Source organism: Rhipicephalus sanguineus, chromosome 9 (assembly GCF_013339695.2).
Source record: "Rhipicephalus sanguineus isolate Rsan-2018 chromosome 9, BIME_Rsan_1.4, whole genome shotgun sequence".
Taxonomy (NCBI): domain Eukaryota; kingdom Metazoa; phylum Arthropoda; class Arachnida; order Ixodida; family Ixodidae; genus Rhipicephalus; species Rhipicephalus sanguineus.
The window spans coordinates 64,894,889-64,955,836 of record NC_051184.2 but is presented as its reverse complement, the minus strand read 5'-3'; the positions used below and the strand labels follow the sequence as shown (position 1 = coordinate 64,955,836).

The 60,948-nt window shown below is 48.6% G+C and overlaps 2 protein-coding genes across 2 annotated transcripts; both read left to right on the top strand.

The window, feature by feature from the left end:
- The first annotated feature begins 353 nt into the window (after positions 1-353).
- LOC119405261 (uncharacterized) lies at positions 354-35,737 on the top strand. Its single transcript, XM_037672075.2, has 27 exons — positions 354-511; positions 2,650-2,685; positions 3,632-3,795; positions 5,452-5,592; positions 6,210-6,377; positions 7,300-7,563; positions 9,241-9,380; positions 10,623-11,009; positions 12,118-12,286; positions 13,259-13,546; positions 14,478-14,714; positions 15,497-15,714; positions 16,983-17,074; positions 19,657-19,781; positions 20,564-20,734; positions 21,399-21,519; positions 22,414-22,651; positions 23,238-23,736; positions 24,488-24,931; positions 25,800-25,946; positions 26,689-26,742; positions 28,168-28,464; positions 29,631-29,931; positions 30,645-30,802; positions 31,577-31,837; positions 32,883-33,180; positions 35,358-35,737. Exons 1-27 carry the CDS (start codon positions 469-471, stop codon positions 35,651-35,653), a joined length of 5,757 nt encoding a protein of 1,918 aa, XP_037528003.1. The 5' UTR covers positions 354-468; the 3' UTR covers positions 35,654-35,737.
- Positions 35,738-37,983: 2,246 nt separating this feature from the next.
- Positions 37,984-46,353, top strand: LOC119405260 (uncharacterized). The gene is made up of 5 exons (XM_037672074.2): positions 37,984-38,269; positions 40,238-40,440; positions 42,684-42,983; positions 44,465-44,700; positions 45,795-46,353. The coding sequence occupies exons 1-5, from the start codon at positions 37,984-37,986 to the stop codon at positions 46,174-46,176; spliced, it is 1,407 nt and encodes a 468-aa protein (XP_037528002.2). The 3' UTR covers positions 46,177-46,353.
- Positions 46,354-60,948: the final 14,595 nt, after the last annotated feature.

The following is a 60,948-nucleotide window of genomic DNA, read 5'->3' as shown; positions in this document are numbered from 1 at the left end:
GGGTGCTTGTTTTCGGGCAGCCCGACCGAGCTTCGCCCCGCAACTGAAACCACAGTGCACGGCCGGCGCTGCCAGCAGTCTTGCTTATCGTTCAGGTCCGCAGCGGTAAGGCAACTTCTCGAGCGGTCGCTCGCGTTGGCGATGATTATCCTCTGACCAAGACTGCTGGCCTCTGCTGCTCCCTCGAGCATCGCTCTCTCTTTTTTTCGCGACCTGCCCCTAGGTCGGTGCGATGTTTTTCTTCTCACCAAGCCATCCCTCCCCTCCATCTCTCACCTACACCCAGCGTTTTCTGCAAGGACCAGCGACGCACGATGCTTACCCAGCGCTAGCTGGGCACTCCAGGGGCGCACCCAATATAAGAGGACCAGGAACGGCTGCCAGGACAGGCCAGTCGGACTCCAGTCTTCGGCAGGTCCACGCACGCACCAACCACAGGGGAGTTTGTGCGCCGACGGACTCACCGCCATGAGGGTACTCGCTGCCCTCGGTCTGCTCGTCGCAGCTGTCGGTGAGTGCTGGCTGGGGATCAGGACTCCGAGAGCCGCGGCACAGGAGATATTCCAGGACCTACACACGGAACCGCGGGATTGCGTTTGCTCCCCCAGTCGAGTGCGGACAGAAGGATAGCGGTTGGGCCGATGCTTCAAACTATCGGAATGGGATTAAACCAGCTCTACTCACTTTGTGCGAGTGCTGGAGGGAAGCGGATACACCAAAAGCTAAAGTAGAAGGATTTAGCAGAGATAGTAACGTGAGGTAGGCGCATCGAGGGATCAGTTTTTCTTAAGTGAAGGGAATGATTTCGAGGGCAGGAGGAGTCGTCCAGTTAAGGTGCACAGTTGAAAAGATCCGGTTCCGTAATTTGTAATTTATATACGCACATGATAACTCCTAAACATTTCGGGAATTCGATCCAGTGCTGAGGACAGAGGATGTTTATTGAAGCCCGCGACGTTCAGTAACGTCATCAAAGAGCCACTCCCTAAGCAGTTTTAAGAAGTTTTCTAAGAATACAACGAAAGCGGGTTGAGAAATTGGAGCGACAACACAAGGTTGCCTTGAATGGAACATGACTTCCGAATCACCGTCAACGCCAATCTCGAAGTTACTGACGGAAAAGTTTGCTTGTTTTCGTCATAGCTGCTGCTTTTTTCTCAGGTGGTGCTCGTAAGCGAACATACGTATTTACCACGTCCATTACTATCGCATTCAGGGCTTCCTACTGAGTTTCCGATGCTTGAAAGCAGTTTCTCGATCAACACGTCGTCATTATGCTACGTTGCTGACGGATTGCTCCTAGCCATTACTGTTTCTACAGGCCAAGTTAAAGCGTTCGTGAGAAGAGAAGCACTCCAGCGCCTCAGCAAGAAACTTGAAGACGCTAAATCAGCGGGGATAGGCGTCCACGGAGACGAGATAAAGATTAGAGAAAGTCAGCAACTCCCAGTTCGTGCGCAAACTTGACCACGTGGATAACGTTTCATATTGCGTTAGCAAAAATACGAAGTAAAAAGTATTTCGCACATTTCTTTCATTTATCTCAGATGGGGAAGAAACAGTCTAGCACATTGAACCCGCACGTTATTCAGTTCATTGATCAAGAAACGGAACAAAGCACTATAGAACGAATGTCACCATAGGTTCCCAATAACATACGGCTGTCAGGACTCATAATGACCGAAACGCATTCATGCAATACGCATACCTTAACCACCGTTTTATTTGACTGTCCTATGGAAAGGGGATTGTGATGTAACACTTCATAGATAAAGAAATATGTTATCGAAACGGCTGCAAGCGCGGTGTGCCTGATCTAATTGACAGACATACTTGGAAATATGCTTTAATGTGCAAAAAATACATCAAGCAGCCTCATAAATTAAAGAAATGAGGGCTGAAAGAACAAAGAAATCCAGTTATGGGCGACAGACGATTAGGCAAAACGAAAAGATTACGAGATTTATATCTAAGAATTCTACCGACCAGAAACCAGGGTGACCAGAGAATACTGAAAGTTGAGTCCCTTCGTCCCTGGAAACTAAAGCTCATGATGATGGCAACGAAAAGATGGGGCCAGTTAATCGGCTGCCGTCCCGGGAAGTAATATGGTTCAATCTCCCTTTAGTTACACGACGTCGCGATATGCAGCGCTAACTCTGAATGTGGAGTACGCGCTAGAAAAATCAACTCCCCAAAAGCACATCGTGCGAAATTATTGGCTCGCGGGGCATGAAATGTCAGAGTTCTGACAATAAAGCACGTCACTGGTTACGTAGGGATGAGCAAAAATGTGGGGTGGATGAAGAACAAAGAGATGTGTAATTTCGAAACAGCAATATTACTATAGTCGGATACCACTTGAGTCCACAGCATTTCCTCCTCAAAGGCGGATGCATACAAGCCTGCACCAATGGGCGCGCACTCCGGACTGACGTCATGAGCCGGACGGCCGGTGGCTCCGCCTTCGGAGAACATCGGCGCGTGCATGAGCGGGACTATTTCTTTACTCGTGGAGGCGATCGGCTGCCGCGCTTCGGTCGTCTGGGCGGGGCCTCTCCGGACTTTTTAAGTTGTTTCCGACTATATGTACAGAATTTCTCAATGGAGCTAATGTTGTACTTTCCGTTTCTTTTCTTTTTCTTGCAGCTGCTTTGGAGGTCCCCTACTCCGTGCCCAAGCTCGGTAAGTATCCGTTACTCTTCAAGATCACAATCGATAACACAATCGCAAAATCGCAATCGATTTAATTGGAGCGAGTTATTTACATGACGTACGGAAGGTGTCCTCAGCAATCAGTTACGCATGCAGATTGAACTGACACGTCCAAGACGCTTGTATAAAGCAGCAGGGCAGGTAGGCGGGCTAGGAGGCATAGATTCATTGTAAATGCGCTTGTTGGTGTCCCGCTCTACTCTGTCTTGTTTGATTGCGCTTCCAAGCAGCTACAACAAAGCTTGGATGAGCTCGCGACAAGCAAGGCGAGTTCGATATGGACACTGAGCGACGCTCACGGTTGATAAGATAGCAACTGAGATAGAGACCGCCCGAAGAAACGAGTGGCGTCAAATAACGCATGGCAAGGGTCGTGTCGTTTAGTTGCACGAGACTCGGTCAACTACGAACTGCTTGATGCGTGGTACGAGTATAAATGTCACTATTTGCGAGACTTCGTGTTAATCAGTGTCCCTGATACGCATGCTGGCCGAATAATTACCCGGCACATGCGCAGTAAGGTCCGCTGCTGAAGGAAACACCTTAAAAGGCATAAATGCCCGTCTCAAACACCTTGCAATGAAGACAACTTCGTCTTCGTTGGAAATAAATGGTTGATATATCAACGGGGTTGTCGCATATATACAAAACAAACCTCAGGGCCCTTGTGGTTCATATGATCAATAATCTGGCAAAAATACTGACTGCCGCTTCTTTAGGGAAGGAAACCCTGCTCTACAATAACAGGGGTATCAAAGTCAGTACACGGTTCCTCGTACCGCGCCGAGAAATTGAGCTAATTTATTATTTTAAGCGAATTTATATCAAAAACATGCAAACCAACAATACAAGTATGATTACATGTGCTTGAATAAGAGAAGGGATTGCTTAGGAGTACGCGAATATCTCTCCGCAGTGTTCGAGCCCAGGCAGGAGTACCTGTACAAGTACCGCACGACCGTCGCCCTGAGCGTCCCGCAAAAGGCGTCGCACGCTACTGGCGAGGAAGTCTATGGATACCTGAAGGTCGTTGTCACCGCTGCTGACCCTGTCGCCAAGACGGCCAGGCTGTTCGTGCAGGTGAGGACACGTGCCTGGGCAATCACATCCTCGAAAGAAACAACGAAGAGAAAGTCTATTTCTATCGAACCAGTAAATTACCCTTCTGCGACATCAAAAACGTCACCACTGCCGCCAGACTGTGACTCGGTAAACCGGTTAACGCGCTGGCAACCACGATACGACCCGGTGCCACGCCGCAGTGGGATACTCCGGGATAATTTTGACCACCTGGGTTTCACTAACGTGCGCCATGTCTCCGAACACGGGTGTTTGTCTTTCGCTCCATAAAAATGCGACTCGTGTGCTCAGGAATCGAACCCGCATCCTCGGGTCTTAGCAGCGCAACACCTTTGGCCAAGAAGCTGCCACGACGGTGGGGTGACATGCAAGGGTATCGAGCCTACGGTTTACCGTAGGCTCGAGCACCCACCCCCTGTTTACGGATTTTTTAACGCGATAGCGTTAAAGAGCTCGTATCGCAGAAATTGCGCCGTCGGCGTCGGGGCCGTTGGTTGTGAGCGAAAAATCATCATCATGTCCGTGACCGAAAAATCGAAAAAGCTGCAAATAAAATAAATAATAAAAATGTTCGGTCCGAGTGAGAATCGAACCCACGCCGCCTGCGTGGCAAGCAGGTGTTCTACCACACAGCCACGCCTCCGCTTGGAGCTGCACTGAAAGTAACTTTCATGCTTCCCAAAAATACGCGTCCTGTATACAGGTGTCACAGTACGAGATGTAATATCGCAGTAATATTGCGTGGTACAAGTGTACATTGCCATAGGGCGTCACACCATGCCAATATCATAACGACTTCGTGGTTTAAAGACAGCCACCCATTACAAAAGGCACACACATTACTGCGCGTATTCCCTTAAGACCACGTAGTGGGTGCATCGCAACTTCGAAGAAGTTTCTCGCGCATAATTGCTCCTGGTTTAAAGCATGCTACCTATTACATAAGGCACACGCCTTAATGGGCGCATTCTGTTAAACCCTCGTAGTGTTCGAACTGCGCACTAGGAACAGAATATCGCTATCGCGTTCAGCTCTTAAAGGCGAAGCTTAAGCGTCCCCAATTTTTTCATGCAAGGGTACAAGTAACATGAAGACTAGGAAAAAGTACAGTGAAAACTCAAGAAGGTAAAATTAGTATTACGGAACACGTTTTCTAAAAAGAAACACGCCGTGCTATTGCGGAACTGAAAGGAAGAGGTGACGTCTAAGCCGCGAAATGAGTCTCTAAGAAACGTGCTGATGCTTCAAAAAAAGTTGCACAATACCGGTAATCCGACAGATGCGGACCATCTACAACGAAACCCAAACTTTAATTATGCGTCAGTCAAGCATATATTTGTTTCACGTAATATACGGCAAACAGGAGGCTAAGACAGGAAAGGTCCGGTGCCGTTGCATCGGCATTTAGTGAGGCCATATTTGAGTAACGCGCCGGACATTTGAATTGTTCCGAGTTGTGAACAACTGAAGACTCGCTAAAATCGGAACATTGAACTGTTCGGTACGAACAACGCTTAACTGTTTGCAGTTTCAACGCACTTTAAAAGCGACGCCGCGAAAGCTGCGAATACGCGAGAGGGCACAACGTTGCCGCGTATTCGAATCGTGCTCTGGCCTACACTACCCTTCTGACTGCCCCGTTTTGCTCGATTGCAGCTCCTGAACGTCACCTCCTCGGTGTTCGACAAGGAAGTGCACGACCACCTTGCTCCAGTGCCGGGCCTGTACCACACTCCCCTGGAGCAGTTCCTGCACCACTTCGAGAAGCATGTCGTCTTCACGGTGGAGCAGCTCAAGGCAAGCCGAAGAGTTGCACTTTTTCTTTGCCAATCAGGCAAACGGTAACGGCCTAGGAATGGCTGTAATTAATGAATAGTGTGATGTTCGATAGATCTCAGATGAGATGACCGTAGTAAATAGTAGATTACAGGAGAATCTCTGCTTACAGAAGGATTATACCAACAATGTTTGTTTAAAATCTGTTCAGTTACTGTGCCTACGAGCAAACGAATTTCGCTGCTGCAAACTCACCAATAACCTTCGACAATGTGGCTTTTACTAGAGAAAACGGCTTCCGGGTGATCTGATAGTGAAATTGACACAACTACAATGGACTTTCATATCAGTCTATATCAACTATGCCAGTACATTCTAGATATTAGAGCTGAAGCACCATTGCTATCCTACGTATGTAGGTCTTGATGTAATAATTGTTGGGATTTAACTTCCCGAAACCACCATATGATTAACATATATAGGACTTTAGGTGTGCATCTGCTGTGGCCTGTACTGCTTGACGTCACATTAACAAAATAAGATTCAAGGAGGTATTACTAAGTTTCACTCTGATAATAGTACGGATTCGACGAAATGAAGGCAGGTATTGGAAGTAACATTACGAAATGCGCCTGCAGGTTGTCACTATTGAGGCTCCTGAGGACCTGCCCGAGCCCGTGGTGAACCTGTACCGTGGTCTGGCGTCCGTGCTGACCTTCAGCGAGCCGCTCACCCACGCTGTTCCCTTCAGCAAGGTGACGCCCGTCAGCCCTGACGACGAGGTCGTTGTGTACAAGGTGTTCGAGGTAAGTCACATGGGCCCCTTCACCTGCGAAACTTTGTCGGATAGCACAGACGGTGCGTTTACGTGAAGAAAGTTGGTCCCAACGTTAACAAATATTAATTTTACGGCATCTGATGTTGCATTTCCTCCAACATTAGGCGAGCCAATAGAATAACTGCTGAGGTTTTACGCGCCAATACCGAGAATGATTGTGAAGCAGGCCATAATGAGGGACTCCGGGTTAATTTCGACCACCGCGGTTCTTTAATGCGCATTTGAGTCTAAATACACGGGCGCTCTTGCATTTCGTACCGATCGAAATGCGGCCACCGTGGTTGGGACTCGAACCCGCGTCCTCGAGCTTAGCTGCGCGACAACGAAATTACTAGGGTACCACGGTGGCGTCAAGGCTAAGGTCAGAATTTGGTGAGGAAAACGTTACTTCATTTAGGTAATGAATTGTTCAAGCAAGTACCGAGCTGCGCCATAAAATGAGCAACCTAAATCACGAAAGCTGCACTCGTTACTAAGGTGCATTGATTGGTTTTTATCACGACTAGCTTTTCATAAACGACCACGAAAAAAAATCTATTTACTTGAACGACAGCCATCAATTACGTACCAGTTTGCCGAAGCGTTTATACTAATGGCTGCTTATGCTAATTTCTAAGAATTATATGACTCCAATTTTAATTTATCACATACCTTAATGCCCACTCTATCACATACAGTACTTAGCTTAGCCCATTCCATCACTTTTATATACGTTTTTATTTTTATCATGGTTTTCCGACAACAAGCACCAGCGCTTGACAGGGTAGTCTGGTCGACGACAAAGAGTCTGTTACTCGGTACTCGTGTTACTTACAAAACGTGACTCCAGAAAATGAAGCAGTGTACCGTTAGAATGCCGCCTGAGTGTGCCCCACCCTCTCCGTCCGCAGCAAGACCTCGTGGGCAACTGCGAGACGACCTACCACGTGCTCTCTGACGTGCACGACCTGACCGTGCTGAACCTGACCAAGACCAAGAACTACCACAAGTGCCTTGGCCACACGTCCGTGTTCCACTACTCCGACTACGAGTACCAGGGATGCCCGCAGACGTGCCAGGTGCACAAGCCTGTCACCGTGTTCGAGGGTCTCGAGCCCGAGTTCACCAAGTACAACGACTTCTACGGAGCCGGATGCGTCAAGGAGTACTCCCACGTGAGTTTCACTGCAGACGTGGGGAGTGATCGCGATAGATTGCGATGCTAAGGGAAGCCTGGTGAAGTAGTGTCTGAATTAACTACTCGGCTGCTGTCTAGGCTGGTTCCTATAGTTTCGAAGTCACTCTAGAGTCTAGGTGTGTTCTAAAAATATTCGCATTCGTTAAAGCCTTATCTTATCCCTGTGGAGGAGGTTCTTCTATCTCGAACATGTTTTCCTTCTTTAATTCGGTGGTACTGGAGCTTTCGGGTCCTAAATGGCATCCAATGACATCAAATCAACGTGACACAGCGTTCCTACATAATATAATAATTGTTAGGGTTTTACGTCATAAAACCAAGATGTCATTATGAGATACGCCGTAGTCTCCAGAGGGCTCCGGAAGTTTCGACCACCTGGGGTTCTTTAACGTGCTCCCAAATCTAAGCACTCGGGCCTCTGGCATTTCGCCTCCATCGAAATGCAGCCACCACAGCCGGGATAGATTATATAACGAGTATAAACGTAAAGTACAGATTGTACAAAGAGTGTGAATTAAAATTACAGTTTTGAAGAGAAATACCGAAACAAGAATGCATCTTTTACAGTGCTACTCGAGACCACAATTTCCGTGCTTGTAATCGCATTCGATGTAGCCAGTCAGCCGTTACTCCTTATTACTTCATGCATATCCGCAGTCTAATCAAGATACAAGTTCAGGGGAAGATGAATGCTTGAAACAATGAGGAAACGTTGAACGAGGAACGTCGCTGAAGCGAATGCTTCGAATGCCCGGATGAAGACAAGTCCTGTTGTTGAAACATTGGCTCCAGCGTCATCCCTTGTTCAGGGATTTCTCATCCAACCCTTCACGTCGTTTCTGTGCACGCCAAGTCACTTTAAATCGACCCAGGGGTCATTTGTTTTCCTATTGCTAATGACGCTCCAGATCCAAGATTTCGGACAGATGTTAGCGGCCCTTTTGAACTGCATTATCGCTAAATTTGTTGCTTTCATGTCCAGTGCTCAGGAAATGGCGCAGATGTCGGTTGTATCTTCTATTGAGCCTCATTTGCGCACTACGACCGCAATTCAAGTACAACTCTGCAGAATCACCCGATTTGACATTTCATGCACATTAAACATCGAGTGCCATTGTTCCGTGAAAGATTTAAACGTTCCGTGTTTAGGCGAAGCGATTGGTGCAACAACGTGCGCAGAATTCACACTTAGCCTAATCGAAGCAGTATCTTTGTATTAATTCTTTCTTCGCAGTAAAACGATAAACGAATACGATACAGCGCAGATGAGAGTGTTCGGGGAAAATTTGGCTAAGTAATCAGCACATGAACTACTTCAACAGGGCTCCTGCGAGCGAAAGTCGAACAACAATCGCACAAGAAAAACTTTGTTTGTTATATCAAAGCTGCTCATAGTTTTCATTACACAGTACAGGAGTTACAACAGACAGCAGACGCTTCGCCTAAGAGATCAACAATTCATCTTAAGGCGTGAAGCAGCGCACGGAGATGAGAAACTGCTTCGGTGGTCCTGTCGAATCTTTTCTTCCGTTTGTGCCTTGTCTCCGCGCGCTGCTTCACGCGTTAGGTTAACTGTCACTTATATGACCAACTTTCAACTTCACTGAGATGAACAATTACGAGTGACACGTTCTCTGACTCTTGTGTCCTGCAGAAGAACGACGTTGGCGACAGCTTCCTGACCGTCAGGTACAACGTCAGCGTTCAGGGAGAGTACGGCCTGCTGGAGACCGTGAAGGCCGTCGACAAGAAGGTTCTCGTCAGCGGAAAGCAGCAGCTTGTTGCTACCTCCGTGTAAGTGCAGTCGAAATAGTCATGATCACATCATTCTGTGTATAATTCACGTGCGCAAGTGGATTCCCGCTTCAGCGAGAGACATTGCTTAACCTTACATTTCCACACGGTACACTTGCCTGTAGTCTCAGAAAAGCGCCCGGCGTTGCAAAGTGTCTGCCCGAGTAAAGATAATTCACACTAGAATAATATAGCCTCACACTAAAAAAATATTGCTGAAATCAATGATTGGGCCAAACTGAAGCGAGAATACAGACGGGGTCTTTAGGTTCCATAAATGTTCCTTCGTTGTCTTGTGCAATAGATTTAGCGTGTTAGACCAACGAGCCCCCTGCAGAATTTTCCTTGATATAAAGACACTGAGACAACCTCGAAGTGGAACCATATCAACTAGGAAAAAGACAACAACATTGGGATAGAAAAAAGCCAATGGAGGAAATACTGAGCGCGCGAGAACACTGCAGACGAAAAATAAACATCTCAACGCATTACATTCCACTTACAAGGACTTAGGTCCCTGTATGACAGATAGCCGACTATGCTGATAAGTAGTCAGCTCAACGTTGTCCAAGCACGAATACATTGACATAGGCTGGAGGCAATAGCAACCTTTAGACACCAAACGGTCACAAAATGAGGTATATGTTTACCGGACTGAAGCTTTAGGTGCTTCGTACTCATAGTAACACTTTTAGCTGCAAAAAAGAACACAAGAAAGGGTTGGTTGAATGAGTGGCTCTTTTCATCGGTATGCCGTGATGGTTATTTGGCACATGCTCCTGATGTCAGCGCATGGTCCTCAAGTCAGCACTTGTACCTCTAGGCTCATAGGCGTGCGCAGGGTTCCCCATTAGGGGGGGGCAAAGGTTCGTCGCAGCGCCCCCCCCCCCACCCTACTAAGTCAATGTATGGGGCAGATCTTGCGCCCCCCTCCCTCTTAGGTGACCAGCAGGGTCAATGTACGGGGCAGATTTTGCGCCCCCCTCTTAGGGGATTAGGGGGGCGGCCGCCTCGCCCCCCCCCTTTGCGCACGCCTATGTCTAGGCTGCTTTGTTACAAGGAGATGTGTGACGTAATGATGATGTCATGCTAACGCTATGTCAATATCCCTTTTCCTGAGCTTCACTTTTGCGCTAAAATGGTTAGTGCGAGTGTTCGCCAAAGTTATCGCTTTGACTTTCAATTACTCCTGCGGAAACACGCTTAATGTTTCTTCCCTCCGTTCCTTTCGCACGCAAACAGCCTGGCCCTCGAGCTGCTGTACAAGGAGTCGGCCCTCAGAGTCGACGTCCAGAGCGCCATGCCCGTCAAGAGCTACAGCAACCTGACCTACGCCTACCCCGACAAAGAGTACGTGGTCCACGGACCCGCTCTGGAACTCGAGCACCTCAGCCTGTGGGGTCCGATCGACCGCAAGGAGGCGATGGTGGCCGCCCGCGCCCTGGTCTCCAGGCTGGCCGAGCTCGTCGCTCTCGACGACCTCGAAGTTAAGGACGACTACGCCGACCTGATCGTGCAGCTGCTCACCGTGGTCAACGCCCTGCCCCAGGAAGACCTCGAGCTCCTTCTGAGCACCGTGACGCCCCTCGAGAAGGTCCACGTTGTCAGCGAGAAGGCTTACGTCGAGAGGTGAGTCGGTGCGCTGTTGTTACTAGGGGCGCAGCGTGTACCCGCGTAAGATGGGAATCCCCGAAGGCGCAGGCGCGATACCCACGAGGAAAACGAGCATTGATTCTCCAATAGTAAACGTACTAAGAGATGGAAAATTCTTGAACACGGGGAGTCGCTGGAGACAACGTCCTGTCTTCTTCAAGCAGCGAGGGAACAGTGCGCAGAAGACAACACCGCTTGTCAAAACGTCAGCTCCAGCGACATCCCATTTTCAAAAACTTTTTTATCTCTTCGAGCTTCCATCTTCCTCTGAGCTTCAAACTTAACTAAGAGTGATTCGTATTGAAGGTTATCCCACATTATATTCCTCTCCTGAAGCGACAAAGTGCCGTCCATCGAGTTTAAATGACTACGCCATTTAGTCTAATCCGCTTTAGCGAAAGTAGAATACTACGTTATGAGCGGCAGTATTACTGCGCCTCGGGATACAGAGAAGAGTGGTTCTACATCGGATAAATATTTGTCAGCACAACACTTTGGAAAGTCCTGATGTGTAAATAGGCTAATAATTGAGTTGTCGAGTTGTCCTGTAAGTTTCAGACCTTGGTGAAAATAGCAAATCGCGGGAATGCTCTTCGAAAAAACAAAAACAAACGTAGCACAGCACAACTGATGACAGGAGCACAGATAAACAGGACGGGCGGAACTGCCGTACTCATCCTGTCGTTTCTGCTATGCGCCACCTGTTATTGTGACCAACTAACGCATAACAAGGTTATGCTAAGTCTTTCATTATTGTCCACGGAAACATATAATTAACTACGCGTGTAGTAAATCTGAACTTGAGATGATTCGTGCTTTGTCAGGGACCTTGTTATTTTCGTTCAATTCTGCGCTTCAAGACAATCAGTATATCTGACGCCTGCAAGATCTCAAGCAAGTAGCCCTTGCTTGCTGGCCCAACGGCTAGTTTTGCGCAGTCTTCGGTATGGACGGTTAATACATGAAAATGAACAGGCAAATAGACGACGTCCGCGTATCTCCATAGTTTATAACAGCTAGCTTTGATCACCGATAACGGGCTAGTAGAAACAATCTTCCTTTTAACTCGTTCTTCTGCTTACAGGAAGCTCCTCCTCGACGCCCTGAGCCTTGGCGGCACCGACGCCACTGCCAAGACCGTCCTCAAGCTGGTCAAGGAGGAGAAGCTGACCCTCGTGGAAGCCGTGCACGTTCTCAGCGCCCTCCAGACCTCCCTGGTCAAGCCTTCCACCGAAGTCCTGGACGAGCTTCTGGTGAGTACGCTTTGCTTATGTCAGCTTGCGTTGGAGCGTTTCTGAGTTTGAAGAAAGTATACAGAATCGCTTTCAAAACACTAGATGTAGATTAAATTCGTGAAGCCTTAAATTATTCTACCAGTGGATTCTTGCTCGTCGATGCGTGAAAGTGGGACCTTCTAATAGACGACTGGCATTTAATACCCACCGTTAATTGAAAAGAGTCGTATTCATACCTCGGTCATTAGTGACAAATGTTGTAAAAAAACTCGTCATGGGTTTCATGGTAGCATTGTACGTTGGCCATAGTACGCGCTAGTTAGCTTGCAACTTTTACGCAAGTGTGCTTGTTAGGACAACGAAAGAAAAAGGACAAAGCATAGAATAATTGCGATAATTTTTACGCGAGCTAAACTGCACACCGCAAAAATAAAAAAAATGCCTCATGTGCCATAAAAAATATTGCTGCAATTTGAGAAACCGTTACATGGCACTTCAGTTATTAGTCGATAGCGGGATATCACGGGCCGTGGACTGGAGCTGCCATAAATGTTAGGACAACTTGTTGCCTACATTTACGTTAAGAGAAAATATTAGGTAAACGGATGCGGATCCGTACAGCGAGTCATATCTGTGCATCTGGTCTCGATTTTTGCATAAATGAGCACATCAAAAATTAGTTGAAGGGTAACGTAAGAGCTCCACTTTCCCCATTCCTTTTCGATGTGGAAAGCAAACATAGAGAAATCGTGGGGCACTTTATAGACTCTATCATCCTTAATCACTTCGGTGCTTTCAAAATTACAATAGTCGCTTTTTTGCAACACACACAAAAAAAAGAAAAACATGGAACCCGCCATATGCTAGAAGACACAGGACCATATTGTGAACGCGAAGTACGAGAAGAATGCTGCACTGTTGCGTCCTGATTGCGTCTGGCGTTCTCTCAAAACTCGTGCGGGCACCTTCGTGTTTTTTTTTTCTTTGCAGGACCTCTGTGTTGGCGGCAAGTTGGTTGAGAAGCGCCTGCTCTTCTCGACCTCCTGCCTGGCTCTCGCGAAGGCCGTCAGGAAGCACTGCACCCACCACGACCTCTCGCTGCCGACCACCGTCCAGCTCAGCAAGAAGGCCATGATGAGGAACGTCATGAAGATCCGCTCCAAGCAACACTACTCCGCCGAGGAGGTCGACGATGACGTCACCAGCGAGCCCAAGGAGCTGCCCCAGTACGAGACCACCGTGTCCTGCTCCCTGCAAGACTACGAGAAGTACGTCAAGGTAAGGATGTCGCCTCGTCATGGCGTTAAGTTTGATATTGGGTACGGAATTTCGAAAGTGGACTGTGAATTTCAGTACGCTTTGATGCACTATACCTCGAGACCCAAGTGGAGCGGAACCAATTGTGACCGCCGCCTCCGACCATTACCCAGTCAGCGCACGCTGAAATGAACAGCTATTTCACTCGACTCTTATTAAACACCCCATCAGGTCAGCGTGACATGATCCGCAATGCACTGAATGATCAACCGCTTCGTTTTTGGAGAATACAAGGATCAGGCGAGCACCTGTGTGTAAACATAGTTGGCGAACGCCTCGGGCCTGCCGCGTTGCGTTTACGGAGGGACAGCTTTTTAAGGTGGTAGTTTGGTTTATCCTGCTAAGAAAACTTAAGTAAACCCGTCATTGCTTCCGCCATGGACCAAAAAGGTCTGAACTGCTTTAAAACTATCAACGCCTATTAACCCAAACGCTGTGGTGCTACCGTAAGACTCGTTTCTTTTTTTCAACTCCCCTCCCTGCTACTATTATTATTGGTTGGGGTTTTGCGTCTCAAAACCACGATATGATCAGGAGGGACGCCGTAGGGGAGGGGTCCGGAAATTTAGACCATCTGGGGTTTTAACATGCACCTAAGTCTAAGTACACGGTCCTCTAGCATGTCGCCTCCATAGAACGGGTGCCGCCACGGCCGGTATTCGATCCCGCGACCTTCGGGTCAGCAGTCGAGTACCGTAACCACGAGGCTACCACGGCGGGTCCCCCTCAGTCTTAATCTCTGAAGAAAGAACAACCAATAATGAGTTCTTTGTGTACAACGCGGGTGCTACTCGCCATCGAGATGTTACCAGTATCGTCAACACAATTTTGTATCGCTGCTCTTGCGCTCGCGAGCACCGTTTCACACGTCTACGTTTTGCGATTTCCGCAGGCCGTCGCCGACAAGGTCGAGCAGGCCAAGGAGTTCCACGAGGTGACCGTCCTACTGCACACCCTGGGAAAGCTGGAGCACCCGCTCGCCCTCAAGACTCTCGTTCCCTTCGTGCTCGGCAAGCACCCGCTCTGCAAGGTGACCCTTGGCTCCGAGGACGAGTCCGAGGCCTGCCAGTACCTGCGTCTCGTCACCCTCCACTCCCTGAAGCACAGCGCCGTCGCCCAGGCCGCCCTTGTAAGTCCCTCCACGGCCACTTGATCCAATCGTGTGCACTTCGCGAAGGAAGAGACGTGAGGACAAAATCCTCCCAGCCAGTCTCCCTGATCTTAAATGTTCTTCGTCACATCTTTTTGCAACGTCAGCAAGGATACGTTGTTTAACAAACTAAACTACCTTTGTTGTTGTCAAGAGCTGACCCTTACGTTCAGGTAAAATGTGACAAGTTCTTTTGATCATGATAATCATCATCCTGACTACCCCCCCCCCCCCCCCCCCCCCCCATCGTGCAGGACTGAGGCCTTTCAAATATTTTTCCAATTAAGCCGAAATGTGCATGCTAAGGCCATGTTATTCCCACACACTTCTTAGTCTCATCTGTATATTATAACTTTTTGCGTCCCCCTGGCGTGCTTTCCTTGTCTTGGAATCCGTTATCTTAACCTAGTTATCTTGGCTTCGCGCTACATGCCCTTCCCACGCCCATTTCTTCTTGATTTCGACTGAGACATCATCAACACGTTTTTAATCCCTGACTTATGCTGTTGTCTTGTTGTCCCTTAACGTTACACCTATCGCTTTCCTTTCCATGACTCGTGGCGTCGTTCTCCATTTGAGTTCAAGTTCAGCAGTAGAAATTCTCGATACAGAATTTGTACTTCAGTTTATAAGGTCACCGGAACACCCTTACTTATACGGTGCGTGCAAAAGTTTCGGGGTCACTGGTAGCGGGCAAACGTTCCCGGCGGTTCCAGGACGTGTCGTAACCGCAGGCGGACCCGGCCACTCTTTCTCCACAGGTGCAGCCCGTGCTTCAGGCCGTGTACTTCGACAAGGACGAGGACTACGAGCTCCGTGCCGTTGCGCTGTCGCTGCTGCTGCTGACTCAGCCCACCGAGCCCGTGCTGGCCCGCGTCGTGCTCGAACTGCCCCGCGAGAAGAGCCTCCACGTCGCCTCCTACACCTACCACACCCTGCTGGCCTTCTCCAACCACACGCTGCCGTGCTACAAGGCCACGTGAGTGCAGCCGTACAAAACTAAGCGACCAATAGCTTTTTTTTTTACTTGCGACATAGACTTGCCCTTAAGGCATAATATTTGTCGTGTATATTTGTATTAAATGTGTGCCGTTAGGCCGGTGTTGTGTATGAAGTGAAGAAGTGTCTTGTGGAATGTGTTGTCATGTATCCATTGCTCATAACACAAACAGTTATGACCAATAGTTGAACTTGCCGAGTACGAGAGCATAGGTGTTTATTACTGAGGAAGGGAAGACCGAATAAGGGAGTTCCAGGCAGGTTAACAAGATTTCAGTATATTGACTAGAGGTAGGCCGGCGACTATAGTGACCAGCCTCTTGCGCGAGGGCAACAAAGTTAATCGGTGTGCGCGCGCTCTCGTGTGTCAACCATTGGTCTATGCTAAATCTGGGATTCACTAAAAATACCTCTTCATTCTAACTGATACTGTAACCTGTATTAGCACTTTAAAAAATTTCAGACTATATGGTCCGCTAGTCTATTGACCGATCCCCCTTAGTGGGTAGGTGCCAATCATCCCAGGAGTATCATCGTCGTCATCTTACAGAGTAGACGCCCCTGTATTGTATCTTCGCTCCTTTATCTTCTAACCTGTTAGCCTGGTGACAATACGTGGTTTGCAACCCTGCTCTGGGGAAGTGGAGAATGATAATCACTGCGGTTTTACGCGCCAAAACCACGATTTCATTATGAGACACGCCACAGTGGCGGACTTCTTTGACGTGCACCTAAATCTAAGCACACGGGTGTTCTTTGCATTTCGTTCCCACCGAAATACGGTCGCCGTGGACGGGGATCGAAACCGCGCCCTCGAGCTTAGTAGTGTGACACCTCGGGAATGGGAGAATAAAGAATAAAAGATAAAAGAAATGAAGAAGAGTGTCAAAGGACTTTTACGGGTTTACCCATTTTGTGCTTGCATTGCGGGCTTCTGATAGAAAATAATTATCCCGTATGCCCCATGCGTCTTCTGTCATAGAATCTATTACGATCATATGAATTGCCGCATGAAAACTAAAATATGAAATTACGCCACACGGCATATGGGTCCACTTAACGAAAGCGGAAGCAACCGATGGCATGTATAAGGAAGTGCATCGGACAGGACTAACACACTTGCTTTGTTTTGTGATGTATGGCGCCATATGGCGTCCTGAGGCACAACGGCAGTCGTCGTACTGCCGTACAACGTAAATTTTCTTTCATGCGTTTCTTCCATCAGACACTGTGTTACTTTAACTGCAGCGCTTACCGCCTCAAGAAGCTGCTTCCCGCCCTCACCCATCACAAGTATGGCTTCCAGTACTCTTCCTTCCACTACGTCACCGACTACAGTGGTAAGTTTTTTTCCTTGAAGTATTATAACTTGGGCTCCGTGTTTTCGGAGAAAGTAAAAAAGTCACAGTTTCGCCGCAAGGGCGAAGCAATGAATGCGATAGCAAGGAACTAATGCTATACGAAGTGAGGCTCGCCAATGGATACTCTCAGTTTGAACAGCGCTTCTGTTGCAAAGGCGGCCGAAGCAGCGAAGGAAACTAGCGCGCTTCAAGTGTCGAGCTGTGACACTTGATAGTTTCGCGCTCATCTTCTGTTTGTTCGTTTAGCGGCGTCCCTGAGCTCGAGTGACATTCGTACGCGCCGTAACATGAGCGCGGACATCACGGTGAAAGCGTGAAACATTCCTCTACCCCGCGCCACGAGAAAACCGCGCGAGCAGACAGCGGAAGGGCAAGGTTCTCCCATGCGCAAATATAAGAAGAAGCGAGCGAGCTCGCCGAAGACTTTTAAGTGCGCCCGTCGGGGGGCTCCTAGCGCCACCTCGCTGGTAATGAAGAAACGCTTATTATCGCCTTCTGTCTCTGAGTCCGTCCAGCGCTAAATGGTGTGTATATAACGCTCGCCGTTAGCTATGTGGAGGATCTGCGTTTCGTGGCGTAGTGGATAGCGCCACTCGCTGCGGAGCAAGAAGTCCCTGGTTCGATTCCGCGCTTCGGAAGCATTTTTCTGAGTTATTTTTCTTTGGGGCCTTTATATATATATACATACTTATACATATACGGTGCATGACGGCGGCGACGGCGACGGCGACGGCAAAATCCAGCCGAGACTGTCCATATAATTGCTATCGCAATAAAAAAGTCTGATAAACCCTCGCCGGTAAAATTTTTTGGCAATTCGGATTTTCCCCATAGACTCCGATTATGAAAGGGCATTTTCAACGTTAAAAGGGCATCTTCAAAGTTTAGAATCATGACTCGGAAGGAGCGCGCTTTCATAAGCGACAGCAGCCTCGTAAAATATGCTGGCGTTTATTACAACAAGATTTAATGTTGTAATACGAACAAACGTAGGTGTTTTGTATTCAAGTGTCTGTGTATGGGTGTATATGTGTTTGTGCGTTCAAACCTTCCAGACATCTAAAATACCCTTAGTGTGTTCTGATGTTTTCGTGTTCAGATATCATTTCATATAAGGTTTCGGGGTATTGAGAATATTCCAAACTTAAACACCGATTTTCGGAAAATTGGGGATTTACGAGAAATGAACTCCGATAAACGCCAAATTTACCGCAAGAAAATAAACTCCGAAAAACACGCACCGAATTTCAAGAAAAATAAACTCCGAAAACACGGAGCGCTAGTTATAACCAACTTAACAGATAATAACGAGCGCGTAGTGCTTGTCAGTGGATTCTGAACCTGACCCAGCCTGCAAACGACAGAACGGGTCTTTATTTCTGCGCTTACAACGTAGTGGTATAGTTTCGAAGCGTTACATTTCGATACGGCACCGGTTGTCGGTTTGAACTTAGTGATATTCAGAACAAGAGTGCGTTAACACGCCTGTATGCCACTCGGCTTTCTTGCTGTTTACACTAGTCTGTTAGGCTTGTAGTCGTGCCTCAGATATTTAGCTCAAAATTGCATACAGGGAGATGGCTATGACATATGATGAACAATCACGTAAGAGGAGTGTCTTTCGACAGATAACCGCGCCGTAAAATTGTCCCTAATGCGCTTCCTAGTCCTCCTACATCAATCATCTATTTTGGGAATAGTAATTCTTTTTCCTCTTGGTTCGAGTCACCTACACTTAAAGTATGTGCTCAATTTATTCATTTATTTTTATTTCGAATGATGGCAACGTCCCTGGACTACAATAAAAATACAGTATGAACTGGAGGCATCGGGAAACAAGAACGCACTAAAGACACGTGTCCCAAATTGCGACTGCCGATTAGCGCTCAATTCTTTGTCAAAAGAAAAGATGGTTGCCGAAACCTACGTGTTTCACCTGCGTAGAAGTTACGCGACTTTCTGTACATTCCCCTTGCCTCTTTGATGTTTCCTCCACGCCGACTGTTTATATAAGTTGACCAGCGGGCACCGTGTGAAAGTAAGGACGGAAAGACTCATCATTGACATGCACTTTAAGAAAAAATATTTTTGACTCTTTTTTGATAGTCCTGGCTTGCCATATATATGAGTTTGTTAAAAGATAAACGGGAGCTTTTTTCGGGAGACCATTATACTCTCTTCGGGGAGAGTCGTGAGACTCAAAAGAGAGTAAACGCGTCTCTTTAAAGAGAGTCATGTACGTGGCAAGTCAGAACTCACCGAGAGGGGTCACACATACTCTTTCTCTTACAGTGTGGACTTGATGGATAGCGAATAGTAGCATGGTTATCGATCCTAGCTTGTGGAATCCAGGCTCGTGGCCAGGGGGGGGGGGGGGCAGGGGGCCCGGCCTCCCCCCGAAATTTTGATGGCACATGGTGTTTTATCGAAAATAAATAATGAAAATAGGTGTTTTTCTCAAATAGTCAAGGTTTTCAGCAAGTGCCCCCCCCCCCTCCCTCCCGAAACAATTTCCTGGCTACGGGCCTGGTGGAATCTGAACGTGAACTTTGTCTCTGCAGTTGAATCCGGCGTTGGCCTTCAGGGATACTTCGGTGTCGTCAAGGGCAACACTTCCGTTCTGCCCCGAAGCCTCTTCTACGGCCTTGAATTCAGCAAGGGCCCCTACACCTCTCCTCTCCTGGACGTACGTGTGCAAACTGTTTCGTCAATGCGGGAAATTGTACCACGTACAATGTCGCAAAATTACGAGTGTTCAATGGGAGGTATCAACACTCCATGGATCTACCCGAGACACTCGCGCCGGTATTTAAAATTCGTTTGGAACACAGCTCTAGAGCCACTTACCGATCGTGTACAACTGTCGATGGATGACAAGCTAGATTACAGCTACTAAAAGAAAAAGAAAACAACTCATCACACCGTAGGATAAAAATTGGCGTTGGAGGGTTTAGAACAGGTATGCTTTGCCATTCTATCTTAAGATGCTTGTTGGTGTACACATCCGTGTCGTTTAGTAGCACGTCATGTTAATTTCGCTTGATCCTCATTGCGTATAAACTAATTTAGGCGCAGTTATAGCCAACCGCAGCTTTTGTAGAGATAGAGATAAAATGAGGGAAAAGGAGGGAGGGCAGCAAGAATTGCAGCACCCGGTTTGCCAGCCTACACTAGGGGGAAGGGGAGGCGGATACAACGATGGAAAGAAGAGCGGAGAGAGCAGCTTTTCCAAAGAGCAGCTTACTTTTACTGGTGTACTGCAGCACGACGTGCACACCGCGATGAAGACATCGACAACCAACAATGCAGCATTAAACACGTCAGCGTACAATAGTAACGCGTGCGGTATGCGTAGAAGCATACCGCACGCGCCTAACCATCCACTCATTAGTCAGATTGTATTTAATTAAGCTGAAGGACCACACCTCGCGCTGCAGTTACGTCCGCTCTTTGTGCCTCGCTCCACAGGTCATGGTTGTGAGCAAGGGTCTCCAGAACGTGCACAAGTTCCTGCTGGGCGAGGACGGACCCGCGTCCGTGCTTGCCAAGGCCTTCGAGAGGGTTCGCCGCGGCCTCCGCATGAACCTCGGCGACACCTACCAGCCCCTGAACGTGCTTCTCGACGTCCTCGACCAGCACGTAAGTCAAGCTCAATAACGTGCTCCGCTGGCAGTGTCAAAGCTCCGGGCAAACGATGCAGCCGGATAGAGCGAGTTGTTGCTGAATACTCACTGCTGGATATAGGGAAGAACTCGCAGTCACATCGAAGCACCTTGTACTGAATTTCACAGCAACATAGATAAACGGAACATATCATACTCAAATATATGAGGGCAGGCCGAGGATATCATCGCAATAGGAATTGAATGAAGCAATCAATTGATCTAAATACAGCGACATCGGAAAGAAAAGGAGAGAAAGAAATCAAAAATAAATGCGGAATAGCTGGAAAGCCTAATGTACTCTCCTCCTTGATGTGTTTCTTTAGGGACTATGGGCCGAAAAACTATGGGCCGAAAAATTTGCAGAGGTTGAAGCAAACGCAACTCGCTTAAGCGTAGACAAAGGTACGGAAAACAAAAAAAAAATATGCATGGAACTTCACAGTAAGCTCAAGCCGGGTTTACAGATACGCACAACTCTACTTAGCCAGAATGGCAATATTGCTTTATGGCGATCCACGAAGTCATAGAAGCGTCGAAACGAACGACTGTTTAGACGGATATACTTAAACTGTCTACAGGCTTTCTTTGCATGTGGCGTCCTGGAATTTACTTTTACCACCGCCTACATTTTCTCGCAGTTCGACTTCGACACCGAGAGCGTCGTTGAGGAGCCCAAGCTTGTGCTCGACACCAAGTTCCTCGGAACCGACCTGTTCCTGCCCCTCGACAAGTACTTCGTCAAGGAGCTGCTGACCAAGGGTAAGACTTGCCATGTTAACCCGCAAGCGAGTTCAATTTTCGGCATTCTGTAATACTGTAAGATCCGCTTCATCTTGCCATAATGGATAACTGAATTAGCGTCACAATTTCATGACGTTTGGAGTGACGCGCAATATATATTTTCTAAGATACATGAACTCAAAAGCAGCCAGCGCGTTGCTCTCGCGTAGGTCGTACGAAGCCAATGCTGCCAGATTGATATTCGTTATGGCTAAGAATGCCCCAACCCAGAGTCACGGTTGAACATAAATGAACAGCAAACACAAACAAAATAGATCGGAGCCCTTCCACTACTGGGAAGATGAAATCCAGCGAAGCTAGCTGCTGCGGCTGCACGTTCTGCGACAGCGGCTTCACGTAGTCGCGCCGATTCGCGCTTCTGTGTGCGTTGGCACTGCTTCGATTCCCGCCTTTCGAGACGCGTCCGTCTCATAGCGAGTCCACAGGGCAACTGTTGATAACAGCGGTAACGTGATGTCTACGTCCCGAGACAAAGGGACCTAACGATTGGTGGGAAGTGCCGCCGCCGAGTATCGCGACACTTGTGAAAGAGGCAATGGCGGTGGCGAAGGAGGTGATGCGCAAGGGGCGTCGAAAATTGTTGTTCTACGCGCCTTTCGTCTACGGATGCGATCCACCAGAACGCAGCCATATACGGGTTCACTTTAAAATAGTGTAAAACGTGGGTTGCTTTTTAAGTAAAGTTTTCGCTCTATACGACTTCAGTATGCAGGAGGACCATTTGATCATTGCAGCCCGTAAAACGATTTCATTTCGAGCATTCGCTTGATGATTGCTCAGTTTGGCCAGGCCGAGTAATGAGCTAATAACCACTCCGTGCTAGTGACATAACCAACGCCATGCGTTCCGCAGGAGCTGACTGGGTTAAGGAGAAGTGGGTTCACCCCGTGAGCGCCCGCTACGTGCAGCTGCGCGTGCCTTACACCTACCGCAAGCTTGTCCCGACCGTTGTCGGCTACCCGGTCGCCTTGACCACTCGCTACCCGACCGTCGTGTCCCTGTCCCTCAAGGACCTCAAGCTCCGCTACCAGCCCAACGTGAAGAGCCTGGTGCCTTCCGTCTTCGCCGTGTCTGCCCTGGTTCAGCCCACGTAAGTGTTTTGTGAACTCATTGACGAAGGGACCCTCGCTGGTCTGTGGTTAACATGGCCTGTGCACAAAGGGCTTCATGATGTCTTCTTAAACGTGCATCGCACAGTCGTTTGTTTCTACAGTTTACATGTATACACGGTCTTCCAATGTAGTTGTGCTGAGTGAAATGCACGAAGTAGCCTACTAAGGGCAAAGACAACAGTACAAGTATGCGCGGAAGCTTTCGACTGTTTATTTTCAGGAAAACACGTCAAAGATATACACAAAACAGTAATGATAGTGCAGAACTATGTCAAAACGTGATACGCATGAAAGCAAGTAATTTCAAGTCCTCGAATTTTCAGTCATTCGGGTCCTTAATCCTTCGCACCATTCGCTCGGCGCCACTACATTAGATTGTCGCACTAAATAGCCCAAGTTGAAACTTTTCTGTATACATACGGACGTGAGGTTACAGGCAGCTTCCGGTTCTAGGAGCTTTCGGTTGTGGAAGCTGTGCATGTTCGTCGGTCCTGTTTGCTCGATTTTCCGTGCTGCGACTGTTTAGCCCTCGTACCAGTAATGACCGTCTTCTGCTGTCCACAGCGTGTACACCACCGCCGTGACGTCCGCCCTGACGGTGACTCCCTTCACCAAGCTGGTGGCCGCCGTCCGTGTGATCGAGAAGACCCGTTTCACGCACCCGCACGACCTGGCCCTGCAGTTCTCTGCCGTCAACCACACCCTGGCGCTCACCTTCAGGCCGCGCTTCACCAAGGTGTTCACGCACGAGACCAAGACCATGACGTACACGACGCCGGCGTTCTTCTTCACCGCCACCCAGCGCTCGGTGATGGCCACCATGTCCGTGCTGGCCACACAGTCCAAGCCGTTCGAGTACAAAAAGGTCCTCGGCGCCAAGTACCTCGGCGTCGGCGTTGAGGTCACCGGCCTCACCTCCGAGCCCAAGAAGACCCCGCTGCTCCTGCTTGCCAAACGCAAGGCGCTCGTCAAGTCCCTCCTCGAGGTCGTCCTCAACCCGTGGGCCGTGTCCAGGAAGTGGGAGGCTCGCCTCGTCCGCAGCGAGAAGACTCCCGTCGACGAGGTAAGGAGCCGAGAAGATGCCTGCTGCGCTTCGACTGAGGCAGCTTTTCTTTTTATAGCGGGCTGTTTCAGCAATCAAAGTGATTCACATTGCAACATTGATTTATAGGAGAATGCCATTGCAACTAGGGCGTGTTGAGTTCTTTATTGAAAACCGCACTTGTACTACGAGCGAGAGTGGGAGCATGGCCCCGACTGCGTTTCTTTTCAACGGACGAAGAAAAGTAGTATGCGGAGCTATAGCACGGCGAAAGTGAAAAAAAAAAACATTAAAAAAGTTCTGTCTGGAAATGGCGGTAAAACAAAACCTCACGCTTAAATACCTCATTGCACTAAAGGGCAAAATCTAAAAGAAGCTAGCTTAAACAAAATCTCTGAAACCTTATACGAGAACATCGATACGTGGTAACGGCTATGGCTAAGGACAATATTAGTTTCACGTTATTATTCCTACGTGATGCCCTTCCCTTCTGAAATGCTGTTATGCGCGAAGTGGGTGTCGTTTCTGAGCACTGAATAACTTGGCTCCCCTTCACAATAAACATGCTGATCTGTTTCCTGCCGTTTAAACGTATAAGTAAGCTTACTTAATAGCAATTTCTTTTTTAGGGGCGATATAGAAAACACTAGATCACGCGTATGTTGCTTGCGTCCAAGAGATGGCAATTGAACGAGCACTTTCTTTAACAAAGAAATTTAGACTGTGGCTAACTCCTGGCTATGAATCGTCTTGTTCCTCTACACAACCGCAGTACAAGGTCGTCCTTCGCCTGACCACCACGATGAACGGCACCGACCCCGCCGACTACGTCAAGGAAGTCAAGCCCGTGTACCGCACCCAGGCGCACTACCCGACCGTTCGCCATACCTACCCTGAAGACCTGAAAACGCCCGTCTACGAGGAGCTCTTCGTGAAGGCCACCGGATTCCTGCCACCTGTGCTGGAGCACCACGAGGTCCTGCACAAGGTCGTCGAGGCCTCTAAGCTCACTTCCTACCCCAAGGCTGACAACGTCAAGCCCCTGCTCCAGAACGTGACCAACACCACCTACGCTTACGGAGTCGAGTTTGTCGTCACTGCTCTCGGACCTGAGGTGCCCAAGGCCGTGTACGGTCACTTCGTGTACGGAACCAGCTTCGACAAGACCCTCAAGCTGTACCAGCTGTACGTCAACAAGGTCGACAGCGAGTACGAGGTATGGTATACCTTCGTATGGTATACGGCAGCCATAGAAACCAAGCGCAGAAGTGAGAAAGAAGTTGAATTCATGCGTTATTCACGAATAGAAGCCATCAATAGGCGTAAATAGGAGCTGGTAGTCGGCGTTTGGGGTGTGTTGGCTTCCCTCTTGCGTTCGCGTTTGCATGCGCTGTCCCTTTAAGATGAATACCTTCCAAATACCTCAGAACTCCGTTACTCTAAGCGTAAACAGTGCTTTCCCTAATATCCTGCTAACTTCCGCGATTCATCGGGTTAATTTATGTACACTGAGCACGTTGAGAGTGCAAGCACTGCCAATACAACATCTTAAAATACACTACATTGTATCCATGCTGCATACTGTATTTCTCAGTCTGCAGTGGATCATCGAGTCCTGCTTGCTCACTAAACTAAGCATTGACTGAAGGAGCAGCTTGTTTGCACGGTGCATCATATCAACACAAGGAAATGGCTAGGGTGGCGTGGAACTACATGTGCCAGCATATATTAAAAGTAGGTTATAGTATAGACAGTGCTAACGAGCACCAAAGATGATTTTACAGCAAGAGAGCCGAAATTGCATGGATCAGTTATTTCTTTGTGAAGTCGTGAACCACCTTTTACCCTCGAGAGAACTCACTAGCCTAATACGCTTTTCCAATACAATACAGAACACTCAACCAAAATGTGTCTTTACCCTAGTTTTTAGGTGCCACTACAGCTTTAGACACTTCATAGTGGAATTACGAAACAATATGTGTCTATGACAAAAAGAACTCCGTTTCGGATGTTCTCTCAGCGCGAAAAAAAATGAAAGGGCAAATAATGATATATTTTCGTGCTTATGTTTCCTTTTCCCGCAGACTGTGGTGAACTCCGCCCTTGTGAAGTCGCCCAAGCCCAGCCCGTTCACGACTTACGCCACCAAGAAGGAATCCCAATACCTGTACGCCACCAGCACCGCCGAGGTGCAGACCCCGTACCACGGTCCCCTCAAGTACAGCTTCGAGGTACGACGGCGAATTTGACGACTGACCGGGGACACGTTGCTTCGCTAAGTTCCTTTAGTGGTAAACCGGCTTGAGTGGCTTCACTGAGACAGAACGAATGTGCGTTGTAGCATTTTGAGCCCACTCTCTTTACTGTTCGCAGCATTTGTTAGTCAAGAGGAAGGCGTTAGGGCGTATAACAAGGATCTATGAACACGTTCCTTGCCCAAACGCGGTTGCGGATCTTTCGCATTTTAATTTGTAATGCACGTCGTGTTTATGCGCAACACTGCAGAAATGATGCATAATGGCGAATCCTTTACCGTTTCCATATCTCAATGAAACAGCACAAAACCTAGCGGAAGCCCTAGAAGGCGGCCAGAAAAAAAGGAATAAATATTGCAGACTCTTGTACTTATGTAGGAAACGATCTAAGGACAGAACCAGATAACCTTCCCAGAAGGCCGCAGTTGCGTTAAATGTGTACTCGCATCTACCGGGGTGACACTGCCGCAACAGAAATGCATTAATCACGATAATTAAAACAGACGTCACATGCTATGAGACACTAGACAAAAAGCTAGCGCGATTCTAAGCTTGCTTCGTGTGTAACTCAGTACCCAAAAGTCGTCGAATATTATGGTCGGACTCTTTTCCAGCACTGCAGATAAGACTTGCAATTGTTGAAGCTCCAGTTCTTAAGTTTCACTCGCCCTAGTTTACACATATATGTTAATAATATATGTTTCATTTTACCTTGCAGCTGGAAGCCACCCCCAGTGTGGTGCAGCTCGAGAAGACTCCTCTTATGATCGTTGTAAGTATGGCACGCTGAAACAGACCAGCGCTTTTCTCTACGGACTTTACAACTTTCTAGATGAAAATGTACCCCGATCACAACATCAATAATGCGATTAACATTTGACTGTCATGACGGTGCGCCTTCTCATTCCTAAAATGTGGTCGCTCATTATAATTACACTAGCTCTGGTTGTGATGCGCACTGTCCTCGGGCTACTGTTTCAGAACACGCTGTGATTTTTTTACGGAACAAGTGAACAGCGAGGAAATGACCCGGTATTGGTCATCCTTGTTGCACGCGCCCGACTAACACGTTTACGGTTGTAGTAATTCCCCGTGCTCACGAATAATCTAGCATAAAGTTTGTGGTGCGAATGGTACACGAGTCGGCAGGGTTCAGATGGCAACGAAGAAATAATGCGAGTCATCCTTGAGGTGTTGTGCAGGCTTACGCTCTTACTTCACCAGCCTTTCGAAAATGCAGCGATAACGCCGATGCACGAAAGTCCGTACCGAGAACAGGAGGCACATTACGCACGGCACGAAAACTTACAAGAAGATACTTCACTATGTTAAACATGTTGAATGGTTTTCAGCGTGATACGAACGAGGACGGAGGTAAAGAAAGGACGCAACACCAGCGCTGTTGTCATTAGTCCAACTGCACTTCACTATGTGTAGCGGGCAAAATGAGCATGGCGTAAAGATGTTCAGGTTGTGCAAGCCGCTAGAATGAATGCTTGAGTGGATTGGTACGACGTACTAGAATTTCAAAGAGAGATAAAGACGGGATGGATGAATAAACTTTATTTTGGTCCCTCGAAACGCGCCCTAGCACGTTGAGGGCTGCTCCCACGTCGGAACAGAAAGACCAAGTCTCTCTGCTGCGTCGCGGGCCCGTTGGACTGCCCATAGCTGCTCTTCGAGTCCGGAGCTCGTAATAAGAGCTTCCCATTTTGACGGCGTGATGACTTCGCCGACGCGTAACGCGGGGCACCGCCAGAGCATATGTTCTAGATTCGCGATATCCGCGCGTAATGAACATGCATTAGTTGACTGTATTTCTGGATAAATCCTGTGCAATAGCGCGGGGTTAGGGTACGCCCCGACCTGAAGTAGCCTGAGTGTCAGAGCCTGCGGTCTGCTTAATTTCCTGTGGGGTGGAGGGTACTGTCTTCGCCCCAGGTAAAAATGTTTGGCGAGTTCGTTATACGAGGTGGGTGGGTCCCGATTCTCCAAAACCTCAGCGCCGCGCTCTCCGGTAGCTACGCGTTCCACTAGTCCTCGCGCAGCTATGTGGGCCGGGAGATTGGGGAAAATGAGGACACAAGAAGCAGCGCTGGAAGAAGGGTCGTTGTTTAGAAGAACAACTGTAGGCTTTTTGAAAGGGAGAACAGAAAACAGCTTCGTGACACAGCTTGTGGCGGGTTATTTGACGCAGGATGGTGCCATGAAGAAGCAGGAGCCCACGCGTTCGATCAAGAGCAGCCTGTGGAGGCGCAGCGAGTACGAGGAGGAGTACCCCTACCGCCCTGTGTCGCGCCAGTACCCTGACTACGCAGATAAGCTGCCGTACAGCGCATACAGCGTGCCCATGACTGAGCTGCCCTGGTACTACGGCAAGTGCAAGGAGGACGTCGAGAGCGGCAAGGAGCTGGTGAGCTACGCCTGCAAGAAGGTCCACTGGCACGAGCACACGCTCGACAAGTTCGTCCTTAAGGTCACCCTTCCCGCCCAGGTGAGGGAGCTTCTCGCGTTCAACTCACGATCACTCTCAAGCACAGTCCACTCACATATCACGTCTCAATGAGCTGAAATCGGAGTGTTGTAGAGTGGTAGTTGCAAGAAGCCCCACAGAAGGTAGAGCCTACATTCATATATTCATTTCTGAAAGGGAAGATACGGAAAAGTTGATTCTCTAATGGTTCCAGTCATTGCGCGGAGCACTTTTGCGAACGTGTTCCGCTCGTTTAGTAGAATTTATGTGAAAAAAAAAAGAGAAGCACAGTCATGTTTATTTCAACGCTTAAGAAGCGCTCCGTATCCATATTTGAGTTGCAGGAATTCCACGTTAACTGGGACTGTACTCCACCGAGAAGCTTCGATATTACGCCCCTCCTGGGAGTATATAGGGAGGCAGACGACGCTTTTGCAGGTTTGTTTAAACGCTGGCAGATTGCGTATAATAGGAGAAATACAGTGCAGGACTCTGTGGAACCGTGTCCAGTGCCACCTTCATTCACTTGTCAATCAATCAATCAATCAATCAATCAATCAATCAATCAATCAATCAATCAATCAATCAATCAATCAATCAATCAATCAATCAATCAATCAATCAATCAATCAATCAATCAATCAATCCTTGATGAGCAATCATGTTGCAGGGGCCGCAGGGGCCGTTTAACATGCCGTAATATCTTGCACTGACACTGCTTCAACACCGGCAAATCATTTTATACTAGGCTAATTCTGCGAGAAATGACGGAACGTCAGTTTACTATGCATACGAATCATGGCAACTTCCGTTTTGGCAATCATGGCAACTGCCGCGCTCAAGTGCTTGAGTTAACGAATGCAATCAGAAATATAAATCTGATATAAAACCAACTGTGTGAGGCGACCAAGAGCACAAATTCGAAAGAAAATAACAAGTTACATGAAAGCAATAATTCAAGAGCCTCACCACCGTGACAGCTATATGCATGTCATTGGTAAAAATAGGGACTAGGAGCGATAGACTTGGCACGATAGATAAGGCATTGAATCAATCATGCAGGCTCGAACAAAGGTGTGATATTGAGTACAACGGCATCGTTGTTACAAGCATTTTTAGAACCCTTCCCACTTACGCTGCACTTTTCACGACGACTTACAGCGTGTTCCTTCTGGTTGCCTTTGTAGTACCCGAGCCTCGCGCTGAACGTCACCCACAAGCTCTTCCAGACCGCCAAGGTTCTGTTGTACGACAAGACCACCACCGAGTACGTCGAGAGCCCCGTCGTCACCGAAGGTCAGTTCCTCGTCGAGGCCGTTCTGGAGGACCTCTACAGCGGAGTGACCACGGCCAACGTGACTGTGCACACGCCCCACTTCGAGAAGGTCACCTTCAACCGCCTGCCCTGGTTCAAGGCCCTGAGGCCAACCGTTGCCTACGACCTGACCACCCAGGCTCTTGCCGTCGCCAGGAAGGGATACCCCTTCCGTAAGTGAACCGCACTACCTTCGACCATCCCGCCGCTGCACTTCTAGGATATTCCATGCGCTTGATCATTTGATCACTGAGCTACTGGCGCGCACCTTGGTTTATAAGCGAACAGGGCGCAGGAGGCACACAGTCAGCTAAAATATTATTTTACTTCGTAGACCGCGGTGGTCCACAGCGGTGGTCCAGTGGTCATGGCGCTCGGCTGCCGACTCGAAGGTCGTGGGATCGAATCCTGGCCGTGGCGGCTGCATTTAGATAGAGGCGAAATGCTAGAGGCCCGTGTGCTGTGCGATGTCGGTGCACGTTAAAGAAAACCAGATGGTCGAAATTTACGGAGCCCTCCGCCACGGCGTGCCTCATAATCATATGGAGGTTTTCGGATGTAAAACCGCAGATATTAATATTATTACTATAGAAGCCGCTTAAATCTAAGTCATAGTTTGCAGAAACCTTGGCAGTGCAGCACGCCCAGTAATGTAGGCCGAAGAGCTCGATGATTGAAGAAAATATAGGAAAGAAGTGCTTGACATGTGACCCTCCGCGCCTAGATGCGACCTGTATCCGTGAATTGCCCCAGCGTAGCTCCTGAAGTCAACAAACTCGCGTATTCACAAAACATGCAGTTCTTAGTACACGAACTACTGCAGTGAAAGCAGTCAACGGCAGCCCTTAAATTCAACCTACCTTGTCCCTTTTTTGTTCGTCTGCAGCCACCTGTATGGTGAGCCCCTACTACCTGAAGACCTTCGACAACGTCACCGTTCCCCTGGAGACCCTGAAGAAGGAGGCTTCGCACGTGCTGCTCCGCCACGCCGTCGATGACCCCGAATTCTACGTCCTCTACGAACAGAAGAGCGAGGACGCTACGGTAAGGGTCCGCGAACTGATGAGTCCATGATAAAGGTGCACAACGACTGGTTGCAACGATCAATAAGTTCATAAATTAGTAAGCATGCTCATGTATGAGCATGCGCATGGAGGAAGAACGTACCTAATCCCCCCTTGCCGACACTTGGAACGAAAAATGCTTTGTACGAAGGTCAAAGGGGAACATATTGAAACAGACTATGAGGGTAAAGAAATTGTATTAGGAATGTACAGTACGATCCACTGTTAAAGGGAACACTCCAATGAGCACCAATCATTTCGCTGGCCTTCTAACAGCAAGTGGACTGGGAAACATTGTTCATGCACTGCATGAGTCTGTCAAAAAGAGGCAGAACTGTCAACCACCAGTAGTTTTATGCAAATCTAAGCCACTATGTTTTTACAAGAGAGCAAAATCCAAACATGCCCTGCATGCAAGTGTTCCCTTTAACGGTGGACCCGTCTGTACTTCTGTCACTTCCCCATGTTTTAATAGTAATACACAAAGCTTAGGCATGAGCAATGCATGACAAGAACAGGACACCTAATTCAACAAACAGCATGCCATTGTCCTTATAAAGCAAAACAGGCATATGAAGCAGCACAAGAAAGCATTTCTGTTAAAGAACGAAGTGTCTTAAACATATAAGGAATACCATTAAAGTTCAGTGCTTAGATAACAGGGCGATCGATGATGACGAGAAAACAGCACGCACGCGAAGATAGCCAAGCGCCGTCTCATCAGTGTCTCACGAATGGCATCGTCGACTCGCAGACTCTGCAGGTCGTGCTGAAGAACCAGACCCTCGTGAAGCTGACGCCCCCCAAGGACCAGACCACCTACGAGGTCGAGGTCAACGGCACCCTGCTCACCGTGGACCCGCTCAAGTCGCACGTTCTCCAGTACTACCACAACTTCAGCTCGCAAGTGCTGCTGTACGTCACCGCTCACCAGGAGGTGGCCCCGACCCTGTGGCTCAAGGTCCGCGACTCCGGTCTCGCCCTGGCCTACAACGGAAGCAGCGTGCTCGTCACGGTGAGCGCACAAATACAAATGCCCGGTAGACCGTAAAGTAAGCTTAAGAAGATCAAACAAATAATCCACCTTTCTTTCATGGTGCCACGGCGCATGCGCCCTCCGCCTAGCAGGGCAAGTCGCGAAATTCTGTGGTAGGGTGTCCGCATGCCTTTCGATCTCGGAGGATATTGTTCTGACGGTCCCGGTTGTCCCGGATCACCCCGTGAAGCTCTACCCCCTTTCAAAACGACAGAAGGCCACACAGGAAAATGAAAAAGGAGGACTATAGTAGCCAGGGACTGTGCAACTATCCAGTGTAGCTTGACCTGAAAAAATGGACTGCACTTTTCGCGTAGAACTACTGTTTGGTCATTTAATAAAAAGTGGAGAAGGACCACAGCAGAGACAACTTACGCAGTCGCTTGTGAATCTGAAAGATGTCAATGTGTCGAGTGTTGTTCGCCAGAATTTCCTACCGCTACCGCTGCATATCTCACCGAGGCGCCCGGGGATGTGGTCGAAGTGCGCGCGGAGAAGTAATTTCTATGGCCAGTACATCTGAAGCCTGTCTTACCTTTCGAGCAACAGAGCCTTGTTAATACTCGAGGTACTTAAGATGATGGCGAAGGAAGTCGTGATGCTGATCTGCTGGAACATCTAGAAAAATACGGTGGGAATAGAAGGAATTTGCCATAAGGCACTCCCACTCACACGACTCTTAGGCCCTATCAGCTTCTGCTTCAAAATCTCAACGACGATATTACATTTTGCCATGCTTAATAAGTAACGTCAGCGAGAATGTTAGTATTTTTGAGACAGGACCAAACGTGACCGCGATGTCCATGTCGGAATTTTTAAAAAAGTAACACTGACTGAAAAGTGAATTAATTCTTAGATTGACTCCATAAGGTGAGTCAATATCGGTGCTGTCTTCTTACTTGGTTATTCAGGTAGTGCACTTTCGATTTCTCGCATTCGAATTTACCGCGCAAGCTGTATAAATCAGCGCACTTCGCTTCTTTTGTCTTACGCTGCCCTGTTGTTATTCTTACTGTCGACATAGGTCATGCGTCCCAAGTACACCGGTACCCTGCTCGGCCTTTGCGGGGACAACAACAAGGAGTCTCAGTACGAGTACGTCACCCCGGAGAAGTGCGTCGTCACCGAGGTTGAGGACTTCCTGAACTCCTACTCCCTCGAGGCCGAGAAGGTCGTCAAGGGTGAGGTCTACTGCCCGCCCGGCGTCACCCTGAAGGTCGGCGTTCCCGTCTACAACAAGACCAAGGTCACCAAGACCAAGATCAGCAAGATCAGCAAGATCCGCGGATACAAGGCCTCCAAGGTCGACGAAGACTTCTACGGTACGTGAGCGACCTCGACACATATTTCGTCTTTACGGGAGTGGCGGTTGCATGCACCTTCTTGGGCGGGTTGGTTCATCGTGGAGTAAGGAAGTACCAGCGCATACATCGGTTGTGCCTACGTACGTGTCATCTCTATCGTGGGCGTCTGTTTGCGCTGGTATTTCCTCATTCCAGGACGGCGGTTGAAAGGCAGCATGACGTGGCCGGGTTTGAGATTTGCGCGTGTAACGGACGTGTCAGTAAAACATTAGTCTCTGGGAGCCGTAGACAGAAAATTCGCTTTAAAAATCCTTGCTATCGACACGTATCCAAGGACGCGAGGCCTTGTTTATGGACCTTGCAAATAGCGCGTTTAGGGCATTGAAAACAATGCTCTAGTACGACTTGAAGCGTTTGCCAACCTCCGCTACACACTGGAAGTAGGCGAAATATTGAAGTTGAAATTGAATCCATCAAAGATGGGCGAATTATTGAATAGTGCCGGGATTGTTGTTAGAAAAGAAACGTTCTTGAGCACCGGCTGCGTTGCAGCCAGAAATTCGGTGTAATTGGACACTTTTCATAACTGTAAAACTAGAGTTACCGCGAGGAAGTTCGCCATACACATTCGTGCAGTAACTTTTGCAATCAGTGTGTAAGGCGCTACTGTTCGTTCTTATGTTCGTGTTGTATGACAGGGAAGATTGAACTACTTTTCGTGATGAAATCAAGTGCGAGAAGGAAGCCCCAAACATGGGCAAGCTGGCACTGGGGCTTCATTTAAAAGCATGAATGGCTCAGCCTTTCAGCGCATCAAGCTAGCGCAATAAGAAAAGGGTATATGATAGCCAATATGGCCAATGAGTACAGCGAGTAATACGCAGATTTAATGATTAAGAGAGGTAAAAAATGCATTCAGTAAACTTGAGGGAATGCTTTTACAAACTATACCCACCACGGTGGTCTAGTGGTTAAGGCGCTCTACTGCTGACCCGCAGGTCGCGGGATAGAATCCCGGCCGCGGCGGCTGCATTTTCGATGGATGATGATGATGATGATTGAAAACATTTACTGAAAACAAAAGAGAGGTGCAGCCCTTAAAGGGTTCCGCAATGGGTGGAGTCCCTATTCCGGGACCCCATTTGTATCAGCCGCTAGCTTAGCCCTTCGGACCAAGGCCTTTTGGGCCTGAAGGTCCGAGCAACTGAGCAGGGCCGCCTCCCACTCCTCTCGGGTTGGGTTAGCGCTGGGGGGAAGAGCTAAGTTGAGCTGGAAAGCCCAAACCATGTGGTAGGTGTCAGATACCTCCCCACAGTATTTGCACTTGCCAGTGAAGGAAGAATCGAAGTGTTTCAAGAATGCCGGGCACAATAAAGGCAGAAATGCTAGAGGGCCGTGTACGTAGATTTAGGTGCAGGTTAAAGAACCCAAAATTTCCCGTCAAAATTTCCGGAGCCTTCCACTACGGCGTCTCTCATACTTATATGGTGGTTTTAGGACTTTAAACCACAACAATTATCATTATTAGTTTCCAAACTATAGAAAAGAATACCACTTCACGTGAAATTACTGTCATTAGAACTCTCGTACTGAGAACCTAAAAGAACCAAACGGTAACGACTCAAGGCGTAACTAAGTGAATATAGAAAAAAAAAGATAAAGACAACACTAAGTCGGTACCAATACAGGACGAAGAAGAATCATAAGTTTATGTAGAGAGAGAACAAGAGAGAGGGTCTAATAATCTTTCAAGTAAAGAGCCGCGAAGCAACCTCTGTGATTATTCAAGCAAGGCGACAAGATGTGATTGTTTCGTCCCTCAAGACTTAGCACAACTGTGTCACATAGAGCGTTTTAGTTGGCAAGGATTCTTCTTAGAACGATACAGTCGCATAATGTGACCACTGAGCTGTGAAGCCCACCATGGCAGGTTTTTCATGGTGCAGATGCGCCTGGTGTCGGCCCATAGCACTTGGCGAACTGTATCAGGCTCACCAGAGTCACGAGGGCTACAATACAGTGCTAACGCAAGCGCAACCGTAAGACACCCTTTCAGGCTTTTAAAAGAAAGGACACATCGCGGAGAATAGTCATCTCTAGCCATTAAACATATCCAGCGCCTGGTAGATTGACTTGCCGCTCTAACGCTACATGCATTTCTCTTCCTCCTTTCCCGTAACCTTTGATCCCCGTAGAGGACGTCGTCTCCAAGGTGTCCACCCCCGAGTGCCTCACTGAGCGCCGCAAGGTCATCTACGAGGAGGGCAAGGTGTGCGTGAGCCTGGCCAAGGTGACCGCCTGCAAGCGCGGATGCAAGCCCACCACTACCGAGCAGAAGGAGCTCGAATTCGTCTGCCTGAACAAGGGGAACCCGACGCTGAAGAAGATGCTCAAGGACATCCAGAGCAAGCGCGAGCTGCCGCTGTCGCTGGCCGACATCCCGACCATCAAGAAGACCGTCGATGTGCCCGTCGACTGCGTCCCCAAGTAATGGAAGTCGCCGGGCCCACCGCGCGACCACCCCGTCACTCTCGTTGTAGGAAAATAAAAAATGATTCGTTTTGTTTTTCTTGAAGTACGATCCTCTGGCTCGTTCCTGTCTTCGGTACACGTGGGGACATGTGTTTCCTCGTTGGCCGGTACAGCTGGCCGCACGTGTGCTGTGTTCTCAGAGCCTGTCGCTCTCAAAACATGAGCTAAACACACACACACAGACACACACAGACACACACACACACACACACACACACACACACACACACACACACACACACACACACACACACACACACACACACGCACGCACGCACGCACGCACACACACACACACACACACGCACGCACGCACGCACAAACACACACACACACACACACGCACACACAAACACACGCACGCGCGCGCACACACACACACACACACACACACACACACACACACACACACACACACACACACACACACACACACACACACACACACACACACACACACACACACACAGCGCTGACTTTCAACTGGAAATGCGCTGTTCAAACTTAGCATGATAAACCAACTAGCCCGCCAACGCACTTTGGCCAAAACAATAGGTGTTGAACCTAGAAAACGAGGAACAGCGCAAACTACAGGGCAAAACGCAGGTGGACAGCGTTAAGTACGTCCCTGTCTTGTTTGTCCTGTGGTTCGCGCCGTTTCTCGTTTTTTTATGGACATGTACGAACCACTCCAACTGAGAACTCTATTGCAGTTCATGTTGAACATGATAATCGTAAACCATTGGTCGCCGTTAATACAACATTACCAGTCACACCGCTCTTTGGCCACACGTGGCCCTTGCGCCATTAAAAGCCACATATCATCTTTAGATGTTGCAACATGCGCTGTTTGCAACTTGCCCAGCGAGCGGTAGTACTGCGAAAAACAGCTCACTCTGCAACATCAAGCTCTCGCGGTAAATTTGGCCTTAGCAATTTCAAGCCGCCCCTGACGCGGGGCATAGCGACGTCATTGCCACAGTATGGCCACTGCCTGGGTTTACACTGAAGTTTACGCGATGCGTTCGTTCTGAGAATTCTAAAAAATGTTCGGTGAGTGATGATCATATACAACGTGTCTCAGTTATTCGGCACCTGTCTCGACAGCGCACACTTGTCGCCTTTCTGTGGCGGCGTCCTGGTATTCAGGACAGCCTAGGATAGGGCAAATCATCCGTCTATTCCCCTCCTACGTTAACATCTTGAGTCCCTCCCAGCCCGTAGAAATTTTCTCCAGCAGGACACACGAGATCTTTTCTAACCGTGCGTCTGCTCCCTTCCCCTTCAACTTACTATAGGACGGAGGAAGTCGGGCTTAGGAGGCTTCCGGCCGGCGCGGCCCTGGCTCTCATCTTAACGTGGTCGCGTTTACCACTGGTTGCTAAGTGCCCACACTGCTCTGTCCCAGTGATGGAGGCAGGTGCCTACCATTTAACATGGTAATGCCCAAGTTTAAAATCGGAACGCTCCCGTATCCTTCCGCAAGCAGGCCTCCGCTAAAGTTTCGCGACCAGCTATGACTGCTGGATACAAGATAACGAATTCCGCAAAACACTTCTTCAATTCATACACAACACAGGACTCACAGCACATGCCACATGCCATCATGTATGAGCCATCCGCTATGGCACATACACGCTGATGAGTGGAGGAAGAAGAGAACGTTGTTGGTGGTGGTTTGGTTCTGGGGAAGACGTCAACACCTGGCTGTCTGTCTTATTTCGTCCGTGACAGTATCATGCCTTAAGGGCGTCTATATCGCAATAAAAAACAAGATAGCGAAAGAACGGCCGATCGCTCCCGCCGCAACGGTCAGCGGAGAGTGAAGTACGAGCTGTTCAGCGAAGCCACGCGTATACCAATGTTCCAGACAACTTCACCAGGGGATAGTACACAAGGTGTGCGTCAAACACTCAAACACTGTTGCAGGCATTTATTCGATATACAATTTGACTAATGTTTGGCGTTGTATGTCTTGCGGTCAAGTTTCTGGAACAGAAATAGTAAGTAAAGCAAGTTAGAACTCGTCAGGTGGCGTGTGCAGATGGGAGCGAGCCACGAAAACGAAGAAGCGTTGCCTGCCGCGTGGCACGTTCCTTTATGTGCGCGAGAACAGCCAAAATCGCAGGTCTTAGTCATCGACCAGGAGCGGTCCCATCTTCCTGGAGGAGTTACACTTGGTAAAGGAACACCCGTAGCCGGTAGCTCAACTGACGCGCACTGGAATCCAGGTGCGAGGCAAGGAACCTCATGGATCCATTTTTCTACGACGCGAACGAAGCATACGCCATGATGAGCGGAACGGAGGCCTCTCGTCGTACTGGCAGGCGAAGCCACCGTGATTGGTCGCACGACGAACGGGAGAGCCCTGTGCCATTCAACGAGGATATCCAGGTGCCGTCCTGGGACAACGAAGTCTTCTCCGGCCGCGGTCGAGCCGAGCCCGTCGACCCCGTGTGGGAAACGTGGATGTCGAGCGAAACCCAGACTGAAGACCAGGAGGGCGAGAAGACTGCGTCCTCGGCCAGCTCGGTGTCCACCTGCCGCCATTGCACCAAACACAGCGGCGACTCCGGTGAGTACACGCCAGATACCTTCTACCATGTTCTTCACAGCGAGCAGTTGCTTATGTCAAGATAACGATGCCTGTTCAGGAGGCGGTGGATGCGCTGTTCATTCTTGTTGAGTGGATTACCTCCCCTTTCTTAAGGGTATTAGGTAAGGGGTGGGCTTTATTTTGATGAAAAACAAGCAGCCAATATTATAGTATCGAGGCGATATGGTGGATTTTGCTTGATATAGGCTCTTCACTGTTCACTCGGTGGTGACATTTTACTCTTCACAGTTGGCTTTTAACTGGAGCGCCTTTCAGCACCGCCCCGTGGAGCTATTCAGTGTGTGCCTGAGGATGAGTGCTGGTGTGAAGTTCTGTATGAACCTGAAAACAGTCGTCATCGGTTTCTGTAGTGCTTGCGCTTGCGGCCCAGATGCCGCTTGTACTGCTTAGAAGTCACTCCTCCCCTTTTTGGCACTAAAAGTAATACGAAAATATGGGGAAAATGATGCACATTGTTTCCCACGGCGCGGTTTTGTTTCCGATGTGAGGCACATAAGTCGCGGCAATCGATACCTGATTCACAAAGCTTGCGATTTCCCCCCTGAATTCTGCGAAGAACTTCACCAGCGTGATCAAAATTTCGATATGTGTTAAGCACCTGTAGTACCGTTGACAGTAAAAAATCTTGCTGTCTTCTGATTGTCACGATTATTTCCTGTTGTGGTAAAAGTAACGAGTTCGTGCATTTGTTCCCTACCAATCAGTATAAACGCTAATTGCGTTGGTTTATAGGCTTTTGAGAACCCTATAAAGAGACCGGCTTCACCGCTTTGTTTTCTGTTACTGGTTTAAAAAGATGTGACCATCATATTTATCTGTGCTAACATAGCACGAGATGTGATTATTTGTCGAATGAACTCGAACGCGATGTCATTAAAGCGCTTTTGTCCCAGAAGCACCGGTGTCGGCGTCTGCGGCGTTCTCCATGAGCGGAACATGTCGATGGATTCCAAGAATAAAAATCTGCGGTTCGAGCCAAAGTCGAACCCATGCGTTCTTCGTGGCAGTCAGGTGTTCTACCACAGAGCCACGCCAGTGCTTAAAACACCTCCGAAAAAAAAAAATACCTTGTAAATGTGCTATATAGGTTGATGTAATATTGCGTGGCCGAAGCATAGAATCGTATCAGGCGTCACACCATGCGAATTGCGCATACAGCGGGTGGTTTAAAGGCCTACCCATTGCATAGCGCTCAGCCATAGCTAATTATGGTCACAAGCCACATCGTAAACAAACTGTGCAACTGCGAAGGTGAGCGTATAGACTTACGCATGCGTAGTGGGTACTCCGCTACTTCGTAAAAAAATGAAATATGGCGCCGTGGGCACTTTGCATCTGTACTTGCAGTATGCACTCAAGGGAAGTTTATAACGACCACTGTGACGCACACAGACGTTTCCTTCTGCGGTTGAGGTGTTTACCTAGAAGCAAAGCGTGGCAAGCGAGCGAGAACGCGATGCGAACGGCGCCCGATAATGCTATCGCGTTCCACTCTTGAAGGCGAAATTTAAGCGTCTTCCAAGATTTTTTTTTTGTTTTTCTGATTACTCTTCTGTCGCAGTATATAATAGCAGCCTGATTGTTAGTTGGAGTATGTGTTAACGTTTATATATTTGCGAAATACAGCTTGTTACACCTGATCTGTATGAACAAAAGACAATCGTTAGCAATTTTACTTCTTTCTTTTTTTTGTAAGTGCTGTAGATACGCTACCACAGACGAAGTTCTGAAAAACCGAGTTATGTATGAACCGTGGGTCGACGTCAATGTTCCACGAAAGCTCTCTCGCCAGGTGCTTCGCTTCTACGGTTCACTGTAGTTTTTAATGTTAAGTACAGTGAATTGAAATATGGCGCGTATTGCCAAGAACCTCCGCAGTTTTGACTCGGTTGTTATAATCCGGACTGGTCGCACCTTCGTTTCTAGGTTCGACCCCGCCCTCCGGCTACCGTCCGTTCTCTGCGGGAGGCAGGCATAAGAACCCGGCAGTCGGACCTTCGTACCTCCGCCTGTTGGGACTGACGGCACTGGCCGTCCTGCTCGTCGTCGCGGTGGTGGCGACGAACGCCAAGATAAACCGCATCGTTCTCGGCTCACTGGACACGGAGTCGCCGGATGCGACGCGACAGGTATGCATACCACCGCAGTGGCCACTGCAGCAAGGGATCGTGCTCGACCGGAAGATCTGGGAGGAGGGACAAGATTGTCATTCTTTGCTCATGCCACTAAAAAGACAGGAAGTATGTACATGGAATGTTCATCTTCAATAGGCAAAGGGACGGCAACCCACGACAGAGAAATAGCGCATGTCCTCCTGCGTGCCTCCCGCTGCGTTGCATCTGTAAAGTGAATATCAACCAACTTGCTCTGTTCTACGTAATAATAATAATAATAATAATAATAATAATAATAATAATAATAATAATAATAATAATAATAATAATAATAATAATAATAATAATAATAATAATAATAATAATAATAATAATAATAATAACAATAATAATAATAATAATAATAATAATAATAATAATAATAATAATAATGTCGAAGCTTGCACTAAGTGGTGGTGGTGGTGAAAACATTTATTGACAGAATTTCTGCGGAGAAGCTCCGGGTATGCGGAGGTTCTTGACTTGCGGGGGGGTGGGGGGCCCTCAGTCCAGGGCTCCGCTCGCAGCAGCCGCTCTACGGGCCCGGTCAATTAGACTCAGCTGATCATCCAGGTTATCGCTGGCCAGCAGCTGTTCCCATCGCTCCGCTGTGGGATTTTGTATCGGGGGTAAGGCTGTAATGGCCTGGCATGCCCATGTAACGTGGTACAGGGTAGCTTTTGCTGGGCACCATGGGCAGTGAGAAGAGTATGCAGTAGGATGCATTTTACTGAGGGTGTGAAAATTTGGAAACGTGCCGGTTTGAATTTGCCTCCAGCTGACCGATTCTTCTTTATTTAATGTTCGATGTGGTAGGGAGTAAGTTTGCCTGAGTCCTCTGTAATGGTTTAGGATGGCCGAGTAGTCGCAAGGGACGGGAACGGGCTCCTCAGACGCGGAGTTGAAAGGTGCTCGGCTCGCATACCCTCGAGCTACCCTATCCGCTGCCTGGTTTCCCTCCAGCCCCATGTGACCCGGGGTCCATATGATCCGATGCCAAATCCGGGGTGTGTGTGTACTGGAATGCTCGCCAGTGTCTGTAGCGTTCAGGAGGATATCGCGCATGGCTTGAAACAGCGAAATGAACGATTGTGAAGTGTAATGTGGTTGTTCTATGTTGTTGCTAGGTTAGTCAAGACACGGATGTCCGAACTCCAGAACCGAGCGTTCGCACATCTCGTGGATCTACGGGCACGTCGTCGTTGGCGTAGGGCTTCCATCGCTTCGGGCTCTTCTCGAAGCTTCCGTTGCCTTTCCCGTTCACTAATATGGCAACTTCGCACTGGTCGTGCCGAGCCTGAAGGAAGAGCGCAGCTGGGTGGCCTTCTTTGTTTCGCATTATTTCTTTCTTTCTTTCTTTTTCTTTCTCTTTGTATGTTTTATCTCTAATTTGTGTCTGTTGCTTTTTATTTCTTTCTTTCTATTTCTTTCTCGCTCTTTTTATCTTTATTTATCTTCCTTCCCTTTCTTTCTCTCTGCTTTTTTCTCTCTTTTCTTTCTCTTTATTCCTCTCCTGATCTTTTATTTTTGTTATTTTCGCTTTTTCCCTGCTACTTTCTCTCTTCCTGTGTTTTTCTTTCTTTCTATTTCTCTCTCTTTCTGTAGATTTCTCTCCCTTTCTTTTAGAAAGAGAATGGTATGAAGATTCTGGGTGTACCACTTCATTTTCTGTTAGTGAACCAGTGATGGGTAGTGGGATTTGCTCAGTTTTAGTGGCACATACCCCCTGATGATAGTTTTACCGACAGGCTGCACATAACGGCTAGATTAAACAGATTCGCCGTTAATAACTGTTGGAGTTTAACGTCCTAAAATCACGATATGATTATGAGGGACGCCGTAGTGGACGGCTCCAGAAATTTCGACCACCTGGTGTTCTTTTACGTGCACCAAAATCTAAGTACGCTGGCTGCAAGCATTTTCGCCTCGATCGAAATGCGACCGCCGCGGCCGGTATTCAATGCTGCGATCTTCGGGTCAGCAGTCGAGCACCATAACCAGCTGACCACCGTGGCGGTTCAGTTTTACACTCTATCGTAGATCATTACATTAAATAAATTTCGACACTTACAGGGCATGGACTTTATTGATATGGCGAGCACTTTAACGTGGATCTCCCGGTTGGATTTAAAGTGCGAGCCTATACGTACGGCTGCCAACTGCTCCTAGGTTGCAAACATGATCGGGTGCGTTATAGGCACTCTGTTGTTCAAACACAGGCGAAACTCGCCAGCCATAAGCCTTCAGCCACTGAGACCGCACTTCCTGCGACTCTGCTGCCCCGTTTGGCGCGCGACGACGTCGAGACGTCGGGTGAACCGGGAGGCGATGGCACGGAACTCACTGCGGTTGCAGGCGACCTGAAGAAGTCTAGGAGGGGTGCCGAGGGCACGGCGGAAGAAGACACGGGCGTCACCCGCCGCTCGAGAACTCTGCAAACCAGCACCTCCGATTCTGGCGATGGTGGCGACGCCGGGAAAACGGAGGAGGAGGCTTCGGGGCGCTTGCAGTCGAATACGGTGAGTGAGTGAGTGAGTGAGTGAGTGAGTGAGTGAGTGAGTGAGTGAGTGAGTGAGTGAGTGAGTGAGTGAGTGAGTGAGTGAGTGAGTGAGTGAGTGAGTGAGTGAGTGAGTGAGTGAGTGAGTGAGTGGGTGAGTGAGTGAGTTAGTGAGTGAGTGAGTGAGTGAGTGAGTCCGTAGTCTAAAATTGCTGAAAGTGTGGCGCTACAAAAACCGAGCTATAGTGTGAGCGAATGATGGGCAGCTGTGTGTACGTACATGGGTTACTTTAATCTCTTCAATTCTGGGTGTTAATCTGAAGTAGTTAGAAGCTCAGAAGAAGTTAGAAAATTGACGATGTGTGGTGCAGTGAAATAAGGAATGTCGCTGAAGCGTACGTTTCCACAATCGAATCTTTAGACAGAACAAGTTCCCCGGTGGAAGCGTTGGCTCTACCCTGATTTTCTTGTTTGGGAACTTGTCATCACCGTTGCTCGAGTAAAATTTCTGGACAAGCGCCTGGGCGCCATGACAAACTCGAAGCAAGATGTCATTTGATGATGTTACCATATGACGTCATTGTGGGACGTCACGGTGACGTTACACATTTAGGTGATTTGTGAAGTCATGATGACGTCATATGACATCATCGCTCGCTCGGAGAAGATAAAGGGCTTTTTTCTTCGTTGACGGACACAGTAATTCAAGCAGGTTCGTCATTTACAGATCAGCTGTAAAAACAGAATATAGATACATGCAGAAGGAGGTCAGCTAGCATTGCGCTGTAGGGATACCTCCTGTCGAGGATTGCAAACAAAAGTAAGTTGGGCTGCAGAAACAGCCACAGAGTTTCCTAAAATTAACTAGAGGGAACTCTGGCGCTGCGATCGTTCAGCTACCAGGGGAATGATGGGTAGTACACAAATTTGCCTAGTCTTCGTGCTAGCGGCTTCAAACGTACATGTGGCTTTGTTTATTGCTGTGTTTTGGCGTTCGTTTCGGATAAAAGAATAGACCGTTGTGAACTTCGTGACCGGGTTTGATTTGATGAGCCTAAAAAAGTTAAAGTGGTGAAGTGGAACTGCTGACTTTTGCTGAACTTCGTTTTGCGACAAAGCGGAGGCAGCCGACGCGGAGCCAAACGGAGCCGAAAGAACGAAGTTTAGACAAATTTGTGAACTACCCATCATTCCCATGCTGGCTGAAGCGTCATGCGCTGCAGCTCCCATAGACACTAGCGCCAGAGTTCCCTCTAGTAAGTATTGTAGGAAACTCTATGGAAACAGCAATGTGATCGTGAAATCTTACGTTGCATTGTAGAACATTCGCAAAAATAAAGTTAAAGGCAAAGAAATACGATAACGAGCGACAGTGTAAAAGAGGCCGGAAGTGAAATGTACGAGTGATGATAGTGTAAAAGCGATGATACGTACAGACTATGAGGCTGAAATTCCGTCATGTGTTACGCTCAAAAGGTGCGCTTTTATCTTGCGGCATCGCAGACTAAGTCCAACTGCCAGGGCGTCGTGTACACCTACTGCCCCGTGGCACGACGCGAGTTCCACTACCGGGCGTCGGTGAATGCCTGCCTGGCCACCGCGCTGGATCCGATGGTGCAGCTGTGCGCTCGCGGCTTCAACAGGTTCACCTCGCGTGCCACCTGCGAGCACAGCTGCGTCTTCGGCTACCGGCCCAAGGACGCCTGCTTCGACACGCCACTGTTCTCTGGCTGCGAAAGGTACACTTCGGGCCTGCTTATCCTCAATGCGCATGTCCACACCGCACTTGGTGAATGACTTGCCGCCCCTCGCCCACTTGCTGCTCCTAGTGAGAGGCTACTCCCGGCCTTAATTACGTACGGTGCGGCAGTGCTGCTTGTGGATAAATATGCCCTTATAGCACATCTAAGAACTGAGGGGAGCCTAAGCCTTAGAGGGATTCCTGACCACTCGCAATGCCGTTGAAATGATATAGGCTAATTATGCCATGGCAGGGCCGCGAAAATATTTCGAAATAACAAGAAGATTGTATTAGGCATTGTTTTGAAAGTCTCAATTGACTTTAATGTCCTTTTTGTAAGCGTACTCACGGGTGCGTAAAAATAACCGACGTAAATTCACCTGGAGTCAATCTGCAAGAGCGTGTCCCGAATTTGCGCAGTCGTTTTCCGCGGCGGCATGCAGGTAACGTCATTAGATGCGTGGGTCCCACGTTACGTATAGGTGGTTAATCAAGCTGGCTTTAGGTGTAAGATGCCTTGTCTACATCAGTGGGAACCAGCTGCATAGCAAGTGGGGAGGTTTGGGGTTCGACCCCCTACCCCTCCCTAGAATTTTCGCATTTTGTGTTTGCTTATATACGCGCACACATACAAACGCCTGGTGGCATTCATCACGAATACGTTTCGCTCCTTGCCTAAACTCGGCCCCTAAACTGAGTGGTTGAGGAAGATACGAGGTAATAATTTAGCAGCCTGGTGAATACTGTGAAGTCAAGCTTCAGCAGCGCTAACGTACGGTTATAGTTCGTGACTAGATTATCTCCCTTTGATCGTCTCTGTTAATACCGTGTTCGCAAGGTTCTTGGCTTTAGCACCTCATAAGCAGCTGGCATAAGCAGGTCCTTTATAAGCCGCTGCCGCGTTCTCGTTCTCGAAAAGTGAACGAACTCGGGGATACCGTATCTCCGACACTGCCACCACAGTTTTATTTAAACGTCCGACGGAAACGGATGCCAAGAGATGGGAAACACGGCTGATGGCCACGAAGGGTTAACCGGTGATGATGATAATGAGAAAAAAAAAAAACGCCCGCTTCGCCTTGCTTCGCTCAGGGAGGACGTGAGCGAGAGTTGGTGGTACTTCGAGAGCGGCCGCTGTCGCCCGTGGAGCTTCCCGGCCGGCGCCTGTCCTTCCAACGACAGCGCCGTCTTCTCCACAGCCGACGAGTGCGCCATCCAGTGCGCGGGCCGCGGCTTGGCTCTGTGCGGCCAGGCCCCGCGACCGACGGCGTGCGGCCGCAATCAGCTCCGCTTTCCGTATTTCGCCCACTTCTCGGAGCCCGAGGGTCGGATGCGGTGCCTGCGCGCCTCGGCCGTGCTGGACGCCGCGCACCGGTGCCTGGCCGGCGACAACCGCTTCGCGTCGCTCGCCGACTGCGCCGAGGCCTGCGCGACGAAGGCGTCGGGACCGGGCCAGAGCGACCGGGGCACGTAGTTCGAGTGATGCTCTGCTTCCAGCTCGCGTTCGCCGGTGACACCGGAGGGCACGCGCGAGGCGGCATCCAGCAGGCAGTCCCGCCGTTTGATCCAGCGGCATGGCTGCCACTAAACGATGAAAATGAACCATTTTCTTTTTCTGTATATATCTTAATACAATATCGCAGTTTTCGACGCGTCACCTTTTCGTTTCGCATTTTGTGTATTGAGATTTAAAATGTCATAACACGATTACTTGTTACCTTTGACAGTGAAGTGTATGGCTAGAGTTCCGTGTATTTCTCGTGTCCGTCAGCACGTGGCTAGTTACCTCACGCTCCCCGAGGTGGTGCTCGTCCACACTGCAGAACAATGAAATAGACGAAAGCAGCAGCTTCCGAGTGGCACATTCTATTTGAGTTCTGCAGGTTCTATGGTAAGGTCACGTATAGTTAAGTCTCCCGAGAGCAATTTGCCTACGAGGAAAGACGAAGGAAACTGCAACGGGAATGTCGACGGCGCCGGTGCGCGGCAAACGCCAATGAAGATCGTGCATAAAACGCCGAGCGCATGCGGCAAGCCACGCAAGACGCACGGGGCGAAGCGGGGAATGCGATATTGTACGTCGTTTCGCGAGCAAACGTCGATGGGACGCGGTAGACTATGCACAGTGTTGTGAATGGTGATGGGCACGTACACAACCTGGACTCCGCCGGTCATCCATCTTTATCATCACAAATGGGTGTGCGTCACAGAAATTGCGTAAATCCCACTACTCACCAATCATCATCAAACGGGTACGTGCCACTGTGGAACAGATCAGAAAATGATCATTAACGGGTATGTGCCACAGACATTGGGTAAATCCTACTACTCACCATTGGTCCACTAAAAATGAAGCCATCGTCATCAAACTGGTACGTGCCACTGTGCGGACTATCAGAAAATTATCATAAGCGGGTATGTGCCACAGAAATTGGTTAAATCCCACTACACGCAACTTTCCCTAAAAAGGAAGAAGGCAACAGTTCGCCCAACAAGTGGTCGCGAAGCGACGGCGGTGAGCCGAAGACCCCGAGTACGTATACAAGGAGAGAATATTGTCACGGGGTCGTGACGTCGACGAAGACAACAGCCAGCGTGTTCAAGATGAAACTGTTTATTTGGTCGAACTTGTGGCCGGGAAATGAAAGTCAAACAACAGCAATACACGCTGTACACTGATAGCGGCGAACTGGGCTTCGGCCGTCGATAAAACTGCTCATGGTTGGGACGCGCCGTCTTCTATACATCACGCATCGAACTTTCCAGTCTTATCACTGGTGGTCGCGCAAGCTCTGGAATAATCTAGATAATTCGCGTCCTGCGCGAAATCTTAACGAAGTGATCTACTACAATCGCGAAGGTTCTCGAACAGCGTCGAGCGTTGCTAACCGTCCTTGCTGGTCAAACACGAATGCGTAAAAATAAAACGAGAAGAGGGCGTGGCAATATACTAGGGAACGGGAAAGGCAACGGCGGCTGCGAGAAAATCCCGAAGCGATGGAAAGCCTACGCCAACGATGACGTGCCCGTAGATGTATGAGAAATACGAACGCTTGGTTTCAGCGTGAGGTTCTGTCTCTGGAATTTAGACATCCGTGTAGTGTCTGTGACTGTCGGCAGTTTAACTAGAACCTCTCTGCGCTGAGAATGGACGTAGAAACAACCTAGCATCACCTAGCTAAAGCCTAGCAACGACCTAAAAGCAACCTATAGAAACAGCCTTCATCACCTAGCTAAGGCCTAGAAACAACCAAGATGCAAACATGTCAGTCCTCAGAATCGCCCAGTTTCGTTGTTTGAAGCCTTGTGTGGCGTAGTGCAAGCTTCGCCCGATTTTTTTTTTTTTGTAGAATAACTTGGCCTGCTTCCTGTGTCTAGCTCGTATCAGGTTTGAAACCACGCACGCTCGTGTCAGCTTGCTTTTTTGCCGAAGACGCAAAAGCGAAACGGGTGATTGAGGGTAAACATAGGTATATTTTACAGTGTCATTTACGTCACACATTTTCCTACATGAACTTCACCTCACTTCTTCTCTTGACAAGCATCAATTAAGCTCCGCCTTTGTCTTGTTAACGTCACTGCGTCGACGTCTACGAATACACAGAAACATATTTCGAAGCTTGCTCGTGAACGGTGTTAAAGTGTTCAAGAAGGTTTTTAGAAGATCTAGAAGTATTCTAGTTCACTGTAACGCTGCCGTGCACGACACATTGCGCGCGGTGAGGCACGTGGCACCTAAGTGCGCGTCATATAAAACCGACCGGGAAGTAAGCATATAGTGTGCCGAGTAGAGCGAGCTCACTGTCGAGTGTTTGGCCAACAGTTTGGAAGAGGAAACAGTATGGCGTCACGGCATGCTGGCCGAGAACTACGGCGTGACATGTAATCCCTCCTGCTTCATGACCAAAGAATGAAAGAAAAAAAATCTAGGAGAGAGCACCGCGCAACATGGTTGAAACAAAATTAGTCAGCCGAACACGTGATAGTGTAGTCAAAGAGAGAGAGAGAGTGAAAGAGAGCGAAAGCTTTAGTATTGACGAAATTTTGCCCCGTCACACACAGCTAAGGTGGGATAGCCTAATTAATTCGCATCACATAAAAACAACTAGAAATCTATGGCACTGTTTCGGGCTAATAAGCATTGTGTTATGTCGAAACTGCTAGGGAATTAGCAAAAGAAGTGACTTCGTTAAGTTCGCTTGGTAAGGCTGGTTACGTGAAGAGAGAGAGATAATAAACCTCTATTTTGCCGCATAATTGTCAGGAACCGGGTTACATTGTCCCATAGCATGGCCAGCCGGACAAACCTACTGGCGACCTCATATTCGCTCTTGAGGATCCGGTCGTGTTATGTCCGGGTCCGAGCCGCGCAGGAGAGCTTACGGGTCGTCTGAAAACCGGATATACGCTAATTCTGCAAGTGGGGGGGGGGGGAGGGGTCGCTTTTCTTGCATCCCCAGAGTACATATGGCTGTTGGTATACTTCTTGCATCCCACAATGTACAATAGGGAGAAAAATGTTTTGAGGTCGTGAGATAGATACACCGGAAGGTAGTTTGGAATCTCCTCCTTTTTATGCGTTTCCCTCGTCCGTGTAAACGACGTTCAACAAGTATCGGCTTCCCGCAGTGCCACCTTTGTCTCGTCTTGGCTCGGCTTCCCATTTCTACTAATTGGTACGTTTTCAAGCCGTTCTCGCGTTGCAGTGGTAGTAATAAGCCTCGGCTTATACAGGCCTCGTCAAACTATTGTTCTTGCATCGCAAACAAACACAGTAGCGAGAGGTGCAGTTTACGCTCCCTGGCGCTTCCAACCCGCAGCTGTTGCCGCCTTCTCAGCCGCAGTTATCACTCACTCAAAGCAGCCCAGTCTGTTTGCAGCGGAGAACATTTAGAACCAGGTTGTAGACCGGCTGGATTAGTGTGCCTCGATGTGTGCGCCAAAACGCGCATCAAGGCACCCTAGGCTGGATATGTTTATGACACCATCTAGCGGCATAGTTCGAGTTCAAGGCGCCTAAGCTCAAAAGTAATAACACCAGGAGCCGCGCGTAAAAGTAGGTACAAAGCGATGCGCTTTCATTTACAAGAGACGGCGTGTATACGAGTAGCGGAACTGTAAACATTTAGTGGGGCAAGCAACGAGTGACACCTTCGTTTCCATTCCTAGCACTTCTGGTCGAGCACGCACTTCCGGTTTTGCGAATGGTCAGAAGAGTGTCTTCTAAAAAATGAAACTGCTACGTAATCGACTGTTCTGTTTCAAGTTGAGGGTTATCCTGGATACGTATGATATCGGACCGTCGGTTTACTTAAGATATAGGCCAATTAACTCTTAGGTTATTTAACGAAAATTAACTTAATGAGTTCATTGAAAAAGGAGACGGTTTCTTTCTGAGCAGCTGGGATTGTTGCGGCACATGGTGGAGAAGGTCTCAACCACGCGCTTCTTTTTACGTGGCCTCCGAGATCCGCTCCGGAAGTGCGACGAAATACAGAGAATACAGCAGTGCACAGGAACGTAGAGATGCGAGTAGGACTACCAGACACTTAGGTCAAGGATTCGAGTCGACTCCAATTTTTTTTTACATTAAAGGTTACCAGTGTGCAATTTTCAGAAACGTTCTTTCGTTCTTATAATTGACAAAAAGCAAAATTTATCGATATTCGAAGAAAGATATCTTCATCAAAATGTTCTGCGCAGTGCCAAAATGATTTCAACTCAATACAGCGAGCACCTTGCTTCCTTGAAGCAGTTCTAAGGCCAAGTAGTAGTATTTCATTTGCAATATTTAAATGGAAGACTCGAAGGTCGCAGGAGCAGGAAACATTTCGCCAGCTTTTGAAATATGCTTGAGATAGGTGGCACTTTTTGATCCTGATAAACACTGAGCCGAACGTTAAACGATTGAAAAAGAGATACACTAGTAAGACGTTAACCTCCTCGGTTTCCATGGTATAGAGCAAGGTACCTTGTTTTTCTTAATCCTGAAAATTTATACGAAAGCGATTACGCCATATACTAGTCCTGGTTTTGAAGTCGAGACGCATGCGGAGCTGAGCGCAAGCAGTTTAGGCGAGCCATTTCTGGCAGATATTGTGAAAATCAACACGAATTTGCTATACACCATTGTATTATCACATACCATAAAACGTGGAGTGCCTTTTGAATACCACAAGTTAACACGAATATCCCCGGTGCAGCTTCAACTTACCTAGCCTTCATTTCATTTTACGCGCTCACCTCGGCTTTTTCACCGAAAACAAGAAGACGGTTTTTACAAGAAGAAATCTTAGCAACGGCTGCCTTTTCTTGTTCCTGGGAGGTGCTGCCTTTCGCGTCTAAGAGCAATATTTATTTCGAAAAAATTAACTTTTCACGTTCGTTATCTGCTATTCGGTAGGGCGTCTGGGCTTGAAGAACATTCACGCCCTTCAACAATCTTCGGGCCTCGGGAGGTTAGGAGTGCCGGCTTGGACCGACTCGTCCTTGCGGTCCACTTTTGGCGCGGCGAACGTGAGGCTGCGTACGTTGCGGGAAGAGGACGCCTTCGCGTGCCGCCTTTTCGTCCTGCCCTGGTGCCTGAGAACCTCGCGGGACCGGAAGAAGAAAGGCATCGCCGACGGCGTGACGCCACCGTCCAAGTCGCGAGGCGAGGCAGGGCTGGTAGGGCTGGTAGGCGAGGAAGGGACGGTAGGGGTGGTAGGGGTGACCGGTTCCGGAGCCAGGATGGCAGCCACCATGGCCTCCGTGCTTCCCACCACCTCGACAGCCTTTGCGTACCCGGCCTGATTACCGCTGGTGGTCGCCTGGAGGCCTTCGGCGGAGGCCGGTTTGGTCGTCGACGCCGCCGAAGGAGCTAGGGACTTGCGGTCGTCGCAGATCGATATACGGGAACAGCTGCGCGCGACCAACGAAGGCGCAATGCTGGGCCTCCTGCCGCAAGACCGGTAGAAGGCCTCCAGCTCGGCGGCCTGGATGGCGTCGAAGCTACCCGCTGGGCATGCGACGGCGTCTCCGTCGCTGCCGTCTCCGACGGCGGCGTTGGGGCCTTCCTTCGGGACTTCGGAGTACTCGGCCTGCATCATGGGAGACGCGAAGACGTACGAGGGGCGCCGGAGTTCTGTGTTCGGCACCACTTGAAGAGGAATGGCTTCGGTGTCCGAGACCATTTCGGGCGTGGCGGCTATTCGCACGGTGGGTCGCCAGTGCTCTGTCGCCAGAACCGGGACCGCGCTCCTGCGCGCATTCGCCGGGAAAGCAGTGTCTCGTGAGCCGTACTGTGAAGGAGCGTATGGTTTCGCTTTTCTCTCTATAGTATTACAGTGAAGGTGTATACGGCGGTGTATACGGCAATGCCCCGGTCCGCGAGTCAGTGAGTGCGCGGAAATTATAACGAAGAAGCAATGGTAGCATACGCTACCCCAAAGGGTCTCCGCGTTTACACAATGATCTCTCCTCAGGTTTTGTCAGCATATGTAGCTATAGGGATGATACCCTCCGCAGCGTGAATCGCCAGCCATAAAATCCTGTAGATCAGGGATCTCAAACTCACTGCATTTAGTGGGCCGCAGTCACGAAATTTATTCCGGCAAAGGCTGTGAGGGTTGAGGTTGGAGCGAATGGGAAGGGGGGGGGGGAGGGGGGGGGGTACAAAATATCAGCTAACGTTGCCATTTAAAAGAAGGCTATTCCCTTATCTCATATATAGGTCAATTCTGATGGCAATATGGCGTCAGGATTGGAGAAACACATACCGATTTCCGGAATAAATCAAATCTGCACGCTTGTGCCGAAGTCTAGTTTTTGTTCCACGCTTACGTTTACACGTATGGTCACCGCATAGGGTGTCTCACGAGAAACAAATTGAGGCCAGTCACGCCTGTGTAGCTCACCCGAACAAAGCGTTAATCATCGGAATAGGCGACAAAATAATGCGAGCGCCATTTAGCAATGTTGAAAACTCATGAACGTTCTTGAACACTCACGAAAATAAAGATAAATACGGGACGAAGACAGTCATGTGCGGGCCGGGCCGCTACGGGCGGCGTGCTTGAGGCGCCGGATTTAGGTGTTGTGTGTATCCTTTAAACTAGCGTCACCAAACGCAAAGTTCGAAGCACGCACCTCTTAAACGTGGTGACGGAGATGTGAAAAGTTACAACTGAAGTTCAATAGGCTTGAAAGTTCAGTTGAGTAGCGAGTGTCGTGTCTTTCCTGTGCCCTTCGTCCTCGCCAAAAGTGCGCTACTTTGTCATACGGTATAATGAAACGCTACGACAATTGAGACTTCCATAGATCCCAGCGCGTGGTAAACAACGAAGCATCAGAGTGCAGCTTCGCTAGTTACCCGCCTGTACGGAGGGCTTGGGCGGCAATACAATTTTTCTGTTCTTCAGAGGCAGGCACCGGCTAACACGTACGCCGCAGTAAAATGATGCGGTGTGCAAAATCGCGGGAAGTGTGTGTGCGCGGCTGGTCAGAACATCGACCAGGATGGAATGACTGGGCGTCTACCCAACCTTATTGCAACGCACCTTTATCGCCTATTAGACTGCTTTTCGATTTCTTTCTTTCTTGAATTAAGTTTGCAGCAGAGAGATTACGAATCAGTATTGCACTCTTGACGTAAGGCATAGGTAGGTTTTTTGAGCTCCCCGTTTGTGCTGTAGCGTAGATGACAACGTGACGTCGCTCTAAGGGTAATTACCAAAACGTCTTTCTTTGTGTTTTCTTACTGAAGCATCGCGTAGCACCTGAATTCGAAATTTGTATGTCTTACTTTTGCCCAATATTCCTCTTGGTGACTAATACAACTTTGCTGTACTACACATGACATGTTTGTGCAAAACGTATATTTTCTGGCACAAGGTACCCTTTCCGCTCTGGTACTTTCCGTGCGCTTATGCATACATGTATATCTCTTAAGAAGTAAATAAGATGAATACATTTCTAATCCCTCCTCTGTTTTTGCACGTTGTATTATATAATTCACGAATATAAACAAATTATGCAATGAAGGCCAGCACAGATGGAATTTGAAAGGTGCTCGACGTTAACAATGTGGGGCGAGAACTCCCCGTTAAACCTGTAGCGTGCAAAACAGTGTCGCACCGCTGTAACCACACTCAACGTAACGTTTTATGTTTTCTCCGTGAAGTTTCACGTAGCGTTTGAATTCGAACTATCTAATTCGAGAATTCTCTACCATAACACTATGCAATTAACACACACGCAACGACTCCCCCAGCAAAGCCCCTTTGCTCGAGAGCATCAACTTCGCCAGAAATCGGTACATGGTTCATCACGGACGCGGGTGACGGCTGTCTGTTACCCAATTTCGATGCTCGGCGTTAGTTTTACACCAGGGGAGCTATTCTGGAAGTGTCCGTTTAGTGGATTGCCCATTTCGGCCGCTGCTGATTGACATGAGCTTGACAAGCAGCCCTCCCCCCCCCCCCCTCCTCTTTTCCGGTTCTTCAACCGCAACGTCATTTTGACGTCACGGAGACGGAATGCGCTTCAACGCGGCGAACGCAGCCTCCTGAGATCTGATTTGGCTGCGCGATTCTCGGAGTCCCGTACCTTGACTCTGATTCTGTGATCGCGTTAGACCTCCAATTAGCTTTAACGCAATCTCGCGTTTAACGCACCTGTGTAGGTCGGTACGCATTTCCTACGCCACTCGCGATCTTCTTGGACACGCTCATATGCAAGGACAGACATACTTGTGAAGTTTGTTGAAGTTTTTTGTGACTGCACATTTCGTCCACTTTCTTCTAATGCTGGGAGTGTGCTGTGCGGGTGCGGTGCGTCGACGTTGTGAAGAGCGCGATGACGTCACGACTTGCCGCTTTTCTGAATAACTGAATGCCCTCCGCCGAAACGGATATGTCCGCCAGATGTACAGTTCGCAGCATGGAAAAAAAATACAGGGGGGAGCGCGCCTAGCGTCCACAAGCCAACCTCCTCTGAAGTATTTGAACAAGGTCACGTGTGTTGGCTGTACAGACCAAGAACAAGCAAAGATTGATTGCCACATAACAGCGCTCATTAGAAGCTAACCAAAAGAGCCATTGCGACGCTCTGCTGCCGTTCAGCTCTGGAGAAATCGTGCCAACACAGGGTCCAAGAAAGCCTTGCCCACCAAACTGGCTATCCTTCTGAGCACACTTTGAGTTCCCGTGAGCGTGTTTTGCAAAACGTGAAGTCAGAAGGAAAAGGAAAGCAGCCTAGAGTGGTCAGACAGCCACTTCATGTAATGCCATACTTTCACCGTTTATCGCACAATGTAAAAAAAGTTGCGATTCGGTTTGGAGTAAGAACGGTTTTTACCGCCCCATGCAAATTGGCCAAAGTATGCGCAATGATGGACAAAGAAAAGCGCTCTGAGTGAAAAAACGCCACGCTAAAGTTTTCACTGATTGTACACCTGGTGTAGTTTATGAGTTACCTGCGGAAGCGTTTACATCGGGGAAACCGGGCGCTGTTTTAATGAGAGGGCCAGAGAGCATAGCCTGGTGGTACGCACAAACACAGGGAGGCACCTAGACTTTCATTGCAGGAGTTGCCGATGCACGCCGAGGTTTGAAGACACGGTCTTCTTGTCCAAATCAAACGACAAGTTGCAAATGGAAGTTGTTGAGGCTTATTTTATTAATAGAAAATCTGACAAATGCGTAAGCATGCCTTCTTTGACTCTGCTTGCTTCCGAAAGAGGTTCATTTTTTAGACGGCTTTGTGTGAATCGCACTCAGTATCCCGGTTTGTAACTGTTAATTTGTTCGTTTGTAGTCGTTGTTTAATTCGGTACATCTTTGCATTTTTTTCAGTATATATACTTTAGCCACTGTATCTGAATTGTTTGCACCCGACCATTTCATGATTGTTTGAAAGAAAGATAGCCCCAAGCGGGCGTGTCGATGATATGATTATCACGATGGGGGCGTAACCAGAGCACGTGGTGATGCGATTTAGGTTGATATAGGTCCACCTTGGCATTCCGCAAAATAGCTGGAAGCTGGCGCCCGTCCTGTGTACATCTCTTCTTTGTCAGTGTTTTTTAGCGCAGCCATGCATTATATTCCAAGTATACGCCAACTAGCCCAAACGGAAGCGTTACTCCTCTGAAGCCGGTATCTCCTCGTGTTCAAGTCAGAATTTCCATCATGCTCCCCTCATTTTCTCTTTTTGCTGCGCTCATGGCAAAAAAAAAATAATAATACGAGCGCGCGCCCCTAGCGCCCACAAGCCAACCTCCTCTGATGCCACTTCCACCTCGTGTTTCATGCCCTTGTCGCAATTCTCAGCATGCTCCCGTTTCATTTTTTTTTATCGCTGCGCTTCAAGATTGTCACATGACGCTCCCCCTAGGAAAAAAAAAAAAACCTAAGAGGGAGCATCACGTGACAATCCTGAAGCCCATACGTCATGCAGCCAGCCATTAAATAAATGAAACAGGAGCATGCTGGGAATTCCGACAAGGGCATGGAGGACGAGGGGAGGGCGGCGTCGGAGGATGTTGATTTGTAGACGCTAGGCGCGCGCGCTCGTCAAAGTTCGTTTGTATTTCATGAGCCGAGCAAAGAAGAAAAAAAAGGAACAGGAACATGATGATAATTGTGACATGAACAAGGGGAGGAAGCGGCTTCAGAGGAGGTTGGCTTGTGGACGCTAGGCGCGCTCCCTCCTGATTTTTTCCACCTTCATGACAGTTCGAGAATAGCTCCCCAGGTGGTACGTGATATACACGAAGGCAGGGTTAAAGTACACTTACACAGTACTGGCCGACTTCGCGTGAGATTGCAGCTCGGGTGTGGGCGCCCTCTTCGCCGCAGCCTTGCGAAGTGCGGAACGCGACATCGCTTTGTTGTGCGACGTGAAAGGGCTGGACTTGAACGTCCAGGAGCCGCTGGTCACGGAGCTCACATTCACCGGCATGTCGAAGACGCCCTCCTCGTCCGCTGTCTTCGAGAGGAAACTCAAGTAGCCGACGAAAAAGACGACCAGGATGAAGACCTGCAAACCGAAGTCCAAGAGATACTGAAGGTGAGTTCCACTGGTACATCTCGAGCGGTGTTCCCAATCCGCGAGGAAGCAAGTCACACGTTGCGTTGTGTATTTGCCTAAGGCGACTAAAAGGTGAAAGCCACCTTTTTCTTCACAGTGGATTGTATTGATCGCTCCTCGAAAGCTTTTGCGCCCAACGTGCACTGCCTCCGGGATCGGAGCCATTGGAACCTTTCTGCACCTCACGTTGTTTTGCAGAGCCTCCGGGATCGGCCCACATTAGACCGATCGACGGTGTCTTGTGACGACGACATCAGTCACCATGTGACGTCACGTTATGTGATACCATGACGTCATGAAGACGTACAATTTTGATTATGCAATGATCATACCATGATGACGTAATGATGATGCAACGCGTTCTTCGACGCAATGTCTCTGTTCCCTTATGATATCATTCAACACTGAATATTCCGAAACGTAAGGGACAGTTTGTGCGAATTTCACGGTGCGAGAAGTCGATGCTCTGACGTCACGACGACAATGGCTTTTAATGTTTCGCGAGGAAAAGAGCGGCGAAGCGAGGTGAATGCCTAATGGAGTACGACAAGATAGATAGCAGTAGTTAAGGTGAGTATGACGATTGTTGTGAAATATGTTGAAAGAACGGAGCTGCCTACTCACCCGGCCCACAGCGATACCGGTAGCAGCTGCGAGTGACAACCAGGAAGGGGGACCATCCTGCAACAGCGAGTTCACACTGACGCTGAATCTGGCACATGTGGCCGAACGTTGCGACGCTTATACAAACACAGAGTGAGAGAGAAAGCAAGGAAAATATAACTTAACGCTGTCAAATGGACGGTTTCTAGTGAGCACCGCATGGTGTGTCACTAACTAGTAATTAAGGTGAGCGGTATTAATAGGTCACACGCATCGTGGTATTCTCGTACACACAGCATGTAGATAAAGTTGGCCAGTAGGCAAGCATATTAGAAATATCGGTCAGTAGAAAATAGGTATAACCGGCACGGTAGCTAAGCGGCTAAGGTGATATGTTGCGAAGCCCAAGAACGCGGGTTCTATTCGCCGCCATGACGGCCGCATTTCGAAGGGCGCAAATATGCAAAAAATCAACCGTGTACTTAGATTTAGGTGCACGTTAAAGGAACTCAAAGGGGTCATAAGAATCTGGAGTGTATAACCCTTCCCTCCCTCCTTTTCTCCCCAACACAAGGCGTGCTTCATAGCAATATTTCAGGTTTTACACGTACATGCTCTGAATTTATTCTAATATAGTACCTTTAACGCTGAAAGCGGAAGAAAAAATTGAGATTGCGTACACTAGTTACCTAAGAAAAGAGCTAGGACACTAGTTGTTGCAGATGGGCATGCCCTTATTGTGGAACATGTAAGAGAAGGCTTGCGGATGTAGTTCTCGTAATAATAAGATCTGGGGTTTGCTTGGCAATACCAGGATATGATTATGAGGCACGCTGTCGTGTAGGGCTCGGGAAATTTCGACCACCTGGTGTTCTTTAACGTGCACTGACATCGCACGGTACACGGGCCTCTGGCATTGTCGCCTACCTTGAAGTGCGACCGCCGCGGCCGGGATCGAACCCGGGACCTCATCGTAGTTACCGCAGTTATAGTAGTTATCGATAATAGATAGTTATCGTAGGCGAATCACGAATAGGTGCTAGGGCGATCGAAAGAAACGCGAACTATGGGGCATCTACATTCTCTACTGTTTCGCATTTATTTTCAAGCGGTTGTAGCCTGGATGGTAATAAAAAGCCAATCGAGTCATCCATGATACAGTCAAGAACAACTACAGCATCTTCTCACTGCCACCAAGGTCAGAGTGCAATGAAAACAGCGCGCCGCGCTGTTCGCGTTTCCTTCAATACCCCCTTACATGCCGTTGAAGCTTAATTATGCGAGGGTGGCAAAACGTTTTATTGCGATAGCAATTAAATTTATGGGCAGTCTCGACGGGTTTTCGCCGTCGCCGTCATGTCCCTCTCATATGAAGTCCAAATTGATAAATAAACTGGCGCGCGCGCTATCTCGACAGCCATCACAGCGGGCGGCTCGTATACCATTCTACGTGCTGCGCACTGAACGCGAAGTGACTATTCGGAGAGCATCTGTCCCTGAAGTGTCCGTATTCTCTTACACCAGCGTTTTGTAGTTACGCGAGATCGGATACAAAAGAGTTAGCTGCCAGCTTCACTTCTTTAAACACTACAATTTGTTGCTATCGCATTCACTGCCTCGCCCTTGCGGTGAAATTGTGACTTTTCTTACCTCAAAACCGATGTGAGGTTCCGGCACACTGCTGCCGTTGGTCGCTTCACGGGTGCCGTTGACAAGCAGCTGCGGTCTCAAGGGCGGAAACTGTGGAATGCATGAAGGCCACATTAAAGGAGACAAGCTGTTAGAAACGAATACTGGCGCCTGAGTATCCGCAAGCGGCGTGATAGGCACGCTGAAGAAATAGGCTTCATTTGGAAACATTTAGGGGCGAGAGCTTAAAAACGACGCGCCGGTAACGACAGGATGTAATGGCAGGCGTTGCCCACTAAGGTTGCATGTTGGGCTTGTTGCTTCGTAATGTTAAATGTCGTTGGCGTAGCGCTTCCAAGACAAGGCGAAAAGCGACGCGCGCACGCTCTTCATTCCGTTTTGGATACGCAGTGACATTCAGCATGCATTGTCTTTCCTGTACCGTCCTTTAGAGATTCCCTACGAAGTTTCTATGCAGGAAAACTTTCTCTACAAACTGTCGCGAAAGGTAGGTCCACCTTATTCTCAAGGCAGTGAGAACAAATGTTGACGAAGGCATTATCGTGAAGAAGGCATCATCGAGGGCATTATTTATCGTGGGCATTATCGTGAATAAAGCATTATGCTTTATTATTATGAGCTGAGCAAGCGTGATAAGCACAGCATTAATGCTGTGCTTATCATACAGAATTAACCAGATGTCAACACAAAGCATTAACTCGATGTCAGCACACTCACTCACGCGCATGCGCACCAGCCCACTAATGCATTTGGACCAATCATCGCTTTGCTTAAGTTAATGACGAAAAAAAACAACAACAACGCTCACGTGCTGTTGGCTCTCTTCAAGCGCTACCGCGCAGGACGTGAGCCAGAGGAGGCAGATGGTAAAGGCATTCCACGCGATGAAGAGCCGCAGCACACCGCGGAGAGGCTGCGTAAAAAGTAGAGACCGGATTTTAGGCAAATGCCTATTTTGTTCCTTATGCTCCTATTACGCCATTTTGATATATGAGCATGGATTAGAGGCTAAGGAGGGCTTTTATAGTGTTTTTGTAGTGCCTACAAAATGCCTATTTTTGGCGTTCGGGCCTATATGCCTATCATCATCATCATCATCATCATCATCATCATCATCATCATCATCATCATCATCATCAGCCTGTCTACGTCCACTGCAGGGCAAAGGCCTCTCCCATGTTCCGCCAATCAACCCGGTCCTGTGCTTTCTGCTGCCACGTTATACCTGCAAACTTCTTAATCTCATCTACCCACCTAATTTTGTGTCTCCCCCTCACGCGTTTGCCATCTCTTGGAGTCTAGTCAGTTACCTTAATGACCACCGGTTATCCTGCCGACGGGCTGGATATATGTCTATAAGGGCCTTTAAGAGCCTATAAATGCCTGTTTTCAAGAACTGGCGCCTATATGAACACTATCTATTATGAACACTACTATATGAACACTGTCTATTACAGCTTTTTCTGCAGCTCCCCTGTCCATGTATTTCTTGAGGCAGAAATAAAAATTATTATATTATATATTATTATATTTAACTCAAGTTTCGCTTCCCGATGCACTTTGAGCCCGTTATTCATGTTACAGAGCAACAATGACGGTTCGGAACTCTAGGGTGTTCATCGTGGTCCTCCAGTTCAACTAACTCCCGCAAATAACCACCAGCAGCGGTGAAAACAAAATACGCTAGCAGCAGTGAAATACGGTGAGCATGCGCCGCGGCGCTGACATGGTGCGAGGGGTTGGCGAATTCGAAATTGCGGAGAGCCATCAGGGGATGGTGAAGAGCAAAGGAAGAAAGAAAAAATGCAATGTGCACCTTTTGAGGAAAAACTGGTATGGCGCAAAGGGGATGAGGGCGAAGTGAAGACACGAACTCACTGACACGGGCGCCATGATGTACCGCCGACGTTAGAGAACGCGCCTG

Coding starts and splice junctions, on each gene's coding strand:
- LOC119405260 (XM_037672074.2), top strand. CDS start 37,984: ATGATGAGCGGAACGGAGGCCTCTCGTCGTACTGGCAGGCGAAGCCAC. Junction 38,270..40,237: donor CAAACACAGCGGCGACTCCG/GTGAGTACACGC, acceptor CTTCGTTTCTAG/GTTCGACCCCGCCCTCCGGC. Junction 44,701..45,794: donor CTGTTCTCTGGCTGCGAAAG/GTACACTTCGGG, acceptor TGCTTCGCTCAG/GGAGGACGTGAGCGAGAGTT.
- LOC119405261 (XM_037672075.2), top strand. CDS start 469: ATGAGGGTACTCGCTGCCCTCGGTCTGCTCGTCGCAGCTGTCG. Junction 2,686..3,631: donor CTACTCCGTGCCCAAGCTCG/GTAAGTATCCGT, acceptor ATCTCTCCGCAG/TGTTCGAGCCCAGGCAGGAG. Junction 26,743..28,167: donor AGACTCCTCTTATGATCGTT/GTAAGTATGGCA, acceptor TATTTGACGCAG/GATGGTGCCATGAAGAAGCA.